We start from the raw sequence: 71,285 nt of genomic DNA, 5'->3' as shown, positions 1-71,285 counted from the left end.
ATCCACCTACTGCAAGTACTGTGATACGTCTCCGACGTATCGATAATTTCTTGTGTTCCATGCCACATTATTGATGATATCTACATGTTTTATGCACACTTTATGTCATATTCGTGCATTTTCTGGAACTAACCTATTAACAAGATGCCGAAGAGCCGATTCTTTGTTTCTGCTGTTTTTGGTTTCAGAAATCCTAGTAACGAAATATTCTCGGAATTGGACGAAATCAACGCCCAGGGTCCTATTTTGCCACGAAGCTTCCAGAAGACCGAAGAGGAGACGAAGTGGGGCCACGAGGTGGTCAAACCACAGGGCGGCGCGGCCCAAGCCTTGGCCGTGCGGCCCTGTCATCTGGGCCCCTCGTGACGCCCCTTGACCTGCCCTTCCGCCTACAAATAGCCTTCGTCGCGAAACCCCCAGTACCGAGAGCCACGATATGGAAAACCTTCCAGAGACGCCGCCGCCGCCAATCCCATCTCGGGGGATTCAGGAGATCGCCTCCGGCACCCTGCCGGAGAGGGGAATCATCTCCCGGAGGACTCTACGCCGCCATGGTCGCCTCCGGAGTGATGTGTGAGTAGTCTACCCCTGGACTATGGGTCCATAGCAGTAGCTAGATGGTTGTCTTCTCCCCATTGTGCTTAATTGTCGGGTCTTGTGAGCTGCCGAACATGATCAAGATCATCTATCTGTAATTCTATATGTTGCGTTTGTTGGGATCCGATGAATAGAGAATACTATGTTATGTTGATTATCAATTTATGTCTATGTGTTGTTTATGATCTTGCATGCTCTCCGTTACTAGTAGATGCTCTAGCCAAGTACATGCTTGTAACTCCAAGAGGGAGTATTTATGCTCGATAGTGGGTTCATGTCTCCGTGAATCTGGGGAAGTGACAGAAATCTCTAAGATTATGGATATGCTGTTGCCACTAGGGATAAAACATTGGTGCTATGTTCAAGGATGTAGTTACTGATTACATTACGCGCAATACTTAATGCAATTGTCTGTTGTTTTCAACTTAATACTGGAGGGGGTTCGGATGATAACCTGAAGGTGGACTTTTTAGGCATAGATGCATGCTGGATAGCGGTCTATGTACTTTGTCGTAATGCCCAATTAAATCTCACGGTACTCATCATAATATGTATGTGCATGGTCATGCCCTCTCTATTTGTCAATTGCCCAACTGTAATTTGTTCACCCAACATGCTGTTTATCTTATGGGAGAGACACCTCTAGTGAACTGTGGACCCCGGTCCAATTCTCTATACTGAAATACAATCTCTTGCAATCTTTGTTCTCTTGTTTTTACGCAAACAATCATCATCCACACTATACATCTAATCCTTTGTTACTGACAAGCGGTGAGATTGACAACCTCGCTGTTTCGTTGGGGCAAAGTACTTTGGTTGTGTTGTGCAGGTTCCACGTTGGCGCCGGAATCTCTGGTGTTGCGCCGCACTACATCCCGCCGCCATCAACCTTCAACGTGCTTCTTGACTCCTACTGGTTCGATTAAACCTTGGTTTCTTGCGAGGAAACTTGCCGCTGTGCGCATCACACCTTCCTCTTGGGGTTCCCAACGGACGTGTCAACTACACGCATCAAGCAAATTTCTGGCGCCATTGCCGGGGAGATCAAGACACGCTGCAAGGGGAGTCTCCACATCCCAATCTCTTTACTTTGTTTTTGTCTTGCTTTATTTTATTTACTACTTTGTTTGCTGCATTATATCAAAACACAAAAAAATTAGTTGCTAGCTTTACTTTATTTACTGTCTTGCACTCTATATCAAAAACACAAAAAAAATTAGTTACTTGCATTTACTTTATCTAGTTTGCTTTATTTACTACTGCTAAAATGGGTACTCCTGAAAATACTAAGTTGTGTGACTTCACAACCACAAATAATAATGATTTCTTATGCACACCTATTGCTCCACCTGCTACTACAGCAGAATTCTTTGAAATTAAACACCTTTCTTGAATCTTGTTATGCGAGAGCAATTTTTGCAGTGTTAGTTACGATGATGCTGCTGCCCATCTCAATAATTTTGTTGAATTGTGTGAAATGCAAAAATATAAAGATGTAGATGGTGACATTATAAAATTAAAATTGTTCCCTTTCTCATTAAGAGGAAGAGCTAAAGATTGATTGCTATCTCTGCCTAAGAATAGTATTGATTCATGGACTAAATGCAAGGATGCTTTTATTGGTAGATATTATCCCCCTGCTAAAATTATATCTTTGAGGAGTAGCATAATGAATTTTAAACAATTAGATACTGAGCATGTTGCACAAGCATGGGAAAGAATGAAATCTTTGGTTAAAAATTGCCCAACCCATAGACTGACTACTTGGATGATCATCCAAACCTTTTATACAGGACTGAATTTTTCTTCGCGGAACCTATTGGATTCAGCTGCTGGAGGTACCTTTATGTCCATCACTCTTGGTGAAGCAACAAAGCTTCTTGATAATATGATGATCAACTACTCTGAATGGCACACGGAAAGAGCTCCACAAGGTAAGAAGGTAAATTCTGTCGAAGAAACCTCTTCCTTGAGTGATAAGATTGATGCTATTATGTCTATGCTTGTGAATGATAGGACAAATGTTGATCCTAATAATGTTCCGTTAGCTTCATTGGTTGCACAAGAAGAACATGTTGATGTAAACTTCATTAAAAATAATAATTTCAACAACAATGCTTATCGGAACAATTCTAGTAATAACTATAGGCCATATTCTTATAATAATGGTAACGGTTATGCTAATTCTTATGGGAATTCTTACAATAATGATAGGAACACACCCCCTGGACTTGAAGCCATGCTTAAAGAATTTATTAGTACACAAACTGCTTTTAACAAATCTGTTGAAGAAAAGCTTGGGAAAATTGATATACTTGCTTCTAAAGTCGATAGTCTTGCTGCTGATGCTGATCTTTTGAAATCGAAAGTTATGCCTAATGAGAATCATCATAATAAAATTGTTACTACAGCAAATGCCATCCAAGTTAGAATTAATGAGAATATAAGATTGATGGCCGAATTGCGTGCTAGGTGGGATAGAGAAGAAAATGAAAAACTAGCTAAAGAGAAAAATGTAGCTAAAGTTTGGACTATTACCACCACAAGTAATGTTGATTCTTCACATGTTGCTGCACCTCCTACTATTAATAATAAAAGAATTGGTGTTAGCAATGTTTCCACTTCTAATGCAAAGCGCGAGAAACTGCTAAAGCTAAAATCACTGAAATTGTGATAAAACTGCTGAAATTTTTCCCAACATTGGGGATGATGATCCCATTGCTTTAGATTATAATGGTTTGAATTTTGATGATTGCCACATCTCTGAAGTTATAAAGTTCTTGCAAAAACTTGCTAAAAGTCCTAATGCTAGTCAGTGGCGAGGCTCTCGGTAGGGCGAGGTCTGGCGGCCGCCCTACCTTGACACTTGCGACGCGAAGTTTTCTACATGTACGCTACGTATCGATCGACAACAGTACAGGAGCGCAGCACTCATCAATCGAGGTATGGATGGATAGGCTCAGGAAGTCAGGAGGCCAGCTGGGCAAAGCACGGAAGGACTCGCGGCCCAGCAGGCCAATCCAGTGTTTTGCGCTCGTCTCGTTGCGATCTATCGAGCGAGCACTGATCGGGCGCAGTCTCGCAGGTACGCATGCACTGTAGCGTGAACGTGGTTTGTGGAAGCCTGAACGTGGTTAGTTCCACGACTCCTCGACTTCGCATGGTCAACAAGGCAAGCGATATAAGAATACTAGTGTCTAATTTGGTGATATTACGAACTGTCAATTGCAGATTTGACAAAGTTCTAAGCAATTATGCTTAGATCATACAAAATAATAATACTTGGCTGCAATTTTTTGCATCAATTTTTCATGCTTCAAAATTCGCCCGACCTTAATTTTTTTCCGTCCTTCGCCACTGATGCTAGTGCTATAAATTTGGCTTTCACGCAACATATTACAAATGCTCTCATAAAAGCTAGAAAAGAGAAACTAGAGCGCGAAGCTTCTATTCCTAGAAAGCTAGAGGATGGTTGGGAGCCCATCATTAAGATGAAGGTTAAAGATTTTGATTGTAATGCTTTATGTGATCTTGGTGCAAGTATTTCCGTTATGCCTAAGAAAATCTATGATATGCTTGACTTGCCACCATTGAAAAATTGTTATTTGGATGTTAATCTCGCTGATAATGCTAAAAAGAAACCTTTGGGGAGAGTTGATAGTGTTCATATTATAGTTAACAATAACCTTGTCCCCGTTGATTTTGTTGTCTTGGATATTGAATGCAATGCATCTTGTCCCATTATATTGGGAAGACCTTTTCTTCGAACCGTTGGTGCTATCATTGATATAAAGGAAGGTAATATAAAATATCAATTTCCTCTGAAGAAAGGTATGGAACACTTCCCTAGAAAGAGAATGAAGTTACCTTTTGATTCTATTATTAGAACAAATTATGATGTTGACACTTCGTCTCTTGATAATACTTGATACACACTTTCTGCGCCTAGCTGAAAGGCGTTAAAGAAAAGCGCTTATGGGAGACAACCCATGGTTTTTACTACAGTACTTTGTTTTTATTTGTGTCTTGGAAGTTGTTTACTACTGTAGCAACCTCTCCTTATCTTAGTTTAGTGTTTTGTTGTGCCAATTAAAGTCGTTGATAGTAAAGTTCATACTAGATTTGGATTACTGCGCAGAAACAGATTTCTTTGCTGTCACGAATCTGGGCTGTTTTCTCTGTAGGTAACTCAGAAAATTATACCAATTTACGTGAGTGATCCTCAGATATGTACGCGACTTTCATTCTATTTGAGCATTTTCATTTGAGCAAGTCTGGTGCCTCGATAAAATTCGTCAATACGAACTGTTCTATTTTGACAGATTCTGCCTTTTATTTCGCATTGCCTCTTTTGCTATGTTGGATGAATTTCTTTGATCCATTAATGTCCAGTAGCTTTATGCAATGTCCAGAAGTGTTAAGAATGATTATGTCACCTCTGAACATGTATATTTTGATTGTGCACTAACCCTCTAATGAGTTGTTCTAAGTTTGGTGTGGAGGAGGTTTTCAAGGATCAAGAGAGGAGTATGATGCAATATGATCAAGGAGAGTGAAAGCTCTAAGCTTGGGGATGCCCCGGTGGTTCACCCCTGCATATTCTAAGAAGACTCAAGCGTCTAAGCTTGGGGATGCCCAAGGCATCCCCTTCTTCATCGACAACATTATCAGGTTCCTCCGCTGAAACTATATTTTTATTCCGTCACATCTTATGTGCTTTGCTTGGAGCGTCGGTTTGTTTTTGTTTTTTGTTTTGTTTGAATAAAATGGATCCTAGCATTCACTTTATGGGAGAGAGACACGCTCCGCTGTAGCATATGGACAAATATGTCCTTAGGCTCTACTCATAGTATTCATGGCGAAGTTTCTTCTTCGTTAAATTGTTATATGGTTGGAATTGGAAAATGCTACATGTAGTAAATTGCTACAATGTCTTGGATAATGTGATACTTGGCAATTGTTGTGCTCATGTTTATGCTCTTGCATCATATGCTTTGCACCCATTAATGAAGAAATACATAGAGCATGCTAAAATTTGGTTTGCATATTTGGTCTCTCTAAAGTCTAGATAATTTCTAGTATTGAGTTTGAACAACAAGGAAGACGGTGTAGAGTCTTATAATGTTTACAATATGTCTTTTATGTGAGTTTTGCTGCACCGTTCATCCTTGTGTTTGTTTCAAATAACCTTGCTATCCTAAACCTTGTATCGAGAGGGAATACTTCTCATGCATCCAAAATCCTTGAGCCAACCACTATGCCATTTGTGTCCACCATACCTACCTACTACATGGTATTTCTCCGCCATTCCAAAGTAAATTGCTTGAGTGCTACCTTTAAAATTCCATCATTCACCTTTGCAATATATAGCTCATGGGACAAATAGCTTAAAAACTATTGTGGTATTGAATATGTACTTATGCACTTTATCTCTTATTAAGTTGCTTGTTGTGCGATAACCATGTTTCTGGGGACGCCATCAACTATTCTTTGTTGAATATCATGTGAGTTGCTATGCATGTCCGTCTTGTCTGAAGTAAGGGAGATCTACCACCTTATGGTTAAGCATGCATATTGTTAGAGAAGAACATTGGGCCGCTAACTAAAGCCATGATTCATGATGGAAGTTTCAGTTTTGGACATATATCCTCAATCTCATATGAGAATAATAATTGTTGCCACATGCTTATGCATTAAAGAGGAGTCCATTATCTGTTATCCATGTTGTCCCGGTATGGATGTCTAAGTTGAGAATAATCAAAAGCGAGAAATCCAAAATGCGAGCTTTCTCCTTAGACCTTTGTACAGGCGGCATGGATGTACCCCATTGTGACACTTGGTTAAAACATGTGTATTGCGATGATCCGGTAGTCCAAGCTAATTAGGACAAGGTGCGGGCACTATTAGTATACTATGCATGAGGCTTGCAACTTGTAAGATATAATTTACATAACTCATATGCTTTATTACTACCGTTGACAAAATTGTTTCATGTTTTCAAAATAAAAGCTCTAGCACAAATATAGCAATCGATGCTTTCCTCTTTGAAGGACCATTCTTTTTTACTTTCATTGTTGAGTCAGTTCACCTATTTCTCTCCACCTCAAGAAGCAAACACTTGTGTGAACTGTGCATTGATTCCTACATACTTGCATATTGCACTTATTATATTACTCTATGTTGACAATATCCATGAGATATACATGTTATAAGTTGAAAGCAACCGCTGAAACTTAATCTTCCTTTGTGTTGCTTCAATACCTTCTACTATGAATTATTGCTTTATGAGTTAACTCTTATGCAAGACCTATTGATGCTTGTCTTGAAGTACTATTCATGAAAAGTCTTTGCTATATGATTCACTTGTTTACTCATGTCATATACATTGTTTTGATCGCTGCATTCACTACATATGCTTTACAAATAGTATGATCAAGGTTATGATGGCATGTCACTCCAGAAATTATCTTTGTTATCGTTTTACCTGCTCGGGACGAGCAGAACTAAGCTTGGGGATGCTGATACGTCTCCGACGTATCGATAATTTCTTGTGTTCCATGCCACATTATTGATGATATCTACATGTTTTATGCACACTTTATGTCATATTCGTGCATTTTCTGGAACTAACCTATTAACAAGATGCCGAAGAGCCGATTCTTTGTTTCTGCTGTTTTTGGTTTCAGAAATCCTAGTAACGAAATATTCTCGGAATTGGACGAAATCAACGCCCAGGGTCCTATTTTGCCACGAAGCTTCCAGAAGACCGAAGAGGAGACGAAGTGGGGCCACGAGGTGGCCAAACCACAGGGCGGCGCGGCCCAAGCCTTGGCCGCGCGGCCCTGTCATCTGGGCCCCTCGTGACGCCCCTTGACCTGCCCTTCCGCCTACAAATAGCCTTCGTCGCGAAACCCCCAGTACCGAGAGCCACGATACGGAAAACCTTCCAGAGACGCCGCCGCCGCCAATCCCATCTCGGGGGATTCAGGAGATCGCCTCCAGCACCCTGCCGGAGAGGGGAATCATCTCCCGGAGGACTCTACGCCGCCATGGTCGCCTCCGGAGTGATGTGTGAGTAGTCTACCCCTGGACTATGGGTCCATAGCAGTAGCTAGATGGTTGTCTTCTCCCCATTGTGCTTAATTGTCGGGTCTTGTGAGCTGCCGAACATGATCAAGATCATCTATCTGTAATTCTATATGTTGCGTTTGTTGGGATCCGATGAATAGAGAATACTATGTTATGTTGATTATCAATTTATGTCTATGTGTTGTTTATGATCTTGCATGCTCTCCGTTACTAGTAGATGCTCTGGCCAAGTACATGCTTGTAACTCCAAGAGGGAGTATTTATGCTCGATAGTGGGTTCATGTCTCCGTGAATCCGGGGAAGTGACAGAAATCTCTAAGATTATGGATGTGCTGTTGCCACTAGGGATAAAACATTGGTGCTATGTTCAAAGATGTAGTTACTGATTACATTACGCGCAATACTTAATGCAATTGTCTGTTGTTTTCAACTTAATACTGGAGGGGGTTCAGATGATAACCTGAAGGTGGACTTTTTAGGCATAGATGCATGCTGGATAGCGGTCTATGTACTTTGTCGTAATGCCCAATTAAATCTCACAGTACTCATCATAATATGTATGTGCATGGTCATGACCTCTCTATTTGTCAATTGCCCAACTGTAATTTGTTCACCCAACATGCTGTTTATCTTATGGGAGAGACACCTCTAGTGAACTGTGGACCCCGGTCCAATTCTCTATACTGAAATACAATCTCTTGCCAATCTTTGTTCTCTTGTTTTTACGCAAACAATCATCATCCACACTATACATCTAATCCTTTGTTACAGCAAGCCGGTGAGATTGACAACCTCGCTGTTTCGTTGGGGCAAAGTACTTTGGTTGTGTTGTGCAGGTTCCACGTTGGCGCCGGAATCTCTGGTGTTGCGCCGCACTACATCCCGCCGCCATCAACCTTCAACGTGCTTCTTGACTCCTACTGGTTCGATTAAACCTTGGTTTCTTACTGAGGGAAACTTGCCACTGTGCGCATCACACCTTCCTCTTGGGGTTCCCAACGGACGTGTCAACTACACGCATCATACTGCTTTCAAGATACCCATGAAAATTATTGAACGTGTTATGGATAACCGCTATGAAGGGGATGGAACTGTCCATCCTGGAGATCATTTACTGTTTTTGCATGAATTATGCGGGTTATTCAAGTGTGCAGGTATCTCTATGGATGAAGTGAGGAAGAAGCTATTCTCTGTTTATTTGTGCAGTAAAGCGGCGCATTGGTACAAATTGTTGGAGAATAGTCATTCTCTTGGTTGGGAGGAAATTGTATCACTCTTTTATTCTAAATTTTATCCTCCTCATGAAGTGCATATTGATAGGAATTATATTTATAACTTTTATCCTCGTGATGGAGAGAGTATTTCTCAAGCGTGGGGGAGATTGAAGTCACTAATGCTCAAATGTCCCATTCATGAGCTCCCCCGTAATGTTATTGTTAACAATTTTTATGCGAGGCTTTCAGGACAACACAAGGACTATTTGGATGCCTGTTCGGAGGGATCTTTCACAAGCAAGGAGGTTGAAGCTAGGTGGGATCTTCTTAATCGGATTGAGGAGAATGCTGAAGGATGGGAGAACAACAAAGGTGAAGAGTCAGGTATAAATTATGATTATGAATGCATTGAAGCTTTTATGGATACTGGTAAATTTCGAGATATGAGTGCTACTTATGGTCTTGACTCTCAAGTTGCTGCAAATCTTTATAAAGCCTTTGCTTCTCATTTGAATTGCCTAAGAAGAATTTTGATAAGTATCATGAACCTTTTAAAGAGGCTTGCATGAAGAATGAAATTGTTGTTAATGATTGCAATAAGCATGCTCAAACTCCTAAGAATGCTATTTCCTATAAGTATGTTAATTTTTGTGGAATGCATAGACCTTGTGGAATTAATCAAATCAAAGATGAATATTGTATCCATCATATTAATGAAAAAACTAGAAAGTGGTTTAGGGCTCTAGATGATCTTGGTAAAAAAGTGTGTGCCCTCTATCCTTTTATTTGTGAACTTTGCCATGGAGTGGGTCATTTTAATTTTCAATGCTCCTCCAATGATAATTTGAACCCCATGAGTGCTACAAATTGGTATTGTGATGATGAAATTACTCCTAATCAGCATGATGAACTTACTTTATTTTTGTGGTGTGAAGAGCTCTCAAGACAAATCTCTTTGTTACATATGAGTGATCTTGATATTGATGACGTCCTGCATGGGTGTTTTTCTTGTTGCATTGATAATAGCCATACAAATACTTACATACAAAATATTTTAGAAGATGACACCTTGCCAAAATATGATAGGACCGCTGTGTATTTTGAACTAATTAATGAAAAGGAGGAATCCTCCCAAGTTTCTTCTATTGTTTCTGAAAGTAAATCAGGTTATGCAGACAAGCCACCCTTCAAGCCTCTTTCTCCTAAGGAAGGGAATGAGGAGAAGGAAGAGAAGAAGAAGAAGAAGAAGAAGAAGAAGAAGAAGGGAACGAAGAAGAAGAAGAAGAAGAAGGAGAATAAAGAGAAAGAGGTAACGACATATCCCCGCGTGAATGAGATAACGCTAGGTAACCGTAAGTATGTTGCTCCTAATGATTATTATGATAATGAATCTAAATACAATGATCTTCCTATGCCCTTTACATACATTAGTGATCATGATTTGAATGCGCACACTACTTTTGATATTGCAAATCTCTGGGAAACTAATTCTGAAATGATGATGATAATAATTGCCATAGTATCAGTGCTATCCATGCTTCCTCCCATAATGATATAGAAAGCTCTAAGCTTGGGGAAGAGGTGTTTGAAAATCCTTTTGCTACTGATCATTATGTGTTTGATACATCTCCTTCTAATAACAATGATGGTATGGTCACAGATAAACCGACTGTGAAAGATAACTATTCTATTTCTTATGATGACACTGTGCCTCCGACCTTTGATGATTATTATAAAAAATGCTATGATATAGGTTATAACTATCCTTATGAAACTTGTCATAGTCATGATTGGATTACCAAAAACAATTCCCTTAATATGCAACTTGTTTACCATGTTCAAATTCTTGATAATAATCTTGCTCCAATTACTATTAATGAGAAGAACTCTTCTTATGCCAAAATTAATGATATTTCTATGCATATGAACCATGATAAGAATGTTTTAAGTGATGGGTATATTGTGGATTTCATCAATGATGCTACTGAAAGTTATTATGAGAGAGGGAAACATGGTTATATGCATCTTAATAATATTAAGTTTCCCCTCTTTATGTTGAGAATCTTGAAGTTACTCGTGTTTTATCCTCTTATGCTTGTCACTTTGTTCTTCATGAATTCATTTGTGTACAAGATTCCTTTGCATAGGAAGTGGGTTAGACTTAAATGTGTTTTGAATTTGCCTCTTGATGCTCTATTTTTGCTTCAAATACTATTTCTTGCGAGTGCATCATTAAAACTGCTGAGCCCATCTTAATGGCTATAAAGAAAGAACTTCTTGGGAAATAACCCATGTGTTTATTTTACTACAGTACTTTTGTTTTATATTTGAGTCTTGGAAGTTGTTACTACTGTAGCAAACTCTCCTTATCTTATTTTATTGCATTGTTGTGCCAAGTAAAGTCTTTGATAGTAAGGTTCATACTAGATTTGGATTACTGCGCAGAAACAGATTTCTTGCTGTCACGAATCTGGGCCTAATTCTCTGTAGGTAACTCAGAAAATTATGCCAATTTACGTGAGTGATCCTCAGATATGTACGCAACTTTTATTCAATTTGAGAATTTTAATTTGAGCAAGTCTGGTGCCTCAATAAAATTCGTATTTACGGACTGTTCTGTTTTGACAGATTCTGCCTTTTATTTCGCATTGCCTCTTTTGCTATGTGGGATGGATTTCTTTGTTCCATTAACTTCCAGTAGCTTTAGGCAATGTCCAGAAGTGTTAATAATGATTGTCTCACCTCTGAACATGTGAGTTTTTGATTATGCACTAACCCTCTAAAGAGTTTGTTTCGAGTTTGGTGTGGAGGAAGTTTTCAAGGGTCAAGAGAGGAGGATGATACAATATGATCAAGAAGAGTGAAAGCTCTAAGCTTGGGGATGCTCCGGTGGTTCATCCCTGCATATTTCAAGAAGACTCAAGCATCTAAGCTTGGGATGCCCAAGGCATCCCCTTCTTCATCGACAAATTATCAGGTTCCTTCTCTTGAAACTATATTTTTATTCGGTCACATCTTATGTACTTTACTTGGAGCGTCTGTATGTTTTTGTTTTTGTTTTTGTTTGAATAAATGCTTGTGTGGGAGAGAGACATGCTCCGCTGGTTCATATGAACACATGTGTTCTTAGCTTTTAATTTTCATGGCGATGATTGAAATTGCTTCGTTAATTGTTATATGGTTGGAAATGGAAAATGCTACATGTAGTAATTGGTATGATGTCTTGAATAACTTGATACTTGGCAACTGTTGTGCTCATGTTTAAGCTCTTGCATCATATACTTTGCACCTATTAGTGAAGAAATACATAGAGCTTGCTAAAATTTGGTTTGCATAATTGGTCTCTCTAAGGTCTAGATAATTTCTAGTAAGAGTTTGAACAACAAGGAAGAAGGTATAGAGTCTTATAATGTTTACAATATGTCTTTTATGTGAGTTTTGCTGTACCGCTTCATACTTGTGTTTGTTTCAAATAATCTTGCTAGCCTAAACCTTGTATCGAGAGGGAATACTTCTCATGCATCCAAAATCCTTGAGCCAAACACTATGCCATTTGTGTCCACCATACCTACCTACTACATGGTATTTCTCCGCCATTCCAAAGTAAATTGCTTGAGTGCTATCTTTAAATAATTCAAAATTTATCACCTTTGATTTGTGTCAATGTTTTATAGCTCATGAGGAAGTATGTGGTATTTATCTTTCAATCTTGGTGGGCAACTTTCACCAATGGACTAGTGGCTTCATCCGCTGATACGTCTCCGACGTATCGATAATTTCTTATGTTCCATGCCACATTATTGATGATATCTACATGTTTTATGCACACTTTATGTCATATTCGTGCATTTTCTGGAACTAACCTATTGACAAGATGCCGAAGTGCCAGTTGCTGTTTTCTGCTGTTTTTGGTTTCAGAAATCCTAGTAAAGAAATATTCTTGGAATCGGACGAAATCAACGCCCAGGTTCCTATTTTGCCCGGAAGCATCCAGAACACCCGAGAACCGCCAGAGAGGGGGCACAGGCCCACCAAACCCTAGGCCGGCGCGGCCAAGGGGGGGCCCGCGCCCCCCTATAGTGTCGGCGCCCCTTCGACCTTCTGACGCCGCCTCTTAGCCTATATAAAGCCCCTGGACCTAAAACCTCGGGACGGAAAAAGCCACGGTACGAGAAACCTTCCAGAGCCGCCGCCATCGCGAAGCCAAGATCTGGGGGACAGGACTCTCTGTTCCAGCACGTCGCCGGGACGGGGAAGTGCCCCCGGAAGGCTCCTCCATCGACACCACCGCCATCTTCATCACCGCTGCTGTCTCCCATGAGGAGGGAGTAGTTCTCCATCGAGGCTCAGGGCTGTACCGGTAGCTATGTGGTTCATCTCTCTCCTATGTACTTCAATACAATAATCTCATGAGCTGCCTTACATGATTGAGATTCATATGATGATGCTTGTAATCTAGATGTCGTTATGCTAGTCAAGTGAATTTTACTTATGTGATCTCCGGAGACTCCTTGTCCCACGTGTGTAAAGGTGACAGTGTGTGCACCGTGTGGGTCTCTTAGGCTATATTTCACAGAATACTTATTCACTGTTATGAATGGCATAGTGAAGTGCTTATTTATATCTCTTTATGATTGCAATATGTTTTGTATCACAATTTATCTATGTGCTACTCTAGTGATGTTATTAAAGTAGTTTTATTCCTCCTGCACGGTGTAATGGTGACAGTGTGTGCATCCGTGTTAGTACTTGGCGTAGGCTATGATTATGATCTCTTGTAGATTATGAAGTTAATTATTGCTATGATGGTATTGATGTGATCTATTCCTCCTACATAGTGTGAAGGTGACAGTGTGCATGCTATGTTAGTACTTGGTTTAGTCGTATTGATCTTTCATGCACTCTAAGGTTATTTAAATATGAACATTGAATTGTGGAGCTTGTTAACTCCGGCATTGAGGGTTCGTGTAATCCTACGCAATGGTGTTCATCATCCAACAAGAGTGTAGAGTATGCATTTATCTATTCTGTTATGTGATCAATGTTGAGAGTGTCCACTAGTGAAAGTATGATCCCTAGGCCTTGTTCCTAAATACTGCTATCGCTGCTTGTTTCTTGTTTCTTTGCGTTACTACTGCTGCGTTACTACGCTTGTTTATCGTCCTGGGCAAAGCACTTTTCTGGTGCCGTTGCTGCTTATTTATACCACCTGTATTTCACTATCTCTTCGCCGAACTAGTGCACCTATTAGGTGTGTTGGGGACACAAGAGACTTCTTGCTTTGTGGTTGCAGGGTTGCATGAGAGGGATATCTTTGACCTCTTCCTCCCTGAGTTCGATAAACCTTGGGTGATCCACTTAAGGGAAAACTTGCTGCTGTTCTACAAACCTCTGCTCTTGGAGGCCCAACACTGTCTACAGGAAAAGGAGGGGGGCGTAGACATCAAGCTATTTTCTGGCGCCGTTGCCGGGGAGGAAAGGTAAAAGGTACTCACACTCCGGATCTCGGCTACTAAGCTATTTTCCGGCGCCGTAAGTACTCGGAGCTATTTCCTTTAGATCCTGCATTTGCAACTTTTTGTTTCTTGTTTACACTAGTAAGGCATAATGGAAAACAACAAAAATATGAGAGATCTTTATGAACTTTATCTTGAATTAGGACATGATGTGTTTGAAGAGAAAATTAAAAAACCCATGGAACTTTATATGCATGCTAATGGGAATGTTATTGATATAAATGCTTTGAACACTATTGTTGCTAATGCTATGGAAAATTCTAAGCTTGGGGAAGCTGGCTTTGATGAGCATGATCTTTTTAGTCCCCCAAGAATTGAGGAGAAAATTTTCTTTGATGATACTTTGCCTCCAATTTATGATGATTATAATGATGGTAGTCTTATGGTGCCACCTGTTATGGAGGAGAAATTTGATTATGATTACAATATGCCTCCTATATATGATAGCTACTTTGTTGAATTTGCTCCCACTATTACTAATAAAATTGATTATGCTTATGTGGAGAGTAATAATTTTATGCATGAGACTCATGATAAGAATGTTTCATTTGATAGTTATATTGTTGAGTTTGCTCATGATACTACTGAAAGTTATTGTGAGAGAGGAAAAGATGGTTGTAGAAATTTTCATGCTACTAAAACACCTCTCTATGTGCTGAAATTTTTGAAGCTACACTTGTTTTATCTTCCTATGCTTGTCACTTTACTCTTCATGAACTTGTTTATTTACAAGATTCCTATGCATAGGAAGCATGTTAGACTTAAATGTGTTTTGAATTTGCCTCTTGATGCTCTCTTTTGCTTCAAATACTATTTCTTGCGAGTGCATCATTAAAACTGCTGAGCCCATCTTAATGGCTATAAAGAAAGAACTTCTTGGGAGATAACCCATGTGTTATTTTGCTACAGTACTTTGTTTTATATTTGTGTCTTGGAAGTTGTTTACTACTGTAGCAACCTCTCCTTATCTTAGTTTTGTGTTTTTTTGTGCCAAGTAAAGTCGTTGATAGTAAAGTTCATACTAGATTTGGATTACTGCGCAGAAACAGATTTCTTTGCTGTCACGAATCTGGGCAAAATTCTCTGTAGGTAACTCAGAAAATTATGCCAATTTACGTGAGTTATCCTCAGATATGTACGCAACTTTTATTCAGTTTGAGAATTTTCATTTGAGCAAGTCTGGTGCCTCAATAAAATTCGTCAATACGAACTGTTCTGTTTTGACAGATTCTGCCTTTTATTTCGCATTGCCAGTTTTGTTATGTTCGATGGATATTTTGATTCCATTGACTTTCAGTAGCTTTGTGCAATGTCCAGAAGTGTTAAGAATGATTGTGTCACCTCTGAACATGTGAGTTTTTGATTATGTACTAACCCCTCTAATGAAGTTTATGAGAAGTTTGGTGTGAAGGAAGATTTCAAGGGTCAAGAGAGGAGGATGATATACTACGATCAAGAAGAGTGAAAAGTCTAAGCTTGGGGATGCCCCGGTGGTTCATCCCTGCATATTTCAAGAAGACTCAAGCATCTAAGCTTGGGGATGCCCAAGGCATCCCCTTCTTCATCAACAAATTATCAGGTTCCTTCTCTTGAAACTATATTTTTACTCGGTCACATCTTATGTACTTTACTTGGAGCGTCTGTTTGTTTCTATTTTTGTTTTTGTTTGAATAAATGCTTGTGTGGGAGAGAGACGCGCTCCGCTGGTTCATAGGAACACATGTGTTCTTAGCAATTAATTTTCATGGCGAAGGTTGAAACTGCTTCGTTAATTATTATATGGTTGGAATTGGAAAATGCTACATGTAGTAATTGGTATGATGTCTTGAATAACTTGATACTTGGCAATTGTTGTGCTCATGTTTAAGCTCTTGCATCATATACTTTGCACCTATTAGTGAAGAAATACATAGAGCTTGTTGAAATTTGGTTTGCATAATTGGTCTCTCTAAGGTCTAGATAATTTCTAGTAAAGTGTTTTGAACAATAAGGAAGACAGTGTATAGTCTTATAATGCTTGTAATATGTCTTTTATGTGAGTTTTGCTGTACTAGTTCATACTTGTGCTTGTTTCAAACTACCTTGCTAGCCTAAACCTTGTATCGAGAGGGAATACTTCTCATGCATCCAAAATACTTGAGCCAAACACTATGCCATTTGTGTCCACCATACCTACCTACTACATGGTATTTCTCCGCCATTCCAAAGTAAATTGCTTGAGTGCTACCTTTAAAATTTCTATCCTCTACCTTTGCAATATATAGCTCCTGGGACAAATAGCCTAAAAACTATTGTGGTATTGAATATGTACTTATGCACTTTATCTCTTATTAAGTTGCTCGTTGTGCGATAACCATATTCCTGGGGACGCCATCAACTACTCTTTGTTGAATATCATGTGAGTTGCTATGCATGTTCGTCTTGTCTAAAGTAAGGGCGATCTACCACCTTATGGTTAGAGCGTGCATATTGTTAGAGAAGAACATTGGGCCGCTAACTAAAGCCATGATTCATGGTGGAAGTTTCAGTTTTGGACATATATCCTCAATCTCATATGAGAATAATAATTGTTGCCACATGCTTATGCATTAAAGAGGAGTCCATTATCTGTTGTCCATGTTGTCCCGGTATGGATGTCTAAGTTGAGAATAATCAAAAGCGAGAAATCCAAAATGCGAGCTTTCTCCTTAGACCTTTGTACAGGTGGCATGGAGGTACCCCATTGTGACACTTGGTTAAGTACCCCTTTGTTTGGGCTTAAATTCTTGATTCTTGGATTCTAGCTACTGTGAAATTAGAATCTGAAACAAACATGCGTCCATAATACCTAGATTGTCCAGAATTGATTCTAAAAAATACACATAGAGTACCACAATCTGAGAATTGAGGAAATAGGTGATTCCCGAGCTTCTTCTGGGCCGAAACGTTTTCTTCACGTCCGCAGCCTCGCTCGATCGCTGATTCACGATTTGCCGTCCCCGCTCGAGAGGCCGCGGCCGCTGGCTCGCGCCCACACGCACCCTGCTCGGCCGGCCGCCGCCTCGAGCCCGGCCGCCGCCCGCTCCTCCCGGCCGCTGACCCGCGCATCCCGATCGCCGACCCGCGCCTGCTCGCCGCCCGCTGCTCCCGGCTGGCCGGCCGCCGACCCACTTCTCCCGGCCGCGCCCAGCAAGCCCCTTCCTCCGGCCACGCCCAGCAAGCCCCTCCATCCGGCCACGCACAGCAGGTCCGCTCCAGCAGATCCCTCCATCCGGCCAACGCCCAGCAAGCCCCGATCCACCACGCCCAGTCCAGCTCCATCCTGCGCGTACTGTGAAGGTACGTACATGTACTTTTGTTTTTTTTTTCTAAACCATGTACTCTTGTTTGTTTATTTGCTGTTAGATATGAAGTGCTGTTAAGAAATTACGAATAGTACTGCAATGTTTGTTTAGAAAGTAATGTGAGTGTTGTTAGAAACTTTGAATACTACTGCTAGTTCCATTTCATTTGTGGCTATCTATGATGACATTTTATTTGTTGCTATGTTTAATTTGTGGCTATGTATCATGACATTTTATTTGCTTTTATATTGTGTTTTAGATGAGCACAAGTCATAGTGAGAGCGATGATTCGGATGGAGTTAATTCTGAAATGGTTGCAGCTGCGGCAAAAAGGAAAAGGAGGGAGTACTACATGCGAGCTGCACATGTTGCAGCGATGTACGGTGAGAAGTTCTTAACAAAAAGAAATAGGAGAATTCCTATCATGACCGGTCAACAATGGGTTACTGAAAATTTGAGTACAAACAAAGATTGCTATGCCATGTTTAGGATGTACAGACCGTGTTTTGATAGATTGCATCACACTCTTGTGCAAAATTATGGTTTGATGTCAACAAGGAACATGAGCTCAGAGGAGTGCTTGGGTATGTTCTTGTGGACAGTTGGTGGTCCTCAATCCGTTAGCCAAGTGGAGAATCGATTCAAGCGGTCAACCGAGGTAATACACAGGAAATTCAATCATGTGCTAGAGTGCTTGAATAAGATGGCTGTAGATACTATTAAGCCAAAAGATCCGGACTTCAGAGACGTGCATGAAAGACTTCGGGATTCTAGATTTTCAACTCACTTTGATGATTGCATTGGTGCAATTGATGGGTCTCATATCCCTGTGGTTGTTCCAGCTGAAGAGATAGTGAACCATGTTGGTCGGCATGGGTATCCAACACAGAATATCATGGCAGTGTGCGATTTTGATATGAGATTCACCTCTGTAGTCGCGGGATGGCTAGGGTCAGCACATGACACAAGGATATTTAAGGACACTTTGGTGAAGTATGGAGCTAAGTTTCCACACCCGCCGAAAGGTAACATTACAATTATTTCTTGTATTATTATATTACCATAATACAATACTATATTACATAACAATACACGTGTTGTTTTTTCAGGTAGGTACTATCTTGTTGATTCGGGTTATCCAAATTGTGAGGGGTATCTAGCACCATAAAAGTCGACAAAATACCATGTGCCAGAATTTATCCATGGTGACCCCCCCCAATGGTAAAAAAGAAATCTTTAACCATGCCCATTCGTCGCTACGCAATGTCATTGAGCGTGCATTTGGTGTGTTAAAGATGAAGTGGCGTATTTTATTACATATGCCAGCTTACGCCTGTGACAAGCAAGCTTTGATCATTGTTGCTTGTATGGCACTTCATAATTTTATCAGGGACAGCCACTTGAGAGATAAAGAGTTTGATAGATGTGACCGTGATGAGTACTACATGCCAGGGGATCTACTACCTCCACCTATTGGTCGGGTATCTAACATTGTGCATGGTGATGATGTTCTCGTGAAAGTAACAAGGGAGAGAATAGCTGATGGATTATTGGCAGCTACAGATGAAGTTTAGTTTTACGCACTACTTTCGCGTGATGGTTGATGTACGTTTTGGATGATGGTTGGTAATTGAACGTGCATTTTGGATGATGGTTTCAATTTATTAAATATTTATATACATACTTGTCATTTCGATGAAACCGCGACAGAAACAATAACTAGAGCACGCACAAATGAAGCCATAACATACATTTTATATTAATTACGGTTCGTAAAGCTGTCCAAACAGCAAAGTAAACAAACAGACAGATTCTGATTCCCAGATCCCACAGCAGGGTAAACAAACAAACTGCTTCTGATTCTCGGAAATCAAGAATCGCAGCTGATTATCAGGAATCAGGATTGACAGCAGAATCTCAGAATCCAAAGCCCAAACAAAGGGGGCCTAAAACATGTGTATTGCGATGATCCGGTAGTCCAAGCTAATTAGGACAAGGTGCGGGCACTATTAGTATACTATGCATGAGACTTGCAACTTGTAGGATATAATTTACATGATACATATGCTTTATTACTACCGTTGACAAAATTGTTTCTTGTTTTCAAAACCAAAGCTCTAGCACAAATATAGCAATCGATGTTTTCCTCTTTGAAGGACCTTTCTTCTACTTTTATTGTCGAGTCAGTTCACCTATTTCTCTCCATCTCAAGAAGCAAACACTTGTGTGAACTGTGCATTGATTCCTACATACTTGCATATTGCACTTATTATATTACTATGCATTGACAATTATCCATGAGATATACATGTTACAAGTTGAAAGCAACCGCTGAAACTTAATCTTCCATTGTGTTGCTTCAATGCCTTTACTATGAATTATTGCTTTATGAGTTAACTCTTATGCAAGACTTATTGATGCTTGTCTTGAAGTACTATTCATGAAAAGTCTTTGCTATATGATTCATTTGTTTACTCATGTCATTTACATTGTTTTGATCGCTGCATTCATTACATATGCTTACAATAGTATGATCAAGATTATGATGGCATGTCACTCCAGAAATTATCTTTGTTATCGTTTACCTGCTCGGGACGAGCAGAAACTAAGCTTGGGGATGCTGATACGTCTCCGACGTATCGATAATTTCTTATGTTCCATGCCACATTATTGATGATATCTACATGTTTTATGCACACTTTATGTCATATTCGTGCATTTTCTGGAACTAACCTATTGACAAGATGCCGAAGTGCCGATTCTTTGTTTTTCTGTTTTTGGTTTCAGAAATCCTAGTAAAGAAATATTCTCGGAATCGGACGAAATCAACGCCCAGGTTCCTATTTTGCCCGGAAGCATCCAGAACACCCGAGAACCGCCAGAGAGGGGGCACAGGCCCACCAAACCCTAGGCCGGCGCGGCCAAGGGGGGGCCCGCGCCCCCTATAGTGTCGGCGCCCCTTCGACCTTCTGACGCCGCCTCTTCGCCTATATAAAGCCCCTGGACCTAAAACCTCGGGACGGAAAAAGCCACGGTACGAGAAACCTTCCAGAGCCGCCGCCATCGCGGGCCAAGATCTCGGGGACAGGACTCTCTCGTTCGGCACGCCGCCGGGACGGGAAGTGCCCCGGAAGGCTCCTCCATCGACACCACCGCCATCTTCATCACCGCTGCTGTCTCCCATGAGGAGGGAGTAGTTCTCCATCGAGGCTCGGGGCTGTACCGGTAGCTATGTGGTTCATCTCTCTCCTATGTAGTTCAATACAATAATCTCATGAGCTGCCTTACACGATTGAGATTCATATGATGATGCTTGTAATCTAGATGTCGTTATGCTAGTCAAGTGAATTTTACTTATGTGATCTCCGGAGACTCCTTGTCCCACGTGTGTAAAGGTGACAGTGTGTGCACCGTGTGGGTCTCTTAGGCTATATTTCACAGAATACTTATTCACTGTTATGAATGGCATAGTGAAGTGCTTATTTATATCTCTTTATGATTGCAATATGTTTTGTATCACAATTTATCTATGTGCTACTCTAGTGATGTTATTAAAGTAGTTTTATTCCTCCTGCACGGTGTAATGGTGACAGTGTGTGCATCCGTGTTAGTACTTGGCGTAGGCTATGATTATGATCTCTTGTAGATTATGAAGTTAATTATTGCTATGATGGTATTGATGTGATCTATTCCTCCTACATAGTGTGAAGGTGACAGTGTGCATGCTATGTTAGTACTTGGTTTAGTCGTATTGATCTTTCATGCACTCTAAGGTTATTTAAATATGAACATTGAATTGTGGAGCTTGTTAACTCCGGCATTGAGGGTTCGTGTAATCCTACGCAATGGTGTTCATCATCCAACAAGAGTGTAGAGTATGCATTTATCTATTCTGTTATGTGATCAATGTTGAGAGTGTCCACTAGTGAAAGTATGATCCCTAGGCCTTGTTCCTAAATACTGCTATCGCTGCTTGTTTTCGTTTTTCTTTGCGTTACTACCGCTGCGTTACTCTTTGCTTGTTTACTGTCCTGGGCAAAGCACTTTTCTGGTGCCGTTGCTGCTTATTCATACCACCTGTATTTCACTATCTCTTCGCCGAACTAGTGCACCTATTAGGTGTGTTGGGGACACAAGAGACTTCTTGCTTTGTGGTTGCAGGGTTGCATGAGAGGGATATGTTTGACCTCTTCCTCCCTGAGTTCGATAAACCTTGGGTGATCCACTTAAGGGAAAACTTGCTACTGTTCTACAAACCTCTGCTCTTGGAGGCCCAACACTGTCTACAGGAAAAGGAGGGGGGCGTAGACATCATCCGCTTATCCAATAATTTTGCAAAAAGAGCTGGCAATGGGATTCCCAGTCCCAAAATTAATTAACCTAAATAGACACTCCTCCATGGTATGGGATTGTTGGACGGCACCCGAGGATTCGGTTAGCCATGGTTTGTGAAAGAAAGGTTGGAAGGAGTGCCACCCAAAAATAAAAATAATTCATGGGAGCCGCTCTTTGAAGGTTTGTCTGGCAAGGGGGTTAGAGTGCCCACTACCATTCGTTGACAACAACAAACACCTCTCAAAATTTTACTTTAATGCTCTCTTTATGTTTTCAAAACCAAAGCTCTAGCACAAATATAGCAATCGATGCTTCCCTCTGCGAAGGGCCTTTCTTTTACCTTTTATGTTGAGTCAGTTCACCTATTTCTCTCCATCTCAAGAAGCAAACACTTGTGTGAACTGTGCATTGATTCCTACATACTTGCATATTGCACTTGTTATACTACTTTGTATTGACAATATCCATGAGATATACATGTTATAAGTTGAAAGCAACCGCTGAAACTTAATCTTCTTTTGTGTTGCTTCAATACCTTTACTTTGAAATTATTGCTTTATGAGTTAACTCTTACGGATGAAGCCCGGTGATCACATGGGTACGTGAGCACGCGGTGAGAGACTGACACGTGTCTAACGGTGTTAGTTGTCCGTGAGATGACATTTTCTAATAAAAAATTGTGTCACCCCGATTAAAAAATCGCACGTCCCCCTTATTAACCGCTGCGCCTTATCCTCTCCGCATCTCTCTCCAAAAGCCACACATTTCTCTGTCTCTCTCTCCTAACCACGATGGAAACACCGAGCCAGCGGCGAAAAATTGAGGAGCACCGAGCTGGAGAGGTCGCCGTCGTCGCCGCGTCCGCATCGGGACGCTTCCTTCACGCGAGCACGCGGCCGCACGGGAGGCCGCCGCCGTCGCCGCGCACGCATCGGGACGCCGCCTCCACGCGAGCACGCGGCCGCAGGGGAGGCCGTTGCCGCGCACACATCGGGACGCCTCCACGCGAGCACGCGGAGGCAGGGGAGGCCGCCGCCGTTGCCGTGCACACATCAGGACGCCGCCTCCACGCGAGCACGCGGAGGCAGGGGAGGTCGCCGCCGCACACTCATCGAGATGCTGCCTCTACCCAAGCACGCGGACGCAGGGCAGGCCGCCGCAGGGCATGTTCCTGGAGGGGAAGCGGCCGGCCGGCCGTCCGGCCGTCGTCAAGCTTGCATCATGAGGCTGCCTCCACTCTAGTCGCAAGCGCCGCCGCTTCTCCCCGCATTAGGCTCCAACCACATCACACCATGCCGCTCCGCGCTGCTGATTGTGTGACCCTGCTACAGCCGGTCCAGATCAAGTTTGGTGATTTGAACGATTTGTGCGAATCCAAGTCAACCCACGCACCCCTGCAACTCGAGGAACCGCCGCTCGTCCTCCTGCTCCCGGCCTGGAACCACGACTTCAACAAGCGGCGCGGATCTAGAGGCCCGGCGCTGCGCTGTCCGCTTGTTGGGGAACGCGGCCTGAATCGACGTCCGTACGATATTGGGAGGGGCGCAGGGTCGAGGTTCTCCCGGCTTGCGCCGCGCTCCTTAGTTCCTCCCCGCCTGCAGCCGCGAGTGGCCCCTTCTGCTCCGTATGTAGACTCAAGGTGCCGCACCATGCGAGGTTGCTCCAGTCTCGAGTTGGCTGTCGTGTGAATTGAGGCCAGGGGAGCTCAGCTGAGGTGCGGCTGTGAAGAGATGATCCAAACCAGCACAACACTAGCACTAGAAAAACTCCCCATTGCGCGCTAGCCGACAACTGCCGGGCTTTTCCTTTCTCACTGCCAAATCATTAGATTCGATGCCGTGTAAATGGCCGTTAACATCTTTCTGTCCAGTGGGGATCTTAAAGCAAATCGAACGGCAGTGAGTGCATGCGCACGTACCCCCCCGAACACCAAATCCACTCACAAACTCTTATGCAAGACTTATTGATGCTTGTCTTGAAAGTACTATTCATGAAAAGTCTTTGCTATATGATTCATTTGTTTACTCATGTCATTTACCATTGCTTTGATCGCTGCATTCATTACATGTGCTTACAATAGTATGATCAAGATTATGATGGCATGTCACTCCAGAAATTATCTTTGTTATCGTTTACCTACTCGGTACGAGCAGGAACTAAGCTTGGGGATGCTGATACGTCTCCAACGTATCGATAATTTCTTATGTTCCGTGCCACATTATTGATGATATCTACATGTTTTATGCATACTTTATATCGTTTTATGCGTTTTCCGGAACTAACCTATTGACGAGATGCCGAAGGGCCATTCTTTGTTTTTCATTGTTTTTGGTTTCAGAAATCCTAGTAAGGAAATATTCTCGGAATCGGAAGAAATCAACGCCCAATATCTTATTTTGCCCGGAAGCTTCCAGAGCACCGAAGAAGGGCCAGAGGGGAGCCAGGGGGGCCCCACCCCACAGGGCGGCGCGGCCAAGGGGGGCGCGCCCCCCTAGTGTGTGGGTCCCCCGTGGCCCCTCCGACTCCGCCTCTTCGCCTATTTAGTCGTCCCTGACCTAAATCATCGACCCCGTTCGACGAAACCCGAGAAAACCATCCAGAGTCGCCGCCATCGCGAAACTCCAATTCGGGGGACAGAAGTCTCTGTTCCGGCACGCCGCCGGGACGGGGAATTGCCCTCGGAGTCATCTCCACCGCCGTCTCCACCGCCATCTTCACCGCCATCGCTGTCTCCATGATGAGGAGGGAGTAATTCACCCCCGGGGCTGAGGACTCCGCTGTAGCTATGTGGTTCATCTCTCTCTTTATGTGATCTAGTTGAATATCATCTATGTGCTATTCTAGTGATGTTATTAAAGTACTCTATTCCTCCTGCACGGTGTAATGGTGACAGTGTGTGCATCGTGTAGTACTTGGCGTAGGTTATGATTGTAATCTCTCGTAGATTATGAAGTTAACTATTGCTATGATAGTATTGATGTGATCTATGCCTCCTTCATAGTGTGATGGTGACAGTGTGCATGCTATGTTAGTTCTCGGTGTAATTGTGTTGATCTATCTTGCACTCTAAGGTTATTTAAATATGAACATTGAATATTGTGGAGCTTGTTAACTCCGACATTGAGGGTTCGTGTAATCCTACACAATTAGTGGTGTTCATCATCCAACAAGAGGGTGTAGAGTGGTTCTATTATGTGATCATTGTTGAGAGTGTCCACTAGTGAAAGCAGGATCCCTAGGCCTTGCTTCCAAGCATCGAATCTCCGTTTGTTTACTGTTTTGTTGCATGTTTACTCGCTTCCATATTTTATTCAGATTGCTATTACCACTCATACTCATCCATATTACTTGTATCTCACTATCTCTTCGCCGAACTAGTGCACCTATACATCTGACAAGTGTATTAGGTGTGTTGGGGACACAAGAGACTTCTTGCATTGTGATCGCAGGGTTGCTTGAGAGGGATATCTTTGACCTCTTCCTCCCTGAGTTCGATAAACCTTGGGTGATCCACTTAAGGGAAACTTGCTGCTGTTCTACAAACCTCTGCTCTTGGAGGCCCAACACTGTCTACAAGAATAGAAGCACCCGTAGACATCAGTCGGCCCGTTGGATGCATACACAGACAGTGAAGGACAAGTGGACAACCGGTCTGTTTGTCTCTTTCCATGACCCAAATGGACCAAATTAGACACTTCGTATGTGATTTATTAGCCAATGGAGATGCCCTAAATTCACAAGCATGGCGGTCACTACCGTTCTTCTCCCCCCGGTAGCTTCCTCGTACAAAGGTGCCAACAGATAAACAATGGATGCATGATGCGAAGGGTGCGAAAGGATCGAGGACGAGGAGGAGGACATGGGCGTTGGCATGCACTGCACTTGTGCCAACCTGGTCACCACTCAATACCCCAACTGCTACAACACCTAAAAATCCACTCGGCTTTTCAACTTTTTCCCTAAATATCCTCTATGTTTTGCAGGACACATCATCCCCTTCTTCTGTGGGCTACATGCATACTGGTTCCTAGTGGTGATCGATACTCTGGGTAGTTCACAACTCTTTTAATCTCTCAGGGGAGTTAAATGGAGGATGGGGGCCATCGGAATCCTACAATTTTGCTTTACCGTGTACAAAAAGCAAGGAGACCGTGCCAAAGTTTCATAGCCTCCATTTACTCGCATTGCATCACGATTTTTCCTATCGAAATTTGCTAAATCTTGAAGAAAGGAACAAATATACCAGAGGCATCCTTCTTGTTTGTGTAACCAGCTCGGTGATGTAATCATCGAGGCAAATAATACAACAACGAAATTAGTTAGAACTACTGCTTTTTCTAAGGAAAAAAGGGTTAGTACTTGTTGTAGGCGAAACAACCAAACGGTCATATATATCTTGGTTAAAGCACATCCAGTGCCATGGCATGGGGTGCACCTCCCTTCACTGGGGATCACACATTTATGCGAGAAAAAAATCCTGAGTACAGAAGTACATAACCATCTATTCTACGAATACAGTGCATTATGTCGGGGTTTTTTTTTGAAATATGCATTACGTCGGGTTAGTAATTCAGCAAGATGCAGCTAGGGCAGCAACGTTTTTTTCTTTTTGAGAAATATTAAGGGTAGCAAAAATACATCTAATGTTTCTATTTGGGCCATCTTGCATGGGGCGCCAGCTTATGCCGTAACAGATCTGGAATGTTTATTCTATTGAAAACCCACCAGCTTTCCTGCCCTTAGCCTGCTAAGAACAATGTAATGAATCCAAACCAATAACACCTTTTTTTAACAATATATAAGATACTAAAGGCACAAACACTTATTATGAATCGGAGATAGTAGTGGGGGAGCTTAGTTGAAGCAAACATGTGCCACGGCCCACCCAGTGGCGAAGGACAAAAAAAATCTGAGGTAGGGCGAACTTTTAAGAATGCAAATGCCAAAATATAGTCCTAAAACAATAATGATGCATATGGTTCAAGCACAATCACTAAATACAATAAAAATAAAAATAAATTTTATTATAAATAGAACTAAAAAAACATACCAATAATGCCTACTCAATGGCTAAGCTTTACCTCTTTTTAAAAAATCTAATGTAATTCAAACACTTAAGACGTTTGATTATGTCTTATTTGATGCATAACTCGGTCTAGATTATCTTTGTTGCGGAAAATTCCTTTCAATTTTTAATGCCGCCATGTGTAAAACCAATGTCATCTTAATGGAGTGATCATGCGATCGAAGAAAATATGCTATGCCTTTTAAATATCTAGAAATCTCGAAAGTCTCCAATTTCGCGAGTATAAGTAATGAGTAACTAAAACTTATCTTGTATATACTAAGGTCCAATCAATAATAAATCTATGTTATCAAGCAATGTTATTCATATTGAACATAGAATATGAGTCTATGTTTGGACATAATAGTCTATGTTTTTGATTTGCAGTCGATTTTGCGCAGTGTTCACTGAAACAAGCATAACTTTCTCATACGGAGTCTGTTTTCGACGTATGACCACTCAAAATTTTCAGAAAAAACACGCGCATCTAAATATATTCACCAAAAATCAAGGTAGGGCGGCCGCCCTACCTTGCTCTATTGGGAGCTTCGCCCCTGGGCCCGCCCGTCTATGCTACTACCTCCATTTCAAGGAATAAGGCGCCCTCGTTTTACGAGCTTTTTGTTTCACTAGGAATTACTTCAAATATATAAATATTTTTTGTATGAAATTAGCATCATTAGAAAGTGTTTTTCAATACGAATCCAACGGTGTTAATTACATATAATATAATTAATATTTTGTTGCTCAATTTTTATGGTCAAAGTTCGTCTTGAAATACGCGTGCGCCTTATTTCTTGAAACGGAGGTAGTATTATTCAGCCCTAAAACATAATTAGTCTTGTCTAATCCCACTTTTTCCTATTGTTTTCTCTCTAAAAAATATTTTTGGCCTGCCCTGATTTCTTTGTCAAGCTCCGCTACTGTGAGCCAGTATATCCAGTTCGAACTTTAGGACTTTCTATTTTCTGCTTCGTGCGGTGGCCTAGAGGGTTCCTAAAAGGTCCCATTTGGCAAGGCCCGTAAAAAACGGAAATTAAATTCGGCTCCAGGGTGCATATGCTTCCTCTACCAAAAAGAACATATTTGAAAGTGCCGAAATTTTTTGACAAAAAATTCTACATGCACATGTCCACAATATATTGCGTTCGCCAAATTTCATGGAAAACTGATATTTTGTGTGATCTATGTAAAAAAGTGAAAATTTATCTTGTCAAAACCATTATTTTTAGCACCAAATTTTGCCTTTTTTTACATAAGCCACAAGACAAGTTGATTTTTCATGAAACGACTTTGTGGGTGTGTATCACATGAAGATGTACACCCGAATGTGTTGTTTCCAATTTTTTGGCATTTCAAAATATGTCTAAGACCTATTTTAAAATAAAGGGAGCGTCGCGTACAAGCCAAAACACCACTCCTCGTCAAACAGTTGTATAAAATTTTATTTATTTATTACAAATCGATTTAATACTAACGAAATGTGTGCTTGTAAAATATTTAAATGTTCAGACGTGTCTAAAATAAATGTTCCCATATTACCAAAAATATTTTTTATTTTTTATAAAAGTGATTCCTATATATGTTAAAAATATTTATACAAATAATAAAAAATGTTCATAATAAAATTTTAAATATCCTATTTATTTCAAAAAAATAGAAGAAACTAAACAATGCTACGTAGCGGGGCCGCACGTTTGGGCCTCCCGTGCGGCGGCTACTAAGCAGGCTCGTACCGCAGCCAATGCGATATAAATAAAACGCAAGCCGAGTCCCATGCTGCTGTCCATGCTGTCCGTCTAATCATGTATGCATCTAATTACTATTCTCCTCACAGTGCATGCACCTGTAGGTACACAACGCTTTTATGTTGCTCAATACTACTAAAAAAGTGAAAACTGCTCAAAGTATGAACTACAGTAGAGTAGTACGGAGTACCATGTCATAATTGTCATTCTCGACTTCTTTTGCATGTCCATTACTCCACATGAGAAAATTTGGAAAAGACTTTATCTTCGCGTACATAGTAAAGATTAATTAGGCCTAGTTGACTGGTTCATTTGTTAAACTAGTCATAGTGGGAAGTAACATAGAGTAGTAACATGTGCATGTTACTACTCTATGTTACTACCTTCATAGTGGTTAGTAACATCAAAGTAGTATATATCTTCATTAATTAGCTTATAGACTCATTGTATCTTGAAAATTGTGATGTTACAGTAACTAGCTATGTTACTCTCTCCTCATTAACTCACTGCCACATAAGCAAATTTGCTGAGTTGGACACTTAGTTACTAGTAAAGTTACTCCCACTATGAGTAGTCTTACTAACTGCCATATTATTTGTTCCTGGCTGCCTAATTAATTAGGCATGATTGATAGGTTACTAACTGCCATATTATTTGTTCCTGGCTGCCTGATTAATTAGGCACGGTTAACAGGTTAATTAGGCATGCGTAATTATCAGGTTCTATATTACTGTCGTGGAATATTTGCCAGGTTAATTAAGCCTAAATGTTAGACTTAACCCACGTAATTGCCATTGCAAGGTTCAAAGCACCTTTCCCATCCACGTCCGGCATGGTAGAGACGAAAAAAATGCATCCCCCACCTCTACCGGCCAGCAAACTCTTCTCGCGGGCGAGCTCGTATTGCCGCATTTCTCCATTCTAGGTCTGGAGGTACTCTCCCGGCCGTGGCTCGACGCGCTCACCGGCGGGCGCCACCCCACTCTGTGCTCGGTAACGGCGGGCTCCCCCAGTGCTCCGCGGCGACGACGGCCTTCCCCCGGAGCTTAGCGGCGCCGATGGCTTTACCCTGGCGCTCCGCGGCGACGAAGGCCTTCCCCAGGCGCTCCGCATGCTCGGTGGAGGCGGCGACAGTGGCGGAGCCACGTCCAATCTGTGTAATCAAATGACTACACAGCTTTCTGATAAAACAAGCTAAAAGTATGCAGAAAAATATTAAAATTTTATAGAAATACATGTATTTGACTACACAACACCAAACTGACAACACATGGTTGTTATCCTGGCTCCGCCACTGGGCGGCGACCTGCCCCGCGGCCACCCTCGCTGCTCCGTGCTAGAGCGGCGCGACCTCTCCCGCCGCATGCTCCCTCTGGGCGCTGCTTTTCATCGTGATTCTGGGGCTACGCGTGAGGGGATAAGGTGCAGTGGGTGAGATGTTATCGCTTATTAGGGGCAGAGATGTCTCTTTTTCATAATACAGAACCGTAGCACGGTTCGTTTGTTTGTGCGGGGCTTCTCCGTATCAATTCCCAACAAAGAACTAACCAAAAGGTAAAATAGAAAAGGGCTGCAAAAAAGCGAAATCTGGAAAAATAAAAAATAAGACAAATTTGGTGATATTTGAACATCTGATTCAGTTTAAGTTGCATGCACTTCGCGTGCAAATAAATTTGGAACAGTAATATTTGAACAAAAAGGATCCATAACCATATCGAAGTACAGTAATCGCTCCGTTAAGGACGAGGAATCCGCGACATAATTCCATGAGCAGACAGAGACAGGCGACTGTCGTCTCGACTCGAGCCCAAACCCCGAAACCCCTGCCAGCTTCGATGCCATCCCTCCCCTCCCCTTTCGCCGCCGGCGACTGCCCCGCCGATAACTTCGACCCCGACTACCTCTACTTCCTCCGCCACCTTCGCCCCGACGGCGACTCCTACATCCTCGAGCTCCCGCCCGGCGGCGCCTCCCCTGCCTCCGTCATCAAGTACGAGTGCCCCATCGCCAACTCCGACGGCGAATGCGTCTCCGACCCGTCCCCGGGCCGCGGGAGCACCAACCGCCGGACAGAACAGAGGGACTCGTCGGTCGACGCGCCCCCCTCGTGGCTCGATTCCCTCGTCGACATCGACGAGGATTACCGCGTTTTCCTGCAGCACACGCGCGTGGTGAACAACCGCTTGAGGCTCGAGATCGGCGGCGTCGTCGTGGACTACGAGCCGGACCCTGAGGCGGCGCAATCTGGAGGCAGCAGCGGGATCGAGGAGCAATCGGAGAAAGATGCGGCCGTTGATTCCTCTGGGGAACAGGATAAACGGATCGATACAGACGAGCCGGTGGTGATTGTTCCGGAGCGGAACGTGTGCGATTGGCGTGCGGATCCAACGCCTGCGCAAAGGGTGGAGGGCCAGCAAGCCGCGGGACACCGCGATGCGGAGCCTCGAGTTGCTTCGGTGAGAATATCTTTGCTCTCTGATGCCTATTACTGTTACATTTTCATACTGTTGGCTAATAGAACTGATCGGCGTGTAAAGAATTGCATCTGGATTATGCTTGGGGCTGTTCTAGGACTCATAGCTTGTTACCAAATGATGATCAGTCATGTCTTTATATCCAAAGAAGTGGACACATTCATGTCTTTAGACATCATGACATCCTGATTGAGCATTTGTGATCATACTTTACCCTTTTTGTTGATTCTTCATTGTCAATCACTTAACATGGGCAAAAATACATAATCCAGTAGCCATTAACTCTGTCTACTTATGCAACTCGCTAGGAGTATGACCAATTATAAGCTAGTCTACATTGTGGAATTTAGATCTTGCCAATTGGTATTAACCACTATCTACGAACTTCAGTATAAGATTATAAAGATTTAACCAAAGTTCTGAAGGTGTACACCACTTCATGTACTAGGGCTGTCTTTTTTTTTCTTTCTGTAAGGCAACTACTATGTGTGATTTACTTCTCTTCTTGCTTCCTACAAATTTGTAGTCGCATAGATCACAAGGTGTTATATGGCCTCCACATATCAACCTGAGGCCAGATTCAGACTTCAAGCGAAGATTGATGGATGCTCTTCAGAAGCCATTTAGCCGGAAAGAGTACCTTCACCTGTTTGACATGGCTTCTATCCGTACTCATTTAGTCAAGTTGCGACAGGTTCGCAATGATGAAAAATTCTATCCTACTGACGACAGGGGCAAGTCATATTTTGACCATTACCCAGGTGTGTTCCTATATCATGTATACACTTTATCTGACAAGTATCATGTTCTTTGTCTCATCTGTTTTGTACTGCTTTTTGCACTCTTCCCATTCAGAAATTTGTTTCTTATTGTTATCGTAACTGTGCAAGTAAATTCTGTGATCTGTACGTTTTGCACTTCGGTCTTGAGATTAATGACATTCTGTTGTGCTGTTTCAACAGTCATCGTAGAATGAGTTATCCTGGAATGTTGAATTCAGTGCAGTATATGCTATACATCATTGTTAATGTATGTGTTAGTATGTTGTGCAGTACTCTATATTCTGATGGGCAGCTCAGCTAGCAATCAATCATTTGAACATATTTTTCTCTTGATTTTAATACTGTTGATGTGCCATACTCAGTTACTCACTCTAGATTCTGTTAGTACACAATAATAATTTTATTTTGCCTGAGAAGCTCTCTTTCCCTCTGACAAGTCACTAAGGGCAACCAATGTATAGAGCCTCATCTGCCATCTATGATGGGCTCCACGTTCAGTCTCCAAATTTAGTGCAAAATTGTGCAATGTATAGAGGTTCCTATTGCCTCTAGGTATACCTCATGAATCATATATTAGTCTGATGGCTCAACTCCTTGATCTCCTTAACTGGTTTCTCTCTGCTCGTGTGAACTCCCCAATCCAGTATTTGTGAGTTGTTTACTCGGTAGAGTCATCCTCCGAGGCTAGAGGCGATGCTAACGTGTCGTTTTTACACTAGAGGCAGGAGGGGAGAGAGCGCTCAGAGGCAGTAAAAAAACATGCACTGCAGATGCTTTAAGCGATCCTTTGTATTGTGTTGTACCCCCTCCATCCAAAAAATAAGTGTCTCAACTTTTTTTAGATATGGATGTATCTATAAATGCATCTATCTAGACAAAAGTGAGACACATTTTTGGATGGAGGTAGTATAAACCAGTAGCAAAACACATTTTATATGTTTCCTTCTAGAGTACTGTAAAATATTGATCGCTTAGGTTAATTAACGTAAATCACTTTGTATTGTTTGATAAGGAATGCAGTTATCCTTCAACGGGTTCTGAGTTGTTGTGTTTGTACTACTAACACATTTCTTTATTTATCCTCAGATCTTGTTGAACAAGTTATAAACACTAGCTATTCCAATGGTTTAGCTCTGATGCGGGGGTTTTTCTTCTGGTTGCAGGTATCCTTTCATACTATTTTTCCTCTGATAATAATAATGTAGGCACTTACTGTGGTCATGTCTGTAAGGTTCATGTCTCCATCTAAATCCGAAGTCCCAAACTCTAAAACCCGAACTATTTTTATTTACTCTAATAAGTTGGTCACAACTGGAGCACATGTGTATTCTGTTGGTAGAGTTAAAAGGAGACATGTTAATAGATATACTAGTTTGCCATGCTGCTCAATATATCCCGTTTAAAGACCAGGCTAGGTGTGCCTGCCATCGATCATAACAAAATCTATTTTTTGCAGCATTAGTACCTTGGTAGCATGAATATATTTGCAAACTGTAAAGTTTACACTCCCTGTTGCAGAATAGTGCACACGAGGATCAGTTCAGTCCTTGGGTAGATGATCTGAAAGAGGTTATTCCATTGATGGACTGAGGTTACTCATATCCATAGTTCACTCGTCTTCTCTTTATGGAGGCAATTCTTTAAGGGTGACAAACGATTCTCAGTAGAGAATATTGTTTTTTCTTACCATTTTATTAATGAAATGTGCGAATAAGTATTGGAACTCTCTCTCTCTCTCTCTCTTGGGAAAATAAATGTATATATTGCTCGAATGGTGAAGGGAGGAATCACTCTCTGTCAAAGTGGCACACAAGACACAACTGGGATCTAATATTGAATTTGAAACTGGATTTGTCATGTTGAAATTCAGGACTCTAGATGTCTGCATCGCAAAGCATTTGAGCCCCCAGGGGCGTGCTGGTGAGGCATTTCGTTTGACAATATGGTCGTGATGGCCTGATGGGTGTTCGTAGAAAACGTTTTATGCTGGGGCAGCAGGACTCTGGTAAGGACTTAAATTTGTAAGGTTTTGTTACGAATTGTGTTTTCTGGAAGAGACGCCATCGTACAACTCTGCAACTAACCGTGGTGGTCAGTCAAATTGTTCAATGATGACATTGTGAAGAGCAGCTTTGGTGCGAACCAACCTCTGGTTGGATGTTCAAAGTTTGACACTCTAGTGTCTTATAAAGGTGATTTTTTTAATGAGAGACAATGTTTTCGTCGAGATCGAGACGCTTGTGGCGATTTTGTAATTCTCATCAAACTTATAGGGGAGCAATGGCAGACATGCTCCAAGTACGCGTTCTACATAAAGTTCTTACGTCAACAATGGTACACTTGCGTGGGAAATTGTAGGATTATCAGTTAGGGAATGACTCCATTTGCATCGAGCAGTATGCTTAATGAGCAACCACAACCAAGCCTTCATTGCACAATGCGTACCTAAGCAAATCCGTCAACACATAACCCGCATGTAGCAATAGTTTTTCTTTCGAGGGGAACATGTAGCATTGGTGGTGCTTACATACATGAACCAACATAAGAGCAAGGTCGAGTAATGCTACACTTACGGAAAAGTTGTTACGGAATTTCCTACGGACAGCATCAACCAGGGTACAACATCCGGACGTGGCCCGTGATTTAAGGGGAGAAACAAAAGTCAGCCAACCAATTCACGACACGTCCGTCCGTAGATGTCTCCGTAAGCCAACTCGTCCGTATGTCTAGGATTATCGGAGCAAGGTCCATGTTCGTCTGAGCAGGCCGAAACTGCAATCATGTTTTCTCTTCTGCCACGCCATTGAGCATCATTCATATTCCATTCTCACAGAACATTATCAATGGCTACACACATTTAGTGCACATGAGAGTCAGTGCTCCCAGTTTTTAAAATATTTAAAGATCATGTATTTTTGTTTCAAAAAATCATTATATTTATTTTATGAATACATACACATATCCTGTATACTCTTGTGAAGTTTCGGCGGAAATTGCATTGTATTTTGAGCTACATGAAAAAAAATGTGGCTACGTATAGGAGTAGATATTTCTCAAAATACAACACATCAAAATTTCTACCTTACCTTCGGAATGTTTATATGTATGTGGGTATTTAATTTCAAATTTTATGAAATCTGAAAAATATGACTTTTAAAAACCAGGAGCACTGATACTCATGTGTTAAACACACTTTTCGGCTACACACTCACTTTTTTTTTTTTGAAACGAGTGGCAAAAGATTTGCCACTATTCATTAATTAAGGGGAAGAGTTTAGACAAGACCAAAGGTTCACCAAAGAAAACAAAGAAAACTCGGGGGGGGGGGGGAACTAAGGGATTACTCTCCCGTTGTTACAAAACTCAAACACTTCGCACCCGCGGCAACCCAAAGCTTCACTTCGGTTTTGATGATGTTGAGGAGGACGGCGGTTGGTGCGGACTTATGGTTGAAAATTCTAGCATTCCGCTCCTTCCAAATAGTCCAACTAACAAGCATGATAATGGAGGACAAGGCCTTGCGATTGTCCGAAGCCTCATTCAACAACTTGGACCACCATCCCTCAAGGTTGAGATCGTCCGTCCACGCATGGAGGTGGATGGAAGGAATGCCAATCCAACTTTTCACCATCCCCGAAAGGCGCTTGGAGTAGCGGCAATGGAAGAGAAGGTGAGCCGCCGTTTCTTGAGTTTGGTTGCAAAGCGTACACCGACCACAATTTGTTCTACCCCTTCTCGCTAGACGGTCCGCCGTCCAAAGCCTATTATGGAGAGCCAACCAAGCGAAGAACTTGATCTTTGGGGGGGCCCAAGCCTTCCAAACAAGCCGATTCATGTTGGTAGTCATGGCTCCGAAGAATTGTGCTTTGTAAGCCGCGGCCGTGGAGTACTCTCCATTCTCGGTGGTGGTCCATGTGATTGTGTCCTCAAGAAGCTCATTGAGGTGAATGTCCCGGAGAAGATTCCATAGCCGAATGTACTCATGCAAATGTTGGATGGTGAGGTTTGTGTCCATCTTGATTTTTTTTAACCCAACCATGATCCGTCAAAGCTTGGTTTACCTTCCATCTCTTCCTAGTGGAAGCTTCATATATAAGCGGAGCTATGTATTTGGGCTTCGTGTCATTGAGCCAAGGAGAGTCCCAAAAACTAGCAAACTTGCCATTCCCTAAGGAGATAGAAGTTGAAGCATAGAAGAGATCCATGTCCACCTCGTCACATGGGTTGCCCATTCCCACCCAAAGCTTGGTTGGGTGCCTCCATTCGAACCAAGGCCATCTTAAACGAAGAGCCCTCACAAATTTGTCTATGTGGAGGATGCCTAAGCCTCCAAGACTTTTCGGCCTACAAACCGTCTCCCAATTTAATTTGCATTTTCCTCCGGTGATCTCCTTTGTTTCGGCCCAAAGAAAAGCGCGTTCAATCTTGTTCATTGAAGCCACACAACCCGGTGGAATTCTAAGAGGAGTGAGATGGAAAATAGCTTGGGAGGTGAGGACGGATTTGAAGGGCTCCTCTTCCGGCCGTATTGATGTTCTTGCCATCCCAAGTGACAAGCTTGCCGGCCATTTTGTCCTCAAGTGGTTGGTAATCGACTCTTTTTAGTTCCCAAACCGAAAGAGGGAGGCCCAAGTATTTGATAGGGAAGGACGCACGGATGACCGGCAAACCCCCAAGCACATCATCAAGATCGACTTCATGGCAATGTATTGGGATGACCGAGCTTTTTTGGAAGTTAGTATGAAGACCGGTCGCTTCACCGAAATGGTCAAGAATGGCGGAGAGGTTTTGGATGTCCTCCTTTAAGGGGAGCATGAAGACGGCCGCATCATCCGCATAGAAAGAAGTGCAAAAAACGGTTCCTCTTCCTCTAATCTTGTGAAGAAGGTTGTGTTGGGTGGCCAACTCAAGGATCTTTTGGAGTGGGTCTATGGCAAGGACAAAGAGAAGCGGCGATAAGGGGTCTCCTTGCCTAAGCCCCTTTCCATGATAAATGGGCAAGCCGGGAACCCTGTTAAGAAGGATCCTCGAGGACGCCGTACAAAACAAGGCGGCAATCCAATCGCGGAATTTAGGCGGGAAGCCAAGTCTTGCAAGAAGCTCAAGGATGTAGTCCCAACGCACGGAGTCAAAGGCCTTGCGGATGTCAAGCTTGAAAAGAAGGGCGGGCACCTTGCTCTTATGGAGCCTCTTGGCAAGATTCTTCACATACATGAAGTTGTCATGGATACTTCTTTTCTTGATGAAGGCACTTTGGGCATTGGAGACTAAATCGTTCATGATAGGGGCTAGCCTTGTAGCAATCATCTTAGCCACAATCTTGGAGATAGCGTGGACCAAACTAATAGGCCTATAGTCGGAGACTTCCTCGGCCCCCTCTTTCTTGGGAAGAAGGACAATGTTGGCCGAGTTGACCCATTGGAGATGGGCAAAATGGAGGTTGTTGAAGTTCTCAATGAGTTTTAAAACGTCAACCTTGATGGTTCCCCAACATTTCTTGAAAAAAGCTCCGGTGAAACCGTCGGGGCCGGGGGCTTTATCGGAGGGTAAATGGGAGATAGCGTGGAGGACTTCCCCCTCCGTGAAAGGAGCATCAATGCCCTCAAGGGCCGTGTTGCCAAGATTGAGACTTTCCCAATTTAGGTCCCATTTGCGTGTTTGTCCTCCGCCCAAAGAGGAGGAGAAATGGCTATGTAAGATTTCCTCTTTCCGAAGATGATCGGTAACCCATCCACAATTGTGCTTGATGCGGTGTATGTGGTTTTTCCTCCTTCTAGCATTGACTCTAAGATGGAAAAAATTGGTATTTGCATCGCCTTCCTTGATATTTGCAATCCGAGAGCTTTGCTTTTTCCTAGCCCTCTCTAGGATAGCAAGGCTAATGACCCTTCTCTTCAATCTAGCACGAAGGTCTTGCTCATCGTCCGAAAGAACCCGATTTTCTTGTGCGATGTCGAGGTGAAGGATGACTAGAAGAGCGGCGTGGAGCAACACCTTAGACTTACAGAAAAGTCCCCGGCTCCAATTGGTAAGCTCTTTGGACACATTCTTGAGTTTATGGAAGAGGTTTTGGCAGGGCTCCCCATGTCCGGAGGGCAAGGACCAAGCTCTTCCAACAACATTATGGAAACTAGGGATGTCCGTTCACCAATTCTCAAACTTGAAAGACCTTGGCCTCCTAGGGCCACTATCATCGGCGAGGCGGAGCGGGCAATGGTCGGAGAGGGCGGAGGAGAGAGCGTTAAGGATATGGGAGTCGAAATGTAGGCTCCAAGCATCGTTGCAAAAGAAGCCATCAAGCTTGCACATTGTTGGGTCATCCCTCTCATTTGACCAAGTGAAGCGCCTATTTTGGAGATGAATCTCCTTAAGCTCGCAAGAGGTAAGGGTTGCACGGAAACGGTTGATACGGCCCCGGTTAACATTTCTCTTGTTCTTGTCACGGGCTCGATAGATTTGGTTGAAGTCTCCCATGGCTAGCCATTTAACATCCGTTGCGGGTTTTCGGGCAATTAGCTCGTTGAAGAAATCATCTTTGCGAGCTTAAGGAGCCATTTAACACACTCACTTTTTAATGAAGTAGGAACATATATGTGAGAATCATCTCGCAGTAGCCTGGCCTAGACTGCTTGTGATGGTCATTAGCCTGTTAGGCATGGATCATTAATCCCTCTGGATCATTAATCCCTCTTTCGGGCTGACAAAGAAATGGATTACGGGCTGACAGCAGAATATTTTACCGGCTAGGCCAGAACCTGATCCAAACACGTTCATTGCAATCTAGCTTGGCCAGGCAGATTTGTTGAAGATTTCCTATCCAGCTGAGGTACCCTTTTTCTTAGCCATGAGCTCTAGAACTCAACCAAACTAACCCAAAATCCTCTACAATTCAATGAAAAACAGCGTTGCGCTGCATTTCAGTTATTTGTTTTAGAGAGAGTCCAAGCTGCCCGGGCATGACGGGCTAAAGATCTGCGACCATGTAGCACCATACGTAGCATAATGTTGGATCTTTTTTTTCTTTTGAGTTTTGCATGATGTTGGATCTCAATTAACTGTTTGCAATAAAAGTGGATATTCGTACAACGGGTTTATCCTTGCGCAGAGTAGAGGAGGTAGCTTAGGCTCCCTGATTGGAGTGATGGCACCTTGCCACTCTTTCTTGAAGCTCCCTAGGTATGCTTCGAGATCCGCCTCTTTCTCCTTTTTCTGCTTAGACTTCTCTTGACATGTTTTTTGTGTGGCCTCAGCAACTTGGCTTTGGTTTATCGATAGATCATCTAACTAAGGCTCGATGATGTTATTGATTTGGTTTCCCCTACCTTAGGGATCTTATCATCGACCATGATCTGATCTAAAATTGATGTCTCCAACTTAGTCGTCAAAAAGCGTGTTTGCATACAAACATATCACCATGTACCATCAATTTTGAACGCGATGCGCGTCAACACACATTGGTGGAGACTGACTACAATTGCGATATGTAAGACAATTCAGTCAGTGCTTTTGAGAACCTCAACCCCGTTCACCAGGGAGGGCATGTCAGAACTCGAGACTGCTATGGGTTGAAGTAGATCGATTCTCTCGCCTCTACCTCAGTTTCCTTAGATTGATGTAATCCATGCGAAGTTTCGGAACAACAGAAGCAACACAAGTGTTTGGAGGGTATAGTTGGATTGTATTGAAAAGTTGGATTTTGTGTATAATTATGAGTTGGCTCCTCGTGCAAGAAAGGATTACAAATTTTGCATGTTTATAATGTCTGAATGTGAATCTAACTCCTATTTAAACTAGGCGTGTGTTCCTTAGTCTTCGTGTTGGAGTTAGAGTTTATAGGACTTTGGGCAAGAGTCGGTCTATCGTGAGTCGGCTTTCTTCCGACTTCTATCATGAGTCGGCCACTTGTATCTTCGTGATTTTGCAGTGATCTTCGACACCCGGGTGCTTCCTGTGTCACACAATGCTCTTATTCTTGCATCCAACAGAGTCAAGAATTTCATACTTGAGTACGCTATCAACCAAAGCTGACTGCGAAGTGCTCACAGACGGGAGGTCCATGCCTACCAGCCCTGGTTCGAGTCCATTGGCCCTTGCATCGTTGACGAGCTATTGTGCTCGGAGGTTGGGCGGCGGTAGGGGCTGCGCGAGGGGAGAACGACATGTGCTTAGGGGTAGGGTAACGTGAGGCGGTGGCAGTCCACACGTGGTAGGGCGTCGGGAGGAAATGGTCCCCCACTGGCGACCGACATAGATAAGGGAGCGATTTGCAGTTGATGTGCCCACTGCTGGTGGCCACATGTTTATAATTTCTGTTCATAATAATCAACACAACTATTATTTTTTCTACTGTAAAAAAGAAACTGCATTTACTTCATATAATTTAGCAAAATTAATAGCATATCTTCATATGATTTAGCGCAATACCAACTTTCTAAAAAGAGCCTTATTAGAGTAAATAAAAAACAAGAATAACACTAAAACGTGCTACTGTATATATGCAATTAATGGATTCCATTTTTTTTCTGGAAGGTCTGTTGTTGACCATAGCATCACCACTCACCAGTCACCGTTGGATACCCTGCCGAAGCCGAATTTTCACATCTGCAGCGTCCATTCGACCCTCTCTGTGCCGTCTCTTCGCACTCAATCAGTTCTGAGAGTATTCACGCAAAGCCTCGAAACTATTTCCGCTTTCGCTCCTTCCTCAGTTCCTCTGTAGACGAGCTGTCTCTTCCCATTCGCCTCCCAGCCCAGACGCAAAAACCCCAACCATGCCCAAGCCGCGCCCTGGCACCGCCTTCCCCACCGCCGCCGCCATCGCCGCCCAGGGGCTCAGGGTCGATCAGGTCGACCCCGACCTCCTCAAGTTCCTCCAGCACGTCCGCCACGACGGCAATGTGTACGCCTTCGAGCTCCCTGCCCGCGGCGGCTCCCCTCCCGTCACCGCCAAGAACGACCCGGAGACGCCCGCCGCCAATGGCGCGGCCCGAAGCTCCCTCGCCCCCTCCTCGGCCCGGTCAGGAAGGGGCCGCCGGGCGGAGCAGGAGATCCCGCCCGCGGACGGCCCCCCGTGGTACGAGACCGCGGACATGGACGAGGACTACCGCAAGTTCTTGAGGCAAACGCGCACAGTTGACGGCCGGCTGGTGCTCCAGGCAGAAGAAGGCAAGGTCGTCCGCTATGGGCTGGACGCCGTGCCGGTTCGGCTCAGCGACATAGCTGATTGGGCGGAGAAGAGCGGTTGGTGGAAGGAAGCGCCCGCCGTTGCTGCTTCTGGGGAGGATGGCGACGGCGTCGAGGTTGAGGAGGAGGACAAGGTGGCGCCGATGATGGTGTCTCCTGTGCGCGATTCCCCTCCGCGTTGGCAAAAAAAGGTAAAGATCGTTTCCGTTTCCCCTCTACAGTTAAATGCTGCCGCGCGCGTCTCTGAAGCAGAGCAGGGATGTGTTGTATCTGGGCAGAAGGTGGAACAGGGTCAGAAGGAGAAGGGTGGCTCTGAGAAGATCAATTTGGTGAACAGAGAAGATAACATGCTGAGCGTTGTGCCCGTGGAAAAGCTGAATACCGTGTACACAGTGACAAACTTAAGTAATGGGCATGAGGCTGATCCTCACATGGCTGCGGTGAGAATCTCCTATACCTGTTACTTTTCCACCGGTCTGCACTCCTTGGTTAACAGATTATAAGGAACAAACATACGTTTTCAGCAGCGAGCAATGCATTTTCTGTGGTTAATACTTGTGGCTGCCTTACATATGCTTCATAAGTCTATCATTTTGCTAGCATGTCTTGTACCGATGTGCCTGCTGGATGTAGATGATTCCTGCAACATGTCTGAAAACTGCAATAATGCTAATTTCGAGTCGCATTAGTATTGAATAATTGAATTTTGGTGCGCACTTGTTAAAGAGGCTGGAGCATTCATTGTATTTTGGCATCCCAATTTGAGCCAATATGATCGACCTTGTCCCTCACCCTTACCTTTTGTTTTATCAGTTGTTGATTTAATTTTAGTTGCTAATTATTCACAAGGAAATGTATGCTGGCCGCTTTGGCCCAGCTTATTTGCTGATTGAAATGCTGTGACATTGAGAAAATCGAGGTAATATAATGCCTTGAGAGGGGGTTATGTGTACTGGAATAGCATATATTTGTATATAGGATTTTGATAGTCAAAGGGGTAGGGGATAGGTCATTTTACCCAATATATGGTACTTCCAGATTTACTTTACAAACTATTTCATGAACAATTCTTATTCATATTTAGAACATCTTTTACTCCAACTTAGAGTAAAGTAATATTTAGGAGCATGTAATCTGTACCTCAGCAATTAGTTTGGTAGTTACTGACACCAATTTCTAAAAAAATATAAACACCTATGTAGTTCAATAAGTAGTTTAGTTAGGGTTATAACTGTAGTCAAGATGAGAGATGCATTCTAAAATGAAACTAAAAGCTTTTTTTGGCCAAATATAACTCAACTCTACTTGTTTTTTCTCTTGCATAATATGTACACATTACAGCCCTTTCTTAATATTTTTTGAAAGGATTTTTTATCACACCAATGATGTGTTCATTGTTTTGGCTTTCTGCCTTTGGGGTAATCACGGCCGGTTAAGGTGCCTCAAATAAATAGCGTGCACGCACATCTGTGCTAATTTGGATGGAGCAAAATAGCATGCAACCAAGCCCAAGGAAACCTGCATGCTCACTTTCATCACCTTTTTCTGTGCACTGATCCAATATGGGATCTAGCCTAGTAAACATATTGAATCCATGGTGGTTTTCTTCTGTCAGCACTCTTTGCCTAGAACAATACGTTAAGTTAAATTTGTGAGAAAATAAAAAAGTAGAGTTCTATAATCCTATTTATTATGGAATTCTGAAACATGTTATGTGTCTATTTCTGGTCAATCTGCATTTTTTTAACATTGTTCTGTGCTTTCCTTTTTCTTCCCTGAACATGTTATGGAATTCTGAAACATGTTATACCTTGCAACGGAAGTTATTGGCGCGCAGCGGCGCGCAGAGATGATGCAGTTCCCGCAGAGGCGCAGCGAAGCGTCTCGTCGCGCCTAGCTCTGCATGCCGGCGTTAATGAGCGCCACCGCTCCCCCGCCTCACTCCGGCCTATAAAAAGGGGCGCTCTCTCATCGTCCCTCACACACAAACCCTAGCGCCTCTCTCCCCAATCCTTGCCGCCACCATCTCAAGAGTCGACGCCATGGCTGGTAGAGGCCTAGGCCGAGGTCGCAGCTGTGGTCGTGGCCGCGGTAGAGCTGCACACTCGCCGTCGCCTGCGACGCCGTTGTCTTCATCGTCAGACCTGCAGGAGGAGAAGGAGCAAGTGTTGTTCGAGTTTGTTGTCGTCCTCAAGGGCGACCCACTCGGCATCCAGAGGCTGCCGGACAAGTTCGCCGACTTCGTCCGGCAACGAGCCGGCCGTGCTGCATTTGCAGGAGGCTGGCTGCGACTGTTGCCGATGGCCGGTGGACGTGCTCTTTGATGGGCGCGGCAAGATGTACCTCCACACCGGCTGGGAGAAGTTCGCGCGCTACCACGACCTCGAAGCCGGCTGCGTGCTCGCATTCTCCTACCTTGGCGACGCCGATATGGGCGTCAAGGTGTTCGACGAGACGCGCTGCCGCCGGCACTACCTCGGCAACACCGATGAGGAGGACGATTGAGTGTTGTTTCTTCGCAGCGAAAATAGACACGGAGATTTCTGGATGTTCTTCCTCGAAAGGACCAACAGGGTTATCATCACCAGCTGAATTTTCCAGTTTGGGTGACTGGGAGTGCCTGGGAGTGTTCTTTCTTGGCAGCGAACACACGAAATCTGCGATGCCAACAGTAGTTAGGTTTCATCATTTTGCAATGTTTTAATTTGTGTCAACCATGGTTCAAACTATGTATTAGTTTGTGGAAACCATGTTCCAAACTATGTTTTAGTTTGTATAAACCATGTTCTGAATTATGTATTAGTTTGTGGAATGTTTCTTCTCTCTATTAAAATAAAAAAAGAGCATTTTAATGTTTAAAAAAGTTTGGGGGTGGCGTTTGGGGGACGTGGCTGGGGAGCGACGTCCCCCAAACGCGGCACGAAGAAAACACGTCCCCCAAATGCTCGATCCGGCGCCGTTTGGGGGACGCGGCTGGAGATGCTCTTAGGCTACCTAGTTTGATAGAAACATACCCTAAGTCCATAACGTAGTGCACCATAGCAAAACAATGGCCGACCCAGAAACATGTCAAAAGCCTGGGAAAACACTAAATCGATGTGCTTAAGATGCCCATTTTTTCTGGACAATTCGCCATAGAAAATCCTATGACATTAGGAAATCGTGCCTCCGACAAGCCTGGCGGCTGCCTAGGCAGGAATGACGGTAGAACCGCCCCTAAGTAGAAGGAACATATTAATTTGAAGCACATGAAACAATTAATTGTATAATCCACCTTTTATTCTGATCTAATATGTTTTTCATTAAAATCCACCAAAAAGTTGACTTTCGTAAGACATCGCTCTAGGGTAAAAGATAATTGGTCCACCCTAGAGGCGTAAAACATGGCTCCTTAAACATATTTTAGGTATTCATTTGTGTGCCACGGAAATACGCTTATATGTGTAATGCCTACTAAAAGTAGTCCTATGAGTGCACCATGTGACTTGAAAGCTTGCAGCCAGTATGGTGGGGGCTCGACTTTAACACATTGGCACCCACCCAAGTTGTTAGTCCTTGGAACTGCTTGGGTGCACATTACTTAATTATTGAGTGCTAGAGCTCTGAGCCTCTGACCCAATTATGAATATATAAAATTGAAATGTTACTCTTAGATATGCCTCTTGGAAGATTAGTTTTCAATCCATTCCCTATTGCCCGCCAATCCACCATAGCGTTGCTGCCATTCTCCATGAAGAGTTCAAGGCCACGTCACCAATCATTCGGGTGTGATAATATGAGGATAGTTTCTGTTAGATTCGAGAAAATTAGGATACATCATGACACAAATTCAGTTGAACGATGCATGTATTTATGAGCCGATATGCATATAAAAACAGTAGAGTTATCCGTTGAATACATAAATCTGGACAAATACCACTACCAGATACCTGCAACATTTCTCTCGCGTGGATTTAGGAGCGGCAAAAAGGAAAGACATTTTACAATGGTAAAGACGTGAGCAAACATTAAGATCAAGATCGACCAAATAAATCAAAAATTCTCTGTACTTACCATTTTGTGCATATCTGGTTCGCTCACTTAGTTGTTTCCATAGACCATGATTTGTATGTATAGTTTGAATAAGTCACCAAACATGTTGTCGTCCAAAGAGTCTGTCCACATAAATCACATTCTTTTGCATTATGTTTCTTATTGCGCGTACTCTTGCGAGAAGAATAAATCCTAACCACTATAATTGGGTTGAATCTTCCTTTATTCATTTCTCAGAAGTATGTAGGATTTGATTAAAATATTTAGGTTTAAAATTATCATTCAGATATTTTTCTATATATATTTAATTACTATTGTAAATGAGAATATTTTAAATCCAATTCCCTCTCAATCCCACCAGCTGTTTTATACATAATGATCAAAGAACTATTCTATGTACTCATGAATCGTCATTCATTACAAATTTGTTTCACAGGGATTTTATGGTGTTGTATGGCCTACACATATCATGGAGAGGCCAGAATCATCCTTCAAGAAAAAGTTGCTGAGTGTTCTCAGAAAACTATGTTGCCCGGAAGAATACAAGAACCTGCTTGCTGCTGCTAGTAATCGCCTTCCGGCAACAAAGAGAAGGCAGACGCGCAGAGGTGTGAAGTACTACAACTCTCCACATGAAACGAATCAATCATATTTTGATTCTCACCCAGGTATGATTGTTTTACTTGTGCACATGTACTTTGTCCTTTGATCAATTGGTCTTTTGTAATGTTATAACTTCTTATTTGCTTTTAGAATATCTTTCTGTTAATTATTGCAATCATCTGGCTACATAATTTTGATGCATAACATGTATGGGATCAGAATCTTTTTTCCATGCTTAATGAACAGTTTGCCTGGTGATTTACCAAACACTTTGCAGTTTTCTTTGCTCATAATTGTCATTTTCCTTCTGAAACTTTCTTGTTAGATTAGTATATGTCAAAAGTAGCTTATTGACGGATTCGTTAAATTTCTTTGGTGTAGTGGTGGATATACACTTTCTATAGATACACTATAATCTGCTGTAGGTTAAATCTCTCTGGTGAGTCGGCATATAAGGCACAATTCTTCGGGTCCATGGCTACTAGCATGAATAGGTTGGTTTGGTAGGCTTGGGCATCACCGAAGATCAAGTTTTTTGCGTGGTTGGCTATCCGCATTAGGCTTTAGACGGCCGATCGCCTTGAGAAAAGAGGTTGGAACAATTGTGGTCTTTGCCCGCTTTGCAAACAAACTCGAGAGATGGCAGCGCACCTTTTCTCCCATTGCCGGTTCACCAAGAGGCTTTGGGGTTTGGCCAAAGATTGGCTCGGGCTTCCCTCCATCCGAACGCAAGAGTGGACATCTGACCTCACCATCAAGTCATGATGGACTTCGGTGACTTCCTCAAGCCGAAAAACTATGGCCTCCATCACCATGCTCATAAGTTGGACGGTTTGGAACGAGCGAAACGCGAGTCTTCAATAACAAATCGGTTCCGCCACCAATTCTTTTGGCGTCACTTAAAACCGAGATTAGGCTTTGGGTGGCCGCGGGGGCAAAGCACTTGGGTCATGTAATTTTGGGATAGTAATCCCTTTTGTTGCTCTTTGGACCTTGGACCTTGGACCTTGAAACTTGTCATGTCATGACGCTCCTTCTTATTTAATGAATGGAGGCAAATCTTTTGCCTCCACGTTTCAAAAAAAAAAAACCTGTTGTAAACTTAGGAGAACTTCAACAGAAAAATCATTGCGTCCCTTGCAAGCTTAGCAGGACTTCAGAAGATACATCGGGGAGTGGGGCAGCTCGTGGCGCGTCAAATGATCAGAGGTCAAACCACGGTTCTGGCAGGCCAGCCACGCGTGGATGTGAACCTTGTTTGGTGCCCAAGTGCGCCAGGTGCGCCGCCACAGTGGGGCAGCAGGGACATCTCAGGACTGTGCCAGGTAGCAAGATTTGGATAAGTAGTTGCCATTTTCATAAAAAAAATGTGGGGTACATATTCATAATTATGTTGTATAAATTGTCCTGTAATGATTTTATCTTTTTCGAGAAAACACAATAGCGTGCATCTTGATGCATTAATAGAATTGAAGTGTTTATACAAGCCTTAAGAGAGTCCACAGCCTAGCAGTGCAAGGCAACACAGTTAGATTATGTTGGCGTTACCATCATCTGAAGCCCAGCTGCCCAGGCAGCCCCTCAGACTTGATAGTTGAGACAGGGTGCTTAATTTCTGGCCTCTCTCCCTGTACGGCGCACACATTCAGGTGGAGCTCGATTAGCAAGAAGACCCATTTCTGTTGCTGAAGGTGTCCATGTGACCGTCTTCTAAGGGCGGCCCACTAAATCTTTGCTGGCCATTGAGGTTGTCGGTACCAACCAGTATCCTGTAATGTTAGATTTGAGTGTCCTCTATATACGTCTATGCCTTGGGTATGCAAGGAATGCGATGACTTTTATACAATATTACAAAGGCCTGAAATATTATGTTGTGGAGTACTGATAATGAATGGGCTGTGTTGACTTAACAATTGAGCAGCTTAGCTTTCAGCACATGTCCAAAGGTTAGTGCCATGATGGGAGTGCCAAAATAAATGCCCAGTGGATTGTTTGCTATAATAGATGACTTTGTTTTGCTTTAGAAATTATCTTTCCCGTATAGAATAGAAAGTACTACCTCCGTTTTAAGGAATAAGGCGCACGCGTATTTCAAGACGAACTTTGACCATAAAAATTGAGCAATAAAATTTTAATTTTATTATATGTAATTAGCACCATTGGATTCGTACAGAAAAGCATTTTCTAATGATGCTAATTTCATACAAACAATCTTTATATATTTAAAGTAATTTTTGGACAAACAAAAAGAACGTAAAAAGAGGACGCCTTATTCCTTGAAATGGAGGTAGTAGTAGCAGTGTCTGATTAAGAACAAGTTGTAGCACTAATTAAAAGTTTTTTTTTAATATTTACTCCAGATTTTGCGAAACAAGTAGCAAGCACCAGCTATACCAATCAGTTAGCTCTGTTGCGTGGATTTTTCTTCTGGTTGGAGGTAACCTCATACCATTTCTTTGTATTCTTTTTTGTTGATAACATTTTTTGCAAATTAATCGCAGTGTCCTGCCTCTAATAATAACGGTTCCATTTTTTTTGTTTAAGGACTCAATATATTTTTAGAGTTACTTGCGAAAACTGTTCCCAGTTAGAGCAAGATTTTTTTGTTATTGGAGGCAGCCCAGTGTTGATCTGTCAAAGGTCACACTGGATATGGTACCAATTGTAGCTAATAAGTTCATTTGCAGCACTACTTTATCGTATTTTCTTGTTGGCATGGAGTAACAAAGTACTAGTAGCTACAGCACAACAGCATGAGTTTTTGTTGTTGTTGTTGTTGCTAATTTCGAATATTTGCTGGTACAAACCTATAACGAGGTAACTGCCGTGATGAGGAGGGCCTTGACAGCACAGCATGGTGAATGGGGGAGGAGAGGAGGACTTAGGAAAAGGAGGAAATCATGGGCTGGAAGGAGGAACCTTGGGAAGACACTCTGTTTCTATCATTGCATCAAGACACAAAGATTTTGCGTTTTCTTGGAAGAAACAAAGCATGCCGCAGCTCCTTATATAGATGGACTTCCCTAAAAAATGACCAACTCCCTTACAATAGTATTTTTCCGTTATTTGGTTAGTTAGGGCCGACGATCTGTATGCCTAACACTTTACTCCCTTCGTTTGCAGAACGTTACGGATGATGACCAATTCAGGCCATGGAATGATGATTTCAGACAGTACTCAATTATTCCTCGTGAATGAGTTTACCCACAGAACAGCAGAAGAATGGTTCTTTCTGGATTAGAGAAACTGAGGTTCTCCACTGTCCAGTCTAGGTTTCATCTCAACTTGGGGCATCCTCATTCAGCTTTGAAGTGTTAATTTTCCCTTTTCGAATTGGTTTGGTCTGCAGAGTCTGTTATGCTGGTCCCTATCCTTATTGTGTCAGCAAACTCAGAGAACTGACGATACTAGTTATATATGGAAGGTTTATGGACGACAAGATGTTGTCAACAGTAAATGTACTGCACTATTGTTTGTGTATGTGCAACTGTAATCTTAATTTTGGAATGCTCTGGTTCAAGCTTCTTTCTTATGGAAGAGCAATTGTGTACAACTCCTCAGCTTTTGAACGGGAGTAACCATTCTCTACCGGTTTTACGTGTATACAACTATTTGACATCTGGGATCTGGCTGCTGTTGAATTTGACGCGGGGTTTGCCCATGCTGAAATTGAGCACTTTGGACCTCATGTTGTACTTGATGTCCCCGTCGTAGAGCATCTTGCGGATGTAGTGCTCGAGATCGGAGCCGATCAAGCGAAGCGTGTACTCTGACAGTGGAGCTCCCTGTGTAACAGCACGAATGAATTCAGGTCAGTCTTACACTCTTACTACTGTCTCAGTTTTACATCATCAAAGCATGTCCACTCCCATCATTTGTTGCTTACGATGCTACGTAATTCTGCTAGTAGTAGTGTAGTACATGAGAAGCTGGTTTCAAAAAAAAATAAAAAAAATCCCACATGTAGCAGAAGCAGAAAAGCATTGAAATTTTCAGTTGTCATGGCGGTTTGGCAGTTTTAGTTTTACCTCGTAGTGGTCGACAAGGTCCTGGAACTCGTTGTAGACCATCTGGCAGGTGTCGTCGGTCCAGACGAACTCCTCGTAGGGGTCGAGCATGAGCGTGAGCTTGTCCGTCTGCGTCTGGTCGAAGGCGTTGGTCTCCGGGTCGATGTAGGCGGCGTAGATGCGCACGTGCCGCGTCGTGCAGCTCAGCCACTGGCTGCCGTACTCCCGCCCCATGTTCTTGCTCTCCGCCCGCGGCTGCCGCGGCAGCGACTGCGCGTTCGCCTTCTTCGCCGGCGCCGCCTGCTCCTCCTCCTGCGACGGCGGCGGCACGTCGGCCGCTGCGGGTTCCTCCTCCTTCACTTGCGGCTCCTGCTGCTGGGCTCGCACCGGCAGGAACCTGACGCTGCGCGTGGGTTTCAGGCTCGGTGACCGGCTCTGGAGCGCGAACTTCGCCGCCGGGGAGAGGAACGACGAGGCCGCCGCTGTCGCCATGGTTGTGGTGTGGTCTGTGCTGGACTCCTCTGCCTTCCTGCTGCAGGAGCTCACTCTGTTTTTGCTTGGCTGGGTGGCGAGTGATCTTCTCGTTTTGGTGTCTGGCTGTGTTTGCAGCTGCAGTGCGCGCCGTGTCTGTCACTCTGTCAGCATGTGGCTATTATGGATAAGGGCTATTTCTCGGTTTTGTTCGCTATGGGTTAACAAGGCTAATTGCTTCTGCGTTGGGCTACGAGGGCGATTGTATGTTGGGCCTGCTGGGCTGACAAGTATATGGGTTGCGTAAATTTGCACAATTGCGTGCACGCAATTCTCAACAAAAACAAAAAAGCACAAGGCACGCGTTTCCGTGTCACACGGTTAACCGTCCTAGGAAAAAATGTCACATGGGATAACACCAAAGACCCTACGTTACGTGACAGAACTGTAATGTGCCTTCTAAACTACACATGTGAGCAGTGAGCTCAGGACGAGTGATGCTGTAACTTCACATGTGCGTGTGCGTCCATGCAGAAAAAGAAGAAGCAACGCCAGATTTTCTTTAGCACGGCCAAAGCAGGTGCTACATTTTAGCTAGTTGCGTCATACCTGTTCGCTACACCTTTTAAGTCGTAATTATGGATTGTACATCTTTGCAGCATAACCGTCTCACATACAATATTTTATTTATAAGTTTGCAACGTCATTGAAATATTTTCCCTTGTAGTATATCAAAAGCATCGGCTCGTGCTAGACTGCTGGTGTATGTAGTCGTCATATGGCGGTCCGAGTACCTATTTATAATCTCAATTACTTTTTGGACTATTTATACTACTGTTGATGATTATTAATTTATCGATGAAATTTTCGCAAAAAAAAGTATTTCTTGATAAAAAAATCATCACATCTATGCAACATTGAGCAAACGTTTGTGGCGAACACAAGAACATTAGCAACATGAATACAACATTTGCGTCAGAGTCATCAGAGCATATCACCCTTAGGCTTGCCGAAAAACACGCACAAGTTTGTAACATACAAAATAGCGTATACAGCATCGCATAAGCGTAAATCACTCAACTTCATTTTCTAGCACCGTCTTCACTGGATCAAGCTCACCGGCGAAGAATCCAGCTCATCAGAGTCCCATTAGGGCCGGATCCGGCTGCCCCTCTCTCATTTCTCTCAGTTTGGTGTCTCGCGGAGCTTGGTGGCGTTAAACCAAGCTCCATCACCCACACATGGCATGATCGTTGCATCCACTGCACCAATCTCGGCCTCTAGGGCATGTTGATGGTCTCCCCCAATGGAGGTGGAAGAGGAGGGGGCGAGGAGAGACGTGTAGATGGGGTGAGGTGAGCAACTATTTTCTCCACGTAATCAGTCGATGTTGAATATAATCATTTTATTACTTTATTTTTTTGGCTCAGCCTTAAATCCAGATTGACTACACTCAAATCTACCATGTATGTCTGTCTCAGCGACAACTCAAGTACTCCTCAGCAAGAATTAGCAAAGTCATGACAGGTGAAATAGCACGTATTACATTATATATGTATCGAACATTTGCATCATACAAATAGAATAAATTAACCTAATCAGCTTTCGAATTTGTGAACAAATCTGTTGTCACGCACATAAGAGAAATTTTCTTCTCCAGCAATGCACGACCCAGCCGCCATCATCTGCACTGGCTGGCTGGCTGCTTGGCGAGGCAAGACGAGGCTGCGGCAGCAAGGGGTACCACGGGGAGATTCTCGCAGTTGCAGATCTCGATCATGTTTCCGTCCGGGTCGTGGAAGAAGAGCTGCTCCACAGCCGTCTCGCCGTCCAACACTCTCGTCGTGACCAGCTCCAGGTTCATGTCGCGAAGCCTCGCCTTCATCAGCGCCATGTCGGAGCACTGCCATTTCCAAATAACTTGAGACCAGTTAGAACTTAGAACTTAGAAACTGAACACGTCGGGTACATGACAACGCAACCTGCATCTGCACTCTCTCTACCTGGAATGATATGTGGTTGCCCTTGGGGTTGATCATCGCCGGCGGACTAACTGGCGGCGCGTCGCAGTCGGAGGTCCGTTGCAGCAAATGTATGCCCATGTCGTATTTATGCATCCTGCGATCGATGAGTAAAATTCCACATTAGCAGATGCATACTGCGGATCATGCCATCATTTTACACGACCCGGCAAGAACCAGATGCATGCGTGCTTTGCTTACCATGCTCCCTTGAAGTCCAGGGACGCCGGCCGTCGGACCAGCTCGAAGCCGAGCACTCGCCGGTAGAAGTCGACGGACGCTTCGAGGGACGCGCACGAGAAGGAGACGTGGTTCAGGCGGACGAGCGGCAGGGCGGGTTCAAGTTCAAGCACAGGCAGCTGATCCTTATCACGGAGGCCCATGTATGCAAATGTGTCTGGATTGCAATAGTAAACAGATTCGGTGAATGAGTCGATCGCTGTTCTGGTCAAGACATATATATAGACGCACAGTTGACATGAGACGTTCCTTAACGCAAACTCGGGATCAGGAACTTCTCATGGAGACTTTTGGGGAGACTTGACCTACACGACGGATCCATCTCAATCTCCTTACTCGGTATCGACCTGTTGCTGCGCTGGGTGTCTTAGGCAGGGATCCACGACATTGACAAGATCAATACTCAGCTTCTCGACACTGTTGGTGGTTTACAGGCGAACAACTATAGTGCTTGTGATATGTATTCTTCTAGGAACAGCGATTTCTTAGAGCTTAGACGCGTTTATATTTTGCGATTATTTTACCAGGGACCAAAGCCAAGAGCTCCGCTTAGACTTCATTCTCTATTCCCCAAAAAGAACTGTCTCGGGTCAATCAATATCGATGCTTCGGATCACAGACATGACAAAAAAAAATCGATTGCATATGCTTTTTGTTGTATTTTACAGGAGATCATATCAGGTACATGGCGAATCTCAGGGTCAACTCGGTAAAGTGGCTAAATAACTAACACAAAATTAAGGGTGAATGCAAGCGCATCACCTCATTCTATAACATATACATTCTGCGTTTGTTACTGACTGTATGTTTTCACTTTAAGATCTGAGTAAGGCTAGCCATACTGGATAGTATCATATATAGTAGTATATGCACATGATAATCGTGTAAGATACTATCTCCAGATCGGTTTAACAGACATGCACGCAGTATAAGATAAACTTTAACCGTTAATTTGGTCAATATAATATGAACTATATGTCCACAAAAGCTATACCATAAGATTCATATTTAAAAAATATTTTTATAACATATAATTCATATTTTATTGACCACAATAATGGCCAAACTGTTTTCTTAAACTAAGTGCGTGGCCGTTAAACTGATCCGGAGGAAACATAAGATCTATTTGGATTAACTTTTCTTGTAATATGCGTTAGGACACGGTATCTACCTATGTTACTCTAATCTTTTTTTTCTTAATTAGATGTCACATCAGTATTTTGTTGAGCTATGGTGCATGATACAAGATAAGATATTAGCACTATGGCTAGCCTAAGCTGTCCTATATAATGCATTTTTCTAGTTAGTTATACGTCATCGTGTGTTTCTACTACATTCTTCATGTTGCGTTAGTGTTTTTGTTGCTTTATTTTTGCTACTTTAGTATTTTTACTGCATTGTGTGTCTGTACTCTGTAGTGCACCATGTTTTTCTACTATACTGTCATGTATATATTGTGCCAGTACAAGAAAACGAAGTGCAGTAAATGCTTGGAGAACAAACAAAGTGCAACAAAAATTTGAGGAAAATGCAGTAGAATCAAGCACAAAAAATTGGAGGTCTAGTGGAAACATCAAAAGTTTGTGCACGAGGCCTCAGTGTAGCCGTTCTTCTTACAAAGTGTGTAATTAATGCTATAAAGTTAGCAGCAATCATCAGTTTGTACTTGGTGTCATCTTGAAATTAATTTTAACACAATGTGTTTTATTAAAGCAATCCCTAGCTAACAGCTGCTTACTAAGTAGACAGTCTCCTAAAATTGTCGCTTCTACGTAGGCATCTGGAAGCCAGATGTGTTAAAAGAGACAGCATGACGTACTTGTAAGTACGTCGAGAGAGCTGGCACATGTGGCTGTCACATGATAATCAGTGGAGTTGCTGCCATTTGTCTTCATAATGTACAATTCTCTTGCTGGACAACTGGTTCTCTGACGATTGGTCATGTGATTTCGATTCCAGATTGTACTACTAGACTGCTTCCCAAGACTCACACTAGCCAGAATTTTTATCAGATTGATTCGGAAGTGTGAAGTGGAGAGACTTCCTCTGCTGACATGAGGTGATTTCTAGATTTTCTATATTCTCTCTAGATGAAAAAAAAAAGAGTAATGAAAATTTCAGTCTTGGGTGCCCTTTTGTTTTCAATGGTATTATGGAAAGTTCGGATCATAGGGAAAGAGTTCTCCGGTTGTCAAGATACTTGGGTCAACTTACGAAAAGTTGGATCGCATTTTAGCAAGTGTCGAGTGGGAATAGAAATTCATATTAGTAACGGTGCGTGCTATAACTCGTCTAGGGTGGATCATACGCCAGCATTAATTTATTATGGACAACGGGCACATATGTGCAATAAAGTGCAATTCTCATTTGAATTACTCCCTACGTTCGGGTTTACTAGTCATCATACATTCCTTTCCTAGGTCATCAATTTAACCTATCTAGTATAAATTATGAAACAAAAAAATATGCCATTAGAAATATAACATCTAAAGTTTTCTCTTCACCCAACTTACGGAGCAAGGTTTTTTTTGGAAAAATGATGAAATTAAACAAGAAATATTGGCTTACCAAGTGGAATATAATTTGTGGACCCAAAGATCTTGGAGGGTTAGGTCTTGAAGTTCTTGAACTAAATATAGATATGTATTAAGCAAATGGCTTTTTAAACCGCTAAATTAGGAAGGGGTGTGGTAGTAGTCGCTATATATGAGGTCTCGGTTTCGGTCAATGTCTTGAGGCATTTGGAATATGAACGTATCACGGTAATTCCGAAGGCTTCGGCGGAAGTTGGACTATCTTCTCTAGAGGAGGATGAAGATGATGTCATCTCAGATGGTCGTCTTCTTTCTACTCTAATAGGTGGTATTTCGGAGGTGGACTTAGAACAGTCGGGGTTAGAGTCATTTTATTACCTAAAGGCCCCACGACTGTCTTTTAAGTCTCCACTGAAAAGAAGAAGCATAGGTCAGGTTTAGCTACAAAATCTAAAATAGTTTCTAAATGAATGGCATGTTTAGGAATATTAGAGGCCTTCGTGACTTGGATTGCCGATTGTTGTAAGGACTATAATTTAGATTTTATTGCTATTTCTGAGACGGGTAAGCGTGATTACTCTCAAAGTTTCTTGAACCGGTTATCCGGAGGAATAGACTTTGAATGGTTTTCTCGCCCACCTAGAGGTAGGTCTGGTGGCTGGCTCATTGGAGTCCGGACATATTCTGTGGAAGTTTTGGCTAATTCTGATGGTGAGTATCATATCAAACTTACTATTCGGAATAGGGATGATAATTTTATTTGGAGTCTGGTCTCCGTTTGTGGTGCGGCTCAGGATAACTTTAAGGCTGACTTTTTACGTGAGCTTGTGAATCTTGCAAAGGACGATCCATACCCTATTCTCATAGGGGGAGATTTCAATTTGCTGAGATTCCGCCATGAGAAAAGTAAAGGCCCTTTCAATGGCCACTGGCCTTTCTTGTTTAATGCTGTCATCGATAGCTTAGACTTGAGAGAGGTTGAGATGGCAGGCCGACAGTATACATGGGCTAACAGTTTACCTGACCCAACATACGAGAAACTAGGCCGCGTGTTGATGGACACCAGTTGGGAGGAAAAATACCCGATGGTGTTAGTGTGCGCTCTAGAACGTATTGAAAAACTGTCGGACCATGCTCCCATACTTTTAACTACCGGTTTAACAAGACCGCTGTCTAAGAAACCATTTAACTTTGAACTTGGATGGTTACAGTCGGAAGGTTTTCACGAGATGGTTAAAAATGTATGGAAAAGACCAGTATATGTCAACAATCCGGTTCTAAGGTGGAATAAAAAAAATGCGAACAGTTCGCAAACACCTTTCTGGATGGGGGAGTCATACAGCTGGTAATTCTTAAAAAGTAGAAACTTCGCTTATCGACTACCATTGATGAGTTAGAAGCGCTTGCTGATGTGAGACCGCTAACGAGCATTGAATTGGATTTAAAAAATCGATCTAATACTCAACTAGCGGGTCTTCTTCGGGAAAAAGAGTTGAAATGGTACCAGCGTTCAAAAGCCCAATTTATTCTGGAAGGAGATTCAAATACGAGATATTTTCATGCGATTGCCAATGGTCATCACAGGAAAAAGAGTATCCAATCCCTAGTAATAGATAATGGTCTAATTGAAGGCCATGAACAACTCAAATCCTATATTACTAATTATTACATGAGCCTATTTGGTCCTCCAGATGAGAGTTCCTTCTCTCTCGATGAGTCCCAAATAGCAGATATACCCCAAGTGTCTCAGGAGGAGAACGTTGTTTTAACGGCCCCTTACTTGGAGGAGGAAGTTAATAAAGCGGTTTTCCAAATGGAACATAACAAAGCCCCGGGTCCAGATGGCTTCCCTGCTGAATTTTATCAGACTTTCTGGGATACCATTAAAGAGGATCTTCTAGAAATGTTCAATGTTTTACGCGCTGGACAACTAGAATTATTCCGTCTAAATTTTGGTGAGATTATCTTGTTACCCAAAGTTAAGGAGGCAGAAAGGATCCAACAATAGAGACCCATCTGCCTCTTAAATGTAAGTTTCAAGATTTTCACGAAAGTGGCCACCATTAGACTGAATACAGTGGCTGATCATGTGGTCAGGCCGTCGCAAACCACTTTCATGCAAGGACGTAACATCCTAGATGGGGTTGTGGTTCTACATGAGGCGGTTCATGAACTGCATACCAAAAAGATGAATGGGGTAATTTTAAAACTTGACTTCGAGAAGGCTTATGATAAAGTTAATTGGTCTTTTCTTCATCAGACACTCAGGATGAAAGGCTTTTCACCCGAGTGGAGAGCGTTGATCAATAATTTTGTGTATGGAGGAAGTGTTGCTATTCGTGTCAATGATGACACGGGACGCTTCTTCCAGACACCAAAAGGCTTACGCCAGGGCGATCCTCTATCACCACTTTTATTCAACATTGTGGCTGATATGCTCGCTATATTGATCGAACGAGCTAAATCCGATGGCCAAATTGAAGGATTGATCCCACATCTTGTAGATGGGGGTTTACCAATTCTTCAATACGCCGATGATACAATTTTATTTATGGAACATGATCTCGATAAAGCTCGAAATTAAAGCTAATATTGACAGCTTTTGAGCATTTATCGGGCCTCAAAATAAACTTCCATAAAAGCGAATTGTTCTGCTTTGGCGAGGCTCAGGACCCAGTCGCTGAATATTCGGAACTATTTGGCTGTGGGCAAGACCAGTTTCCTATCAACTATCTGGGCATCCCGATTCATTATCGGAGATTAACTATGGCTGAGTGGAAACTAGTCGAGGAAAGATTTCAGAAGAGACTTAGTAGTTCGAAAGGAAAATGCTATCCCTCGGAGGAAGACTGGTTCTCATTAATGCAGTACTCACCAACATGGTGTTGTATATGATATCCTTCTTCATCTTGCCAAAAGGTGTGTTACCCAAGCTCGATTATTATAGATCGAGATTTTTTTGGCAAGGGGATAGTGAAAAAAAAGAAATATCGACTGGTCAAGTAGTCTGTCGTATGCCGACCTAGAGATATGGGTGTGCTAGGGGTTCATGACCCTGAGGTCAAGAAATCGGCCTTTTTAGGTAAGTGGCTTTATAAGCTTCTAACCGAACATGGTGTATGGCAGACCATGGTTAAAAGAAAGTACATTGGCGAGAAGGCGTTATCCCAGATTCTTTGGAAATTCGGGGGACTCGCATTTCTGGGGTGGCCTAATGGCAACAAAGAATTTTTTCTTCAGATATGGTACTTTCAATATTAAGGATGGATCGCAGATATGGTTCTGGGAGGATACATGGCTAGGGAATAGGCCTCTCTCTGAACAATATCCAACGTTATACAACATTGTTCGTCGCAAAAGTGATACCATTGCAATAGTAATGGCAACCTCACCTCCGACAGTGACGTTTAGATGGGATTTAATCGATCCGAGACTTCTTGCATCGAATGCCTTACTGCTACGTTTGGAGTCCATTCAGTTGTTCGAAGGGCTGGATGAATTTCGTTGGAATTTACAATCCAATGGAAAGTTCTCTGTAAGTTCGTTGTACAATGCAATTATCCAACCTGAAATACCTGTTGATAAAAACAAGAAGATTTGGAAGATGAAAATACCACTCAAAATTAAGATTTTTGGCTGGTATTTGCGTCGAGGAGTAATCCTAACCAAAGATAATCTTGTGAAACACAATTGGTATGGAAGTACGCAGTGTGTTTTCTGTCATCACGGCGAGAAGATTAAACACTTGTTCTTCCAATGTCGTTTTGCCAGGTCTATATGGTCATGCATCCAAATAGCTTCTGATCTATATACCACAACTAGTGTGGCCAATATCTTTGGTAAGTGGCTTCATGGTATCGATCACAGATATAGAACGCTTATTAGGGTGGGAGCGTTTGCCATTATATGGTCACTATGGCTGTGTAGAAATAACAAAGTTTTTAAAGATAAGAATTGTTCTCTCTTACAGGTTATCTATGTTGGAGATATGCCCAAGAGGCAATAATAAAATGATTATTATAATATATCTTTGTGTTTATGATAAATGTTTGCATACCATGCTATAATTGTATTAACCGAAACATTGATACATGTGTGTTATGTAAACAACAAGGAGTCCCTAGTAAGCCTCTTGTATAACTAGCTTGTTGATTAATAGATGATCATGGTTTCGTGATCATGAACATTGGATATTATTAATAACAAGGTTATGTTATTAGGTGAATGATATAATGGACATACACCCAAATAAGCGTAGCATAAGATCACATCATTAAGTTCAGTTTGCTATAAGCTTTCGATACATAGTTACCTAGTCCTTCGACCATGAGATCATGGAAATCACTTATACCAGAAGGGTACTTTGATTACATCAAACGCCACTGCGTAAATGGGTGGTTATAAAGGTGGGATTAGGTATTCGGAAAGTATGAGTTGAGGCATATGGATCAAGAGTGGGATATTGTCCATCCCGATGACGGATAGATATACTCTGGCCCCTCTCGGTGGAATGTTGTCTGATTAGCTTGCAAGCATATGAATGGTTCATAAGAGATGACATACCACGGTACGAGTAAAGAGTACTTGTCGGAGACGAGGTTGAACGAGGTATAGAGATACCGATGATCAAACCTCGGACAAGTAAAATATCGCGAGACAAAGGGAATCGGTATCGTATGTAAATGGTTCAATCAATCACTAAGTTATCATTGAATATGTGGGAGCCATTATGGATCTCCAGATCCCGCTATTGGTTATTTGTCGGAGAAGAGTCTCAACCATGTCTGCATAGTTCGCGAACCGTAGGGTGACACACTTAAGGTTTGATGTCGTTTTAAGTAGATATGGAATATGGAATGGAGTTTGAAGTTTTGTTCGGAGTCTCGGATGGGATCCAGGACATCACGAGGAGGTCTGAAATGGTCCGGAGAATAAGATTCGTATATAGAAAGTCACTTTCCAAGTTTGGAAATGATACGGTGCATTTATGGAAGGCGCTAGAATGTTCTAGAACCTTCCGGACGAAATCACCATGGAAGGTGGAGTCCCGGTTAGACTCCACCAACCCTAACCAGCCAACCAAGTGGGAGGGTGGAGTCCATGGTGTTCGAGATATGCCCAAGAGGCAATAATAAATTGGTTATTATATATCTTTGTGTTTATGATAAATGTTTATATACCATGCTATAATTGTATTAACCGAAACATTGATACATGTGTGTTATGTAAACAACAAGGAGTCCCTAGTAAGCCTCTTGTATAACTAGCTTGTTGATTAATAGATGATCATAGTTTCGTGATCATGAACATTGGATGTTATTAATAACAAGGTTATGTCATTATGTGAATGATGTAATGGACACACCCAATTAAGCGTAGCATAAGATCACGTCATTAAGTTCATTTGCTATAAGCTTTCAATACATAGTTACCTAGTCCTTTCGACCATGAGATCATGTAAATCACTTATGCGGGAAGGGTACTTTGATTACATCAAACGCCACTGCGTAAATGGGTGGTTATAAAGGTGGGATTAGGTATCCGGAAAGTATGAGTTGAGGCATATGGATCAACAGTGGGATTTGTCCATCCCGATGACGGATATATATACTCTGGGCCCTCTCGGTGGAATATCGTCTAATTAGTTTGCAAACATATGAATGGTTCATAAGAGACTACATACCACGGTACGAGTAAAGAGTACTTGTCATGAGACGAGGTTGAACGAGGTATAGAGATACCGATGATCAAACCTCGGACAAGTAAAATATCGCGTGACAAAGGGAATCGGTATTGTAAGTAAATGGTTCATTCGATCACTAAGTCATCGTTGAATATGTGGGAGCCATTATGGATCTCCAGATCCCGCTATTGGTTATTGGTCGGAGAGAAGTCTCAACCATGTCTGCATAGTTCGCGAACCGTAGGGTGACCCACTTAAGGTTTGATGTCGTTTGAGTAGATATGGAATATGGAATGGAGTTCGAAGTTTTGTTCAGAGTCTCGGATGGGATCCAGGACATCACGAGGAGTTCCGGAATGGTCCAGAGAATAAGATTCATATATAGGAAGTCATATTCCAAGTTCGGAAATGATCCGGTGCATTTATGGAAGGTTCTAGAAAAGTCCGGAAGAAACGCACTATGGAAGGCTCCACCACCATGGCCGGCCAAACCCTAAGGGGGGGAGTCCCAGGTGGACTCCACCAAGGGTGGCCGGCCACCCCACCTCAAGGAAAGGTGGGAGCCCCACCTTGAGTAGGACTCCCCCCTTGAGTAGGTTTCCCACTTTTGGGAGGTTTTGTTGTTGGGGTCTTATTCGAAGACTTGGACTACAACTCTTGGGGACTTCCACCTATATAATGAGGAGCCAAGGGGAGGGGGCCGGCCACACCAAGCCTCCAAGGCCGCAGCCCCCAAGTGGCCGGCGCCCCAAACCCTAGCCTCTCCCCAAACCCTAGCCTCCTCCTCCTCCACATACATCTCCCGCAACGCATAGGCGAAGCCCTGCCGGAGATCTCCACCACCACCGCCACCACGCCGTCGTGCTGCCGGGATTCCGAGGAGGATCTACTACTTCCGTTGCCCGCTGGAACGGGGAGAAGGACGTCGTCTTCATCAACACCGAACGTGTGACCGAGTACGGAGGTGCTGCCCGATTGTGGCACCGTCGAGATCAAGATCTTCTACGTGCTTTTGCAAGCGGCAAGTGATCGACTACATCCACCCCGATATCTAATCTCGTTAAGCTTTGCGAATCTTCGAGGGTTAGTCTCTTCATCTCCTCGTTGCTACCGTCTACTAGATTAGATCTTGGCTTGTGTTTTGTTCTTGCGGTAGGAAATTTTTTGTTTTCTATGCTACGAATCCCATCATTGGTATCAGAGCCGTGTCTATGCATAGATTGGTTGCACGAGTAGAACACAATTGTTTGTGGGCGTTGATGCTTTGTTGTCTTTAGTTCGAGTACTTTGCATCTTTGTGGCATAGTGGGATGAAGCGGCTCGGGCTAACTTTACATGACCGCGTTCATGAGATTTGCTCCACGCTCGACATGCAACTTGTATTGCATAAGTGGCTTTGCGGATGTTTGTCTCTCCTACTATAGTAAAGATCCAACTTGCTCTTTCTATTGACAACACTAGTATCACCGTTGTGGTTCATGTTCGTAGGTAGATTGGATCTTATGCGAAAACCCTAAACCACGTAAAATATGCAAACCAAATTAGAACCGTCTAACTTGTTTTTGCAGGGTTTGGTGATGTGATATGGCCATAATGTGATGATGAATATGTATAAGATGATCATTATTGTATTGTGGCAACCGGCAGGAGCCTTATGGTTGTCTTTATATTTCATGTTGAGTAGTATTTCAAAGTAGTTGTAATAGTTGCTACATGGAGGACAATCATGAAGACGGCGCCATTGACATTGGTGCTACGCCGACGATGATGGAGATCATGCCCGTTGATGATGGAGATCATGTCCGTGCTTTGGAGATGAAGATCAAAGGCGCAAAGACAAAAGGGTCATATCATATCACATATGAATTGCATGTGATGTTAATCCTTTTATGCATCTTATTTTGCTTAGATCGCGACGGTAGCATTATAAGATGATCCCTCTCACTAAATATCAAGATAATAAAGTGTTCATCCTTAGTAGCACCGTTGCTAAGACTTGTCGTTTCGAAGCATCACGTGATGATCGGGTGTGATAGATTCTACATGTGCATACAACGGGTGCAAGCCAGATTTGTACACGCGGATACTAAGGTTGCCTTGACGAGCCTTGCATGTACATACATGGTCTCGGAACACGGGATACCGAAAGGTAGAGCATGAATCATATGATTGATATGATGAACACTTCGAGTGTTCGCCATTGAAATTACATCTTGTCTCGTGATGATCGGACTTGGTGTGGTGGATTTGGTTCGTGTGATCACTAAAGCAATGCGAGGGATATTGTTTTGAGTGGGAGTTCATCTAGTTTTTAATTTTGTTGAATTAAAATTTGAACTCAATTTGTCATAAACTTAGTCTAAACTATTGCAAATATATGTTGTAGATCATGGCGTCCCCATCAATCAATTTTAACCAGTTCCTAGAGAAATAAAAGCTTAAAAGCAATGGTAGCAACTTCACCGACTGGTTCCGTCATGTGAGGATCTTCCTCAATGGCGGAAATCTGCAATATGTGCTTGATGCACCGCTAGGTCCCCCACCACCCCCTGCAGTATCCGAGGAAGAAAAGAATGCTTTCGAGAATCGGGCTAAAGTGTATTCTCAAGTTCAGTGTGCCATCCTATGCAGCCTAGAGGCAGAGCTCCAAAAACGTTTTGAGCTCCATGACCCTTGTGATATGATCAATGAGCTCAAAGTTATCTTTGAAACTCATGCGGCTGTGGAGAGCTATGAGGCCTCGAAACAGTTCTTTGGCTGTATGATGGAAGAGAGCAGCTCCGTTAGTGAGCACGTGTTCGCTATGTCCGGACACGCGAAGAAGCTCAGTGACTTGGGGATTATCATCCCTAACAAGCTGGGTATTCATCGTGTTCTCCAATCACTGCCACCAAGTTACAAGAACTTCGTGATGAACTACAATATGCAGAACATGAACAAGGAGTTACCTGAACTCTTCTCCATGCTAAAATCTGCTGAGGTTGAGATACAGAAAGAGCACCAAGTGTTGATGGTCAACAAGACCACCAAGTTCAAGAAGCAGGGCAAACCTAAGAAGGACCTCAAGAAGGGCGGCAAGAAAGCTGTCGCGCCTCCTCCTGAGAAGCCTAAGGGTGGCCCTAAACCTGATACTGACTGCTATTACTGCAATGGGAAGGGCCACTGGAAGCGTAATTGCCCCAAGTACTTGGCTGATCTGAAGAGCGGCCTTGTCAAGAAGAAGAAAGGTATATCTGATATACAAGTTATAGATGTTTATCTCACTGGTTCTCGTACTAGTGCCTAGGTATTTGATACTGGTTCGGTTGCTCACATTTGTAACTCGAAACAGGAACTACGGAATAAATGAAGCCTATCGAGGGATGAAGTGACGATGCGCGTTGGAAATGGATCCAAGGTCGATGTGATCGCTGTCAGCACGCTCCCTCTACATCTACCTTCGGGATTAGTTTTAAACCTCAGTAATTGTTATTTAGTGCCTGCGTTGAGCATGATCGAACATTATATCTGGATCTTGTTTAATGCAAGACGGTTATTCATTCAAGTCTGAGAATAATGGTTGTTCTATTTTTATGAATAATATCTTTTATGGTCATGCACCTGAGAAGAATGGTTTATTTCTATTAAGTCTCGATAGTAGTGATACACATGTTTATAACATTGATGCTAAGTGAATTAAATTGAATGATAATTCTACTTATATGTGGCACTATCGTCTTGGTCATATTGGAGTGAAACGCATGAAGAAACTCCATTCCGATGGACTACTTGAGTCACTTGACAGATGCGAAGCATGTCTAATGGGAAAAATGACTAAGACTCCATTCTCTGGTATTATGGAGCGAGCTACAGACTTATTGGAAATCATACATACCGATGTGTGCGGACCAATGAGTGTAGCCTCGCGCGGTGGTTATCGTTATGTTCTAACCTTCACAGATGATCTGAGTAGATATGGTTATATCTATTTCATGAAACATAAATCCGAAACTTTCCAGAAGTTTAAGGAATTCCAAAGTGAAGTAGAAAATCAACGTAACAAGAAGATCAAGTTTCTACGTTCTGATCGCGGAGGCGAATATCAGAGTTATGAGTTTGGCATGCATTTAAAGAAATGCGGAATACTTTCACAATTGACACCGCCAGGAACACCACAGCGCAATGGTGTGTCCATACATCGTAATCGAACTCTCTTAGATATGGTTCATTCTATGATGTCTCTTACTGATTTGCCATTATCGTTTTGGGGTTATGCATTAGAGACGGCTGCATTCACTTTAAATAGGGCACCATCTAAATCCGTTGCAACGACACCGTATGAATTATGGTTTAATAAGAAACCTAAGCTGTCGTTCCTTAAAGTTTGGGGTTGCGAAGCCTATGTAAAAAAGTTACAACCGGACAAGCTAGAACCCAAAGCGGAGAAATGCGTCTTCTTAGGATACCCTAAGGAAACTATTGGGTATACTTTCTATCACAGATCCGAAGGCAAAATCTTTGTTGCCAAGAACGGAACCTTTCTTGAGAAAGAATTTCTCACTAAAGAAGTGACTGGAAGAAAAGTAGAACTCGACGAGGTTACTGAACCTTCTCTCGTTGATCAGAGTAGCGCAGTACCGGAAGATGTTCCTGTGCCGCCCGCACCGGTAACAGAGGAAGCTAATGATAATGATCATGAAACTTCGAGCGAGGTAGCTACTGAACCTCGTAGATCGACAAGAGAATGTACCAGTCCAGACTGGTATGATCCTTGTCTAAATATCATGATTGTGGACAACAATGATGAGGATCCTGCAATGTATGAAGAAGCGATGATGAGCCCAGATTCCAACAAATGTCAAGAAGCCATGAAATCCGAAATGGGATCCATGTATGATAACAAAGTATGGACTTTGGTAGACTTACCTGACAGCCGAAAGGCTGTTGAGAATAAATGGATCTTCAAGAGAAAAACAGATGCTGATGGTAATGTTACCGTCTACAAAGCTCGACTTGTCGCAAAGGGTTTCCGACAAATTCAAGGTGTTGACTATGATGAGACTTTCACACCTGTAGCGAAGCTAAAGTCTGTGAGGATTTTGTTAGCAATAGCTGCATTTTTCGATTATGAGATTTGGCAGATGGATGTCAAAACGGCGTTCCTTAATGGTGACATTGAGGAAGAGTTGTATATGGTACAACCCAAAGATTTTGTCGATCCTAAAAATGCTGACAAGGTATGCAAACTTCAGCGTTCCATTTATGGACTGAAGCAAGCATCCAGGAGTTGGAACCGACGCTTTGATAAGGTGATCAAAGACTTCGGGTTTATACAGTGCCATGGAGAGGCCTGTATTTACAAGAAAGTGAGTGGGAGCTCTGTAGCATTCCTGATATTATATGTAGATGACATATTATTAATTGGGAATGATATAGAACTATTAAGCAGTGTAAAAGGTTATTTGAATAAGTGTTTTTCAATGAAGGACCTTGGTGAAGCAGCGTACATTTTAGGCATCAAGATTTATAGAGATAGATCAAGACGCCTAATAGGGCTTTCACAGAGTACACACCTGGACAAGATTCTAAAGAAGTTTAGAATGGATGAAAGTAAGAAAGGATTCTTACCGATGTTGCCAGGTAAGATCTTGAGTAAGACTCAAGGTCCAGCTACAGCAGAAGAAAGAGAGAGAGGATGAATCAGATCCCCTATGCCTCGGCAGTAGGCTCTATCATGTATGCCATGCTGTGTACTAGACCGGATATAGCACATGATGTTAGTTTGACTAGCAGATATCAAAGTGATCCAGGAATGGAACACTGGACAGCGGTCAACAATATCCTGAAGTACTTGAAAAGAACTAAGGATATGTTTCTTTGTTATAGAGGTGACCAAGAGCTCGTTGTAACAAGTTACACCGATGCAAGTTGGAACACTGATCCTGATGACTCTAAGTCTCAGTCTGGGTACGTGTTTATATTGAAGGTGCTGCAGTAAGCTGGTGCAGCTCAAAGCAGTGCACGGTGGTGAAGTCTTCAACAGAATCGGAATACATAGCGGCTTCGGAGGCTTCATCGGAAGCGGTATGGATGAAGAGGTTCATTGTTGAGCTTGGTGTGGTTCCTAGTGCATTGGACCCACTAGTCATTTATTGTGACAACATGGGTGCCATCGCCAATGCACAAGAACCAAGGTCACACAAGAAGCTGAAGCATATCAAGCTGTGTTTTCATTCGATTCGCGAGTACATCGAAGATGGAGAAGTAAAGATTTGCAAAGTACACACTGATCTGAATGTAGCAGATCCGTTGACTAAAGCTCTCCCTAGGGCAAAGCATGACCAACACCAGAATGCCATGGGTGTTAGGTACCTTATAATGTAATCTAGATTATTGACTCTAGTGCAAGTGGGAGACTGTTGGAGATATGCCCAAGAGGCAATAATAAATTGGTTAATATATATCTTTGTGTTTATGATAAATGTTTATATACCATGATATAATTGTATTAACTGAAACATTGATACATGTGTGTTATGTAAACAACAAGGAGTCCCTAGTAAGCCTCTTGTATAACTAGCTTGTTGATTAATAGATGATCATAGTTTCGTGATCATGAACATTGGATGTTATTAATAACAAGGTTATGTCATTATGTGAATGATGTAATGGACACACCCAATTAAGTGTAGCATAAGATCACGTCATTAAGTTCATTTGCTATAAGCTTTCAATACATAGTTACCTAGTCCTTTCGACCATGAGATCATGTATATCACTTATGCGGGAAGGGTACTTTGATTACATCAAACGCCACTGCGTAAATGGGTGGTTATAAGGGTGGGATTAGGTATCCGGAAAGTATGAGTTGAGGCATATGGATCAACAGTGGGATTTGTCCATCCCGATGACGGATAGATATACTCTGGGCCCTCTAGGTGGAATGTCGTCTAATTAGTTTGCAAACATATGAATGGTTCATAAGAGACTACATACCACGGTACGAGTAAAGAGTACTTGTCATGAGACAAGGTTGAACGAGGTATAGAGATACCGATGATCAAACCTCGGACAAGTAAAATATCGCGTGACAAAGAGAATCGGTATTGTATGTAAATGGTTCATTCGATCAATAAGTCATCGTTGAATATGTGGGAGCCATTATGGATCTCCAGATCCTGCTATTGGTTATTGGTCGGAGAGAAGTCTCAACCATGTCTGCATAGTTCGCGAACCGTAGGGTGACACACTTAAGGTTTGATGTCGTTTGAGTAGATATGGAATATGGAATGGAGTTCGAAGTTTTGTTCGGAGTCTCGGATGGGATCCAGGACATCACGAGGAGTTCCGGAATGGTCCGGAGAATAAGATTCATATATAGGAAGTCATATTCCAAGTTCGGAAATGATCCGGTGCATTTATGGAAGGTTCTAGAAGGTTCTAGAAAAGTCCGGAAGAAACGCACTATGGAAGGTGGAGTCCCGGAAGGATTCCACCATCATGGCCGGTCAAACCCTAAGGGGGGAGTCCCAGGTGGACTCCACCAAGGGTGGCCGGCCACCCCACCTCAAGGAAAGGTGGGAGCCCCACCTTGAGTAGGACTCCCCCCTTGAGTAGGTTTCCCACTTTTGGGAGGTTTTGTTGTTGGGGTCTTATTCGAAGACTTGGACTACAACTCTTGGGGACTTCCACCTATATAATGAGGAGCCAAGGGGAGGGGGCCGGCCACACCAAGCCTCCAAGGTCGCAGCCCCCAAGTGGTCGGCGCCCCAAACCCTAGCCTCTCCCCAAACCCTAGCCGTCTCCTCCTCCACATACATCTCCCGCAGCGCATATGCGAAGCCCTGCCGGAGATCTCCACCACCACCGCCACCACGTCGTCGTGCTGCCGGGATTCCGAGGAGGATCTACTACTTCCGCTGCCCGCTGGAACGGGGAGAAGGACGTCGTCTTCATCAACACCGAACGTGTGACCGAGTACGGAGGTGCTGCCCGATTGTGGCACCGTCGAGATCATGATCTTCTACGCGCTTTTGCAAGCGGAAAGTGATCGACTACATCCACCCCGAGATCTAATCTCGTTAAGCTTTGCGAATCTTCGAGGGTTAGTCTCTTCATCTGCTCGTTGCTACCGTCTACTAGATTAGATCTTGGCTTGTGTTTCGTTCTTGCGGTAGGAAATTTTTTGTTTTCTATGCTACGAATCCCATCACATGGTGGACTCCACCTCCTTGGCCGGCCAACAAGGGGGGAAGGGGAGAGTCCCTGTCCCTCTAGGTTTCATCCATATGGCAGTTTTTGAATTGGAGTCTTATTCAGATCTTTGGCAAACCCTTGGGTGTTCCACCTATATAATGAGGAGGAGATGGAGGGGCAGCCTACACAAGTTGGTCGTACCACCTAGGGCTCCCCAAGGCCGGCGCCCAAACATCCCCCCTCTCCCAAACCCTAGCCTCTCTCCTCCTCCATCTTCTCCCACAGCGCTTACGTCGAAGCCCTGCCGGAGATCTCCACCACCACCGTCACCACGCCGTCGTGCTAGCGGGATTCCAAGGAGGATCTACTACATCCGCTGCCCGCTGGAACGGGGAGAAGGACGTCGTCATCAACACCGAACGTGTGACCGAGTACGGAGGTGCTGCCCGACTGTGGTACCGTCAAGATCTTCTACGCGCTTTCGAAAGCGGCAAGTGATCGACTACAGCAACAACGAGATCTAATCTCGTAGGCTTTGGAAATCTTCGAGGGTTAGTCTCATGATCTTCTCGTTGCTACCATCTTCTAGATTGGATCTTGGCTTGTTATTCGTTCTTCCGGTAGGAAATTTTTTGTTTTCTATGCTACGAATCCCTTCAATCTACACAGATGTACCGCTACTCTTCGTGCGTGGTCTGCGCAGCAAAAGGTGGAGAATCACGACCTTTTTACGGAGGTCTGTACACGGTTGGAGGACACGGCGAGGGATACTTTTTCCCAACTTGGGTGACAGCATAATCTACGGATTGAGCCTCCACCTTCATCTTAGGCGTCTTACAGTTGCTCATGTTTGATATGTAATTCGCCTTTTATTTATTACTACAGACTTTTGAGACTTTTTGAGCGGCTGTGTGCATCTTAGCTATGCAGAGGTCGGGTGTAATTGCTTTTCATCAGTAATAAAACGCCCATCATCAAAAAAAAGTAGTCGCTATATAACAAATACACGAACAACAAAACCCCATCTCAAGTTGAGTCAAAACCTACTAATTCTCTATTTTGAAATGGACTCATGGGGGTCAAACATGACCTCTTGGACAGGGTTTTTTTTTTTTTTTTTGAAAATTGGAAATGACACGGGTACTAGGTTCTACGAATATATTTTGCTGGGGGGAACTCCTCTAGCTTAAAGGTACACATCTTTTATAATAGTATGCGATGGAAAGATGTTTTAGTTCTCAAATTGCACTAAATATTTATTTTGGGAGGGTTCTAACTGGCAATAAGTGGATTACATGGTTGCACATATGCTAGAGACTAATGGCGGTCCATTTAACTGATGAACTTGATAGCTTTTTCTGGAAGCTTACGTCCACCCGTCAGTTTACAAATTCTTTTCTAATAAAGAGAATATATTAATATTAAAAGATACTAATTACATCCAGTCTCTCAACAACGCAACACCCTAATGATAGTACGGATGCACACAGCTAAAATGGAGAAAAGAAAACTAAGAAATAAAAGTCCCGCCACAGTATCTCAGGTCTAGCAACAGCAATACATCCACCACCAAGGTAACACCTGAAATACAGACTCTCCAAAAGCGACGCCTCCAAGAAGGGAACAGTGCACCAGCGCCATCGTCGCCCGATCAAAGATCTTAGGTTTTCACCCTGAAGATAGTCCCCGCTCTCAAAACAATGCCTCCAATAAGATCATTGCCAGGCACAACCACTTAAGGCCAGACCTTGGGTTTTCACCCTGAAAGGTAGGACTGTGCCGCCCCCACTTTCATGTCACTGCTGCGAATCCCGGAACACCAAAAAAGTTCCTCAACATCGTGAAGACTTGGACTTTCTTTAGCTAATCCCCCAATCCCATCTTCATGATATTCTCTGCTTCTGACTTCACCATGGGCAAAAAGTCTCTTGATGTCAACACAGAACAGAGCTTCACGCCGCTCCCTCCGGAACCAAATGGTCGGAATAAAAGCATGGGTGTGCGCGACCGAATACCACACGAACTTGTGAACTTCAGGCAAAAGATGCAATGTTCCATTCGCTATCGGAGCCTTCCGGAACTCATCACTCCGGCTAGATGGAGAAAGATCGGCATCAGGAACATCTTCAACTTCACGAAAGAAGAACCCTAGGACCACCACCATGATATCCGGAACGGACGGCCCCCACACTG

The 71,285-nt window shown here is 43.0% G+C and overlaps 5 protein-coding genes across 7 annotated transcripts; 3 read left to right on the top strand and 2 right to left on the bottom strand.

Moving 5' to 3' along the window:
• The first annotated feature begins 17,186 nt into the window (after positions 1-17,186).
• LOC127330601 (protein ALP1-like) lies at positions 17,187-19,390 on the top strand. The gene is given in 4 exon segments (XM_051356756.2): positions 17,187-17,734; positions 17,999-18,764; positions 18,849-18,937; positions 18,939-19,390. Coding segments are annotated over 3 exon segments (1,230 nt in total). The 5' UTR covers positions 17,187-17,734; the 3' UTR covers positions 19,314-19,390.
• An 11,254-nt stretch (positions 19,391-30,644) lies between these two features.
• Positions 30,645-34,012, top strand: LOC127335762 (uncharacterized). Its single transcript, XM_051362492.2, has 4 exons — positions 30,645-31,343; positions 31,888-32,122; positions 33,230-33,306; positions 33,662-34,012. Exons 1-4 carry the CDS (start codon positions 30,654-30,656, stop codon positions 33,731-33,733), a joined length of 1,074 nt encoding a protein of 357 aa, XP_051218452.1. The 5' UTR covers positions 30,645-30,653; the 3' UTR covers positions 33,734-34,012.
• A 6,820-nt stretch (positions 34,013-40,832) lies between these two features.
• Positions 40,833-49,514, top strand: LOC127335761 (uncharacterized). Of its 3 annotated transcripts, XM_051362490.2 has the most exons (5): positions 40,836-41,517; positions 41,584-41,766; positions 45,795-46,026; positions 48,322-48,398; positions 49,085-49,514. In XM_051362490.2, exons 1-5 carry the CDS (start codon positions 40,915-40,917, stop codon positions 49,157-49,159), a joined length of 1,170 nt encoding a protein of 389 aa, XP_051218450.1. In that variant the 5' UTR covers positions 40,836-40,914; the 3' UTR covers positions 49,160-49,514. The 3 variants fall into 3 exon arrangements, with proteins under 3 accessions (XP_071682745.1, XP_071682746.1, XP_051218450.1); XM_071826644.1 differs by lacking the exons at positions 48,322-48,398; positions 49,085-49,514 and adding an exon at positions 47,114-48,295 and having other exon boundaries at positions 40,833-41,517; XM_071826645.1 differs by lacking the exons at positions 48,322-48,398; positions 49,085-49,514 and adding an exon at positions 47,114-48,294 and having other exon boundaries at positions 40,833-41,517; positions 41,605-41,766.
• Positions 49,352-50,573, bottom strand: LOC127335763 (NAD(P)H-quinone oxidoreductase subunit M, chloroplastic). The gene is made up of 2 exons (XM_051362493.2): positions 49,990-50,573; positions 49,352-49,746 (listed from the first exon to the last, which is right to left on the bottom strand). The coding sequence occupies exons 1-2, from the start codon at positions 50,458-50,460 to the stop codon at positions 49,570-49,572; spliced, it is 648 nt and encodes a 215-aa protein (XP_051218453.1). The 5' UTR covers positions 50,461-50,573; the 3' UTR covers positions 49,352-49,569.
• A 1,387-nt stretch (positions 50,574-51,960) lies between these two features.
• On the bottom strand, positions 51,961-52,875 carry LOC127330600 (glyoxylase I 4). Its single transcript, XM_051356755.2, has 3 exons — positions 52,662-52,875; positions 52,443-52,557; positions 51,961-52,342 (listed from the first exon to the last, which is right to left on the bottom strand). The coding sequence occupies exons 1-3, from the start codon at positions 52,841-52,843 to the stop codon at positions 52,121-52,123; spliced, it is 519 nt and encodes a 172-aa protein (XP_051212715.1). The 5' UTR covers positions 52,844-52,875; the 3' UTR covers positions 51,961-52,120.
• Positions 52,876-71,285: the final 18,410 nt, after the last annotated feature.

Source organism: Lolium perenne, chromosome 2 (genome assembly GCF_019359855.2).
Source record: "Lolium perenne isolate Kyuss_39 chromosome 2, Kyuss_2.0, whole genome shotgun sequence".
Classification (NCBI taxonomy): Eukaryota; Viridiplantae; Streptophyta; class Magnoliopsida; order Poales; family Poaceae; genus Lolium; species Lolium perenne.
Note: the sequence above shows the minus strand (reverse complement) of the source record. Positions and strands in the feature narration are given on the sequence as shown.

Bases quoted from the DNA above. Each gene is read 5' to 3' on its own strand.
- LOC127330600 (XM_051356755.2), bottom strand. From the start codon at position 52,843: ATGGGCCTCCGTGATAAGGATCAGCTGCCTGTGCTTGAACTTGAACCC. The intron at 52,558-52,661 runs GTAAGCAAAGCA...CATCGATCGCAG, and splicing joins CTGGACTTCAAGGGAGCATG to GATGCATAAATACGACATGG. The intron at 52,343-52,442 runs GTAGAGAGAGTG...TGGAAATGGCAG, and splicing joins GCAACCACATATCATTCCAG to TGCTCCGACATGGCGCTGAT.
- LOC127335763 (XM_051362493.2), bottom strand. From the start codon at position 50,460: ATGGCGACAGCGGCGGCCTCGTCGTTCCTCTCCCCGGCGGCGAAGTTC. The intron at 49,747-49,989 runs GTAAAACTAAAA...GCTGTTACACAG, and splicing joins ACCTTGTCGACCACTACGAG to GGAGCTCCACTGTCAGAGTA.
- LOC127335762 (XM_051362492.2), top strand. From the start codon at position 30,654: ATGAGCAGACAGAGACAGGCGACTGTCGTCTCGACTCGAGCCCAAACC. The intron at 31,344-31,887 runs GTGAGAATATCT...ACAAATTTGTAG, and splicing joins CGGAGCCTCGAGTTGCTTCG to TCGCATAGATCACAAGGTGT. The intron at 33,307-33,661 runs GTATCCTTTCAT...TCCCTGTTGCAG, and splicing joins GGTTTTTCTTCTGGTTGCAG to AATAGTGCACACGAGGATCA.
- LOC127335761 (XM_071826644.1), top strand. From the start codon at position 40,915: ATGCCCAAGCCGCGCCCTGGCACCGCCTTCCCCACCGCCGCCGCCATC. The intron at 41,518-41,583 runs GTAAAGATCGTT...GAAGCAGAGCAG, and splicing joins CTCCGCGTTGGCAAAAAAAG to GGATGTGTTGTATCTGGGCA. The intron at 41,767-45,794 runs GTGAGAATCTCC...TTTGTTTCACAG, and splicing joins CTGATCCTCACATGGCTGCG to GGATTTTATGGTGTTGTATG.